At 36.4% G+C, this 72,089-nt stretch overlaps 4 protein-coding genes and 1 long non-coding RNA gene across 5 annotated transcripts; 3 read left to right on the forward strand and 2 right to left on the reverse strand.

The window, feature by feature from the left end:
* Positions 1 to 2,171: 2,171 nt before the first annotated feature.
* Positions 2,172 to 3,248, reverse strand: LOC131648030 (uncharacterized). The gene is made up of 3 exons (XR_009298027.1): positions 2,992 to 3,248; positions 2,632 to 2,679; positions 2,172 to 2,559 (listed from the first exon to the last, which is right to left on the reverse strand). It is a non-coding gene; the product is annotated as an uncharacterized LOC131648030 (long non-coding RNA).
* A 9,809-nt stretch (positions 3,249 to 13,057) lies between these two features.
* On the forward strand, positions 13,058 to 13,924 carry LOC131651141 (uncharacterized). The gene has a single exon (XM_058920806.1). It carries the CDS (start codon positions 13,058 to 13,060, stop codon positions 13,922 to 13,924), a length of 867 nt encoding a protein of 288 aa, XP_058776789.1.
* A 2,942-nt stretch (positions 13,925 to 16,866) lies between these two features.
* Positions 16,867 to 17,733, forward strand: LOC131651142 (uncharacterized). Its single transcript, XM_058920807.1, has one exon. It carries the CDS (start codon positions 16,867 to 16,869, stop codon positions 17,731 to 17,733), a length of 867 nt encoding a protein of 288 aa, XP_058776790.1.
* Positions 17,734 to 23,849: 6,116 nt separating this feature from the next.
* On the forward strand, positions 23,850 to 26,697 carry LOC131648031 (probable NAD(P)H dehydrogenase (quinone) FQR1-like 1). Its single transcript, XM_058917828.1, has 4 exons — positions 23,850 to 24,010; positions 24,751 to 24,844; positions 25,599 to 25,861; positions 26,188 to 26,697. Exons 1-4 carry the CDS (start codon positions 23,988 to 23,990, stop codon positions 26,417 to 26,419), a joined length of 612 nt encoding a protein of 203 aa, XP_058773811.1. The 5' UTR covers positions 23,850 to 23,987; the 3' UTR covers positions 26,420 to 26,697.
* A 7,378-nt stretch (positions 26,698 to 34,075) lies between these two features.
* Positions 34,076 to 34,787, reverse strand: LOC131651143 (protein MAIN-LIKE 1-like). Its single transcript, XM_058920809.1, has 2 exons — positions 34,230 to 34,787; positions 34,076 to 34,159 (listed from the first exon to the last, which is right to left on the reverse strand). The coding sequence occupies exons 1-2, from the start codon at positions 34,785 to 34,787 to the stop codon at positions 34,076 to 34,078; spliced, it is 642 nt and encodes a 213-aa protein (XP_058776792.1).
* Between the last annotated feature and the right edge of the window lie 37,302 nt (positions 34,788 to 72,089).

Here is a 72,089-nt window from a genome sequence, read left to right on the forward strand (position 1 = left end):
TCCCAGTATGCCACGGAATTGATCATGTCGCCAAATGGAATGGCGTAAGCCTTTTTTTTTTTGTTTTCTTTTATTTAAATGATTTTTGATTAATATATTTATAACTTATAAATTTAATAAATATTTTTAATTAATTACAAATTAGTGTTAATTAATTTTAAATAATAAAAAAATATTTTTTTTTAAAATTTAATATAAATAATAAAAAACAAAATATTAATTTTAAAAAATATTATTAATATAATTTAAATATTTGTAGCAAACAACAATGTGTAACTAGTTAGAAGGGTCTGCAGCCAGTGTTTTAAAAATCAGGCCGAATCGGCCGGTCGGATCGGTCAGATCTAAAACTGGAGGGGTCACCGGTCTGGTCTGATTGTTAGATCAGATATGCTATTGAACCGATGAGAACCACCCAAAACTACACAAAAAATTTATTAAATCATACATACACATATAGAGGACAAGATAACTTTGTGCTTAATCATTTAGATTACCAAATAAAAAATGGAAAATATCAATGAGTACAGGTAATTTTAACACCAAATAACAAAAGAACTCAAATAACAAAATAACAATGTGTATTATATATAAAGTACACATCACCTTAACTAAAATTAGCCTATCCATCACACTAGACAACCAAGAAACACTTCAAACTTATATCAGACCTAAGAAAGCACCTCCTACTACTAGAAACTCAGTCACAACAACACCAATTTTTTTTATTAAAATCATGATATTCAAGTATCATCCATTAGAACTCCTTATATATCATAATCAAAGAGGTTAATACTTACAAACAAATGAAAAGATTTAAAAGAAATGAAAGAGATTTAAAAATGATACAATTTTAATTTCAAGCACATATATTAACCAGAATCAATATATGGTCCCTCATTCAGCTGTGAGATCAGAGTCATTTCTAAAAATGTATCAAATATATTAACATAATGCGGTATGGTTAGGTTCGGTTTAATTTGTAAAATACAAAACCGCAAAATGAAGTGAGTCGTGCGATTTTGTTAAATATGGTCTAAAACATCAAAATCAAATGTGTTTATTGCGCTTTTGATTTTGTTTGGTTCACTTATATCATTTTTCTATTGGAATGAACAAATTAAAGTCAAAGTCTCAGATGATTCAACCAATGAGTATCTATTGAATTTTGAAAATTGTAACCTTCGTGAATTTAAAAATAAACATTAGATGATCTAACCTTAGATAAAGAGTAGTTGTAATCTTTGTAACTCTTACAAGAGTTCATGCGCTTGTACTTACAACATGTCTTATCATGCGCGATTGTGTACTTTTGTTATTTTATATACTATTCTTTAACTCCCTCACAAGTTTGAAACATTAATGTCGAAAGAAAAATCATCTAAGTTATTCTCTAAAATTAAATTAAACAAATATTTATTGGTGGTTTCCAAATGAACTAACTCAGCAGTGGATGTTAACTTGTTCTCCTAACAGATGAACTAAATCATTGACTTCAAAACATGCACCAGTTGATAACACATTGAAGTCTTCATAATGTGTATCTAGATGATGCTTCCACATATGCAGTACCAAAATGCTCAATGTTCATTATGTTGGGTTATATTTTTCAAATTCATTTTTAAATTAGACGATCATTTAGTTGAACTTCCTCATTCTTTTTAGAGATAAATTACTACAAGAAAATTGGTAGTTTGCGACGGTTATTTTGACAGATTATGATGGTTAAAACTACTGCAATTTGTTATCTACGAAGGTTGTTGTACCGTCACACAAACGTGTGCCCCTAGGCTGTTTCGCGACGGTTGTCAAAACCGTCACACCAACCGTCGTTCTCACTCACGACAGAAGGGAACTAGCATAAACTGAATATTACGACGGTTACTAACCATCGTGAATTTCTTTTTGAATTTTGTTTTCATTGTTGATTGTGATGGTTCAAACTATCGTGAATTTTTATTTGATTTTTGATTACATTATAGATTGCGACCGTTAAAACCGTCGTGAATTTTATTTGTTGTTCCATTTTTAATGCTAATTGTGAAAGTTTGAAACAATCTATAGGGGGTTATAACCCCAGCTAAAATGACGAATTTATAATAAAAAAAACCAGAATAACAACCAAAATTCACATCTTTTACAGGAATATCATTAACCTTTATTTTGTCTTTATTGAGTACAAACATTAGTTTTTGACATTGAATTATATTAGAGTTTGACCTAACTCATCCTTACAAAACTGGTTAGTAAGTTGAGGAGTGTCACTCTATATAAACTCTTTTTATGTTCTATCTCTAACCAATGTGAGACTTGGAATTTTTCCAATAAACTAAATGATGAAAAAAATGTATAACACCTTAAATGCTTGATTCAACAGCCCGACAATACTGAACAAAGATCATTCTCGAATGAAGATTTCACCACAGCCGAACCAAGTGAACTACTCTGCAATACTGAACGAAGATCATTCCACAGCTCCTTCCCTTTTACTGTCAGCTCAGATTCGATCGAGTAAAAGCCTCACACCCAAGCTTGATTCTCACTGTGATTTTGCAAAACCTATACCAAACATGTAGTTCACGTATAAAGGTTAGGTTGTGGGACTTACTTTAAAGAAATTGTGGCACTTACTTTAAAGAGTTTAGCAACTACACTGATGTAAATCCATATCCAATTTATCTGAAATAAGAAAACAAATTAGAAATTAAGAATTGAATAAAATGGAACAAATAATCTTTGGTTAAACATTGTCTCCAACTCTGATCCAACAAGCGCCATGTTTATTGTATTTGCAATTGAACATGAATACAGAGACTAAAAAGCGCCATGTTTATTGTATTTGCAATTGAACATGAATACAGAGACTAAAAAGATGAAGTTTATGTCATAGGGTTTAGATATGCTTATGGGTAGAGATCCCTTTTACAATCGTTTCATTGCGGGGATTGGATTTCTAATCACGGAGCATCTAATATTTCATATTTCACTTACGATTGATGCGCCATTTTGAATACTGAAATCAGCATCCTTGTGGCGGCAAAGAGGATTAGGGGAAAGCAGTACACCAAATGTTATGGAAGAGCATCAAACGATAGTGAATCAATGGTGGTTAGGGACGATAAAAAATATTCCAACACCTATAAGAGGTAGATGCAAATCAGATTGAGAGATAAGTGCATATTGAGATCGAAAGCGTCTTTCAGAGGCAGGGCTAGGAGAATGCGTGTTTTCCCATTTACGAATATGAGAGAAATGTTCGAGAATTAATAAAATCATAATTTTATTTATAAAAAGTAAGTAAATTATTTATAGACAGCGTATTAATTGTAGTAAAGAGACTGCTAATTATTTTAATATTAACTATCAATAAATTCTGTAGCAAATTTTCGATAGTAAATCTAATATTTTCTTGTAGTGGTTAATTAATATTATAAATTAATTAACTAATGTAAAAATAGTTAATTAATTCTTAAAAAAATAAATTAATTTTTACAAAACTAATATTATTTTTTTATGGTGATTTGAATTGATGGTGGTTGTTTTGACAGTGATTCGCAGTGACGGCGTGAGTGACTGAGAAAAATGCTTTCACGGTGATTCTCCGTTGAGCATGAGCGGTCTTTCACGGTGATTTTGAAAAAGAAGAGAATAAAAAACATAAAAAAAAGAATTCAATTTTAGCGCAAAAGATGCATTCAAAGATGACGACGGATGAAATCATCACCGCGGACTTTTTATCCGCGTGCGAAGGGTATGGGGTGGCGATGGTATGTTCACCGCCATGCCCTTCGATAATAGTTTTGTAATTGTGGGCGATAGTAAGTTCACCGTCGTGAAGTTTGATCATTTTTAAGTAAGTGGGCCGTCATGATCTTTGATGAGTTTTTCATGGTGCAGGGCGTGTGTTATTTGGTTTGGTGGACGACGATTAATGTACCGTTGTATCATACAATTTTGGGGGTTTTTTAAACTGTCGTGAACTAATTTCTAGGGCGGTAGTTGCATAACTGTCGTTAAATTTAATAATTTTTTTAAAATTGTAATGACGGTAGGTGTATACTGTCGTGACACGTGTCTCTATATTAGAGTTACAGTAGTTATCAAGTAACTGTCGCAATTTTTGTGTCATAAAACTTAATTTTCTTGTCGTAAAATTAACATAATCTATTTTGAAAGCATTTTTTGCACACGTAACAAATATTAGACAATAAAATTATTCTCTTAGATTATGTTATCGTCAAAATCAAATTAGATTACATTGTTTCTTTAAACGAAGTTAGAGAGAGATCACCTTCTATCCAAAATCTCCAAACATTGATTATATAAATCATCTTTTTTATAAATACAATATTTTACTCCTTATTAAATGATACACTATAATCACTTATAATTGAATCTACCATAGAGATAAGACCCGGGGAAAAGTAACATGATATAGTTTTGTAATATTATATATTTATGAAACATTACAAATTAATCTATTCATTAAAAACTTTTAATTTTCAACTTGATTGATAAAATTTAATATATAAAAGGAGTAATTAAATGAAATGAATTTACCAAGAGTTACCCCTTCAAATAATTATATCTCCATCCAAATATAACATAAAAAAAAAAAAAACTTAATTGCAACTTTGGTCCCCCTATTTAACTCTTTTTTTATTTTGGCCCTCTCATTTTAAAAACCACTATTTTAGTCCTTTTTTAAGTTTTCAAGGGAATTTTGCTCCCCATTTAATTTGGTGCTTATTTTCAGTGACATGGCGCATTTTTTGTTGAGCTGACATGTAATATTTATTCCACGTCATTTTAATCCATTAAATATTAAAACATTATTAATATGATTATATTTTACCAATTAATTTAAATAGTAAATCAAAATTAACAAAATAATTTAACAAATATTTTACCAATATTATTGAGAAAACAAGAGGATAGGTTTTCTGAAAAACACACGCATACGATACAACCATCAACAACACGATACAACCCATCACCCACCATGAACCCTAACTAATACAATCCACACCACGAAGAACACAAGCATACGATACACTCTTCTTTCTGCGATTCGTTTTCTGATTCGATCGGTATGGCAAACCCAAGTTATGTTTCGAAGTAAGTATTAGAAGAGAAATTACATCATTTCTAATTTCATCTAAAACAAAACAAACCTAAAACTTTAGATTTCATGGGTTGGTTTTAATTTAACTATGGTATTTTCATCCATGGAAACCCACTTTTGTTAATAGGCAAGAAAACAATGTATCAGAGAAAAAAATGCAAATGAAGAAAATCTGGGTTTCTCTGGATTTTGTTTTCTCCAGAACTTCAACAATTTCATTCAGTTTCAAATTGAAATTGAAACTGAAACCCTAAATTTGAAAATCAATTTGGTATTTGATTATTTTTGCCTGTTCCGAAGATGATACAGAGTATATAGATTTGGAATGGTTCTTTTCAATGGTTTATGCTTGAGGAATGAAGAAAATCTAGAGTTGAATTTGCAGGTTTTCTAATTTGGAGATTTCATGTGGTTGGATTTTTTCATCAAGGTTGATTGTGGAGAGAAGAAAGGGGAAGATAAATTTGCATGTTAATTTTCTTGTTAGAGTCATAGGTTTGTTTGTGTTTGGTTAAGAAAAAAAATATAAATGATTTTATTAATATATTATCAAGTTGTTATTATTATTGTTATTAATAAAATATTATTAAAAAATTAGATTAATTTTAAAATGATTTGACATTGACACGTCAGTAAACTAGTGCCACATCATTAAAATTAAGTCAGAAATTGAATGGGGAGCAAAATTCACCTGAAAACTTAAAAAAATAATTAAAATAGTGGTTTTTAAAATAGAAGGATCAAAATCAAGAAAAATACTAAATAGGGGAACCAAAGTTGCAATTAAAAAAGAAAAAAACAATACTTCCAATTTCAGAGATGAGGCAAGGAGAAAGAGATGCAACAATTTGTAACAAAGGAACAATATGGCTTAGATGTTAGAACACAATTGGTAAAGACTTTTAATCCGTGAAGCAAAAGCCAATTTTCATCTTTGTACATATCCGAATTTTTTCAAAGGAGGTGAATTTCGGAGATGCACTTCCGAAAATACTTTTTTTACAAAAAAAATGTGTTTTCGGAAGTGCATCTCCGAAATAAAGTTATTTTCCAGAAGAAAAAAATGTGTTTTCGGAAGTGCATCTCCAAATTCACCTCCTTTGAAAAAATTCGGATATGTACTTCCAAAATCTTCTCTGATACAGAAACCATGAAACAAACAACAACGCTTCGATTTATTATAAAACATGGAAATTACAAACATCACATTACATAAAATTAAAGTTACATATTGTTAAACACGGGTAGGTGAGGATGAGTCAACATTTTGATAACGTCGGCCCCCGATCTTTGAAGTTTCTCATCCAACTCGATCGGACCCTTCGAAGAAAATCGGTCGAAAGTTATCCACAAAACCGCTAAATCTTCGTCGTTCTTGACTTCAAATGGGGTGAACTCAACGTCTCCCTCGTCGTTAAGCGAAGGCGAGCGGTACTCAAGCTTGACAATCTTCCGATTTTCCAGATATTGCAAGAGAATGTTGAGCGACGTTATCAATTCCGCAAACGGCGTGTCGTGCGAGAAGCGAAATTGGAACGGCGTCGGGTAGCCACTGCTGAAGTAGACAAACGCAAGGTGCGGGTAGGTTTGTGTCATTGTTGTTTTGAAGCTTGATGTTGATGAAAAGAATTGGAGTAGTATTTATAGACTTATTGGAGTAATAGTGACCCAACAAACCTTATCTTGCTTTCAGTGGATGTTTCGGAAATGTACTTTCGAAAACAGCCCAAATCTCATCAAAACTCAGAAATATACTTCCGAAGTTAGCAGAAACAGAAATGAAAATTGAGTTTTGGACTGTGCAGTGTGTTTTGACAATTAACCACAAATTGAACCAAGCATAAGCATAACATAAATAATGACAACATAAAATATAGGCATATTATATATGTATTGAATCAGTTTGATTTTACATTCTAAACGACAATACATACAAAAAAGGGTTAATGAACTTTTTCGTCCCTTTAAATATTTCAAATTTTGTTTTTAGTCCCTCCAAATTTTTTTTTTAAGAAATCGTCCCTTCAAAATTTTTTTTCTGAACTATTGGTCCCTAACGTCAAATTTCGTAGCTAATTGGTGGCTAAAGTCGTAGCTAATCTCTAGCAAATTTGACGTTAGGGACCAATAGTTTAGACGAAAATTTTTGAAGGGACGATTTCTTAAAGGAAATTTTTGGAGGGACTAAAAACGAAATCTACAATATTTAGAGGGACCAAAAATTTCATTAACCCTACAAAAAATAACACGCATCTGGTCATTACAAACAAAAAGGGTCTGGTAAAAACTAAAATTCTCCGAACCAATCGGTGGCGCTTAAATCTAAAATCGGTAATCCTTTGACCGCTCTCTATTTTCTTCACGCTCTTGCATCATCATTTCTTCAAACTCCGTCATTCTTTCAACAAAAGGATCTGGTCAAGTATCCGCCTCATTTGTATGATGTGTCGTCCACTGATAAGAAGTGGCTGGTATAGGACACCCCGGTTTCAAAAAAACTTGCACAAAGTGGCGTGATCTTAGATACCCGATACAGATGATGCGGCTAGACGCGTCCAAAGGCGGGCGACTATGAAGCGGAAAAAATGAATCATATAATCCAAATCTCGTCAAATCGATACACACCCGATCGAACGCGCTTGCTATAAGATGGCCCATTTCGGGGAATGACATCCATTTCGAAATCGGGGCGTGACCGCTTAGTGATGGAACAAGGGAATCATGAATTTTTTGAAAGTTTTCATGATTCTCATAAAGGCGGCCGTAGATGTCCCTATGCGAAGTCAACTCCGATATAAGTACCCGTCGAGTAAGAGTGTTATTTTCTTCTCCTTTTCCGAGCAAATCAGCAACGACCCGATATCCACAATTACCGTCGGTGCCAACATCAACTATGTTATCAATATATTTGTGCATAAAAAGCGGCATCTCATCAATGTAGATCATTGGAGGTTTTTTGATCGAAGGTGTGCGCGGCGGCTTCGAAATACAGGCTCCTTTTTTAGCACTACACTTGGACTTTGGTGTTGGTGAATCCGGGATCAATGCATCAACATGTTTAAATTAGGAAGGAGATCGTTTGGTTGACGTGTCTACTTGGGTACTTTTCGGCTTTTTTGGCGCACCTTTGGTTTTAACCGGTTGAGATGGCGGTTTCAAATTGGTGGTCTCTGGAAATGCAATTTTTCGCAATTGTTCTTTTATGTGCATTTTCATGGTGTCATCCGCTTTAGCAAACTCATCCATTATCACTTCCAACTCGTCGGAGATGGTAATTTTGGAATCATTTTTTTTCGGCGGCTCAAAATCATCAAAACGGAGCTTTTTCCAATGGTCAATTACTTCATCCATGCGTATCGGTGAATTCAACTTCATCTTTTTAGAAAGTATACAAGCACATGGAAGCTCATAGGTTTTTCTAATTGTGCACCCGCATTTTGAACTATCTAGCCTCGTTGTCTCCGTTCGCCTCGACTCATGAAAAATAAAATTCAATCCCGAACGGGATATGTTGTATATCAATTGCAAGAATATATTTTGGCCCTTAAACCGGTGTTCCATAACCGTCTTGCTCCAACCAAAAGATATTTGAATTTCATTATGTTAATTTTGGAGCATTTGGTTCACGGTGTCCCATCCCCGACACAAATTCCCCTTGCTATCACTCAACCATCTCTTCAACGACGCATGTGCGGATTCTACTCGGTTGGTTGTAGTGCAACCAAGATGTCTTACTCGATCCGTCCAAGCACAAACTACTTTTTCTTTTACTTTGTCAAGGATGGTACTCTCGACGTAATGACAAAAAGTACTCAAAGAAACACACAAAGTCCAGAATTGTACCACTTTTTCAGTGTACAACTCTTCGGAACGTGCATCTAAAATCTCCCTCCATGCGGCCATAATCTTGTCCACCACAACACCGGCTTTGATGATGTTACCGTTGTCATCCTTTATTTCTTCCGTGCCAACCGCGGATTTGAGCTTACTTCTCACATTGCAAGTTATGTGATATCGGTAAAGTAATGTGGTCGATGTCAGGAAGACGATATCGACCGCATTTATTAAAGCATTATTTCGATCGCTAACAATGACACTTGACATAGTCTTTTAATCGACCAACAAAGGCTTACATATTCCCAAAGCCCATGTAAAGTTATATTCTTTCTCACATTCCAAAAAAGCAAATCCAACCGAAAATGTCTTGTCCTTCGACGTCACACCGACAATCTCGAGAAGTGGAAGCCTATACTTGTTGGTCTTGTACGTCGAATCCATTACAAGAACGGTTGGAAATGTGTTAAACAACTTGATACTTTCTGGATGAGTCCAACATATGTCACACACCGTAACTTTGTCCTCACACGTTCGGAAGCTTGAAACGTATTGGTTATCACCCAAAAGTTTCAAAAGTTGTTGCATTTTCGGACTCTTGTCCATTTTCAAGACTTTGAGATTGTGCCATTCATTATATACTTGCTTGATATTTGAAATACTATTCGGTTTTTTTCGTTTCAAATCGGCAAGTATGTTTCTTGGCGCCACTTTGATTGTCGATAAGTACGAAATAACATTCTTCTCTTTGCGGGACAACCGACACTCAATTGGATGCCCGTGTAGCTTGGTTTCCAAGGCATGATTATGAAGTCCATAAATTACGCTAAAACGCCACAAATTATCAATCCTACAAGTCACGTGCAACCTAAATGGACACCCACACTTTCTCGATTTTGTGTCTTCGTGTTTTAACACGCGGTTTGTTGGTACATACTTCCCACCTCTCTCGCAATTCAACACGACAAAAGCTTTCCGTTTTCTAATTCCATTGTATGACCTTAATATGACAATGTCAAATCCAAGTTGAGTAGCTTCACTTTGAACCCAATCAAGAAAATGTTCACGACTAGCGAAGCTTATATCATTATGAAATTGTTGTCGAACATCCACCGCAACGATCATGTTGTTAACATCGTTAACCGGCTCTTTATCAATGTTGACCCCTTTCGGAACTTCTAAGTCATCGGCGACTATATTGTCCAGATGCACCATACCTAACATATGGAAAAATACAACAAAACTGTTCAAACTGTTATTTTTTATTTCTGCCAGGCATTATTTCGGAAGTACATTTCCGAAATTTGTTAGGTGATTTATTTCAAAAATGTACTTCCGAAATGACGCAGTTTTGTTCCCCATAAATCAACGACAATGTAGTGTAATAGGAGATTATTTGAATGATGTTTACCTCAAATTATTGCTTTCTATGCTCCCTTTAGTATGATCAACCGTTTGAAACTTGATTTTGAGACGAAAAATTGATTGAGATTGATTGAGTTTTGGAGAGGGTTTGTGATGAAAATGATGAAATAGTGAAGGAGGGAAAATTGTATATATGGACATCTTATTTTGGAAATACACTTCCGAAATAATACCTGAAACGTTTTTTTTTTAAATTTTCAGTGATTTCGGAGATGCATCTCCGAAAACACCACAAAAAAAGTGTTTTCGGAAGTGCATTTTCGAATTCTGGGGAAATCTGAACAGTTACATGTTTATGATAATATTCTCTTTGCTCAAAAGTGTTATTCTTTCTCCTATAGAGACAAGTGGACTTATGGGCATACGTTAGAGGGTTATTTCCCTGTTGCTTGTGCTTACCTTATTCAGTTTGATAACCACTCGCTGTTTATTACAGTTGAGAATCAAAATTTTTCCCTATAGAGAAAACCTGTATAGAAAGGCGATGGTTTATGATCCAAGTGGTATCGATTGTCCTTTTTGTGGAGAGTCGTTTGTATTAGTGTACAATCTTTTTGTCACTTATGAGCTAACCCTTTTATGTGGTATGAGATCTTTCTTTGGATGGGTTGGCAGGTAGAGGCGGATCTATTAAGAAGCTGGTGGGTGCCATAACACCCCTCACATTTTTATATAGATTTTATTTTAGACATTTAAGTAATTGTGTTTGCATCTGGTGCAGTGGTATGTATAATAATTTTGGTAATTTGTTCTTGTGTTCAATTCTTTGTGACACTTTTTTTTAGTATTATCATTCAAAAAAACTGATCATGTCAAGACTTCAACCTTAATTTAAGGGATGAGTTAAAAGTAACTTAACTACTAAACAAAATATAACTTATGTGACTTATTTGAAATAATTTTAACATATCCCATATTTTTATGGCACCCCCCAAGAAACGTTTTCAAGAACCGCCACTGTTGGCAAATGGTTCTTCCTAATTCCTATTGATCATAAGTGTCCTTTTAGTCTTTTATTGCTTTAGGTGGCAGGGCAAATCTATGAATGATTTTATTTTGATTTGACATACAGTAGTATGGACTATATGGAGAACCCATAATATTTTCATCTTTAATATGTTACAAATTTGTAAAAGAGATGGAGGATAATAATGTCTTTTTGGTCTTCAAATAGTTTATAGGTAGGCGGGGGTGAACTTATGCATGTATTCTAACTAATTTAAGAAATATATCCTCTTGTCTTAACCAATAGCAGATCAAGTATTTGTCTTGATTTGATTTTGGTGTGTAGTTTTGTAGTTCTTTTAATGGAGTTTGATCTATTAATGATTATTCTAGTGATTAGGGGTGGGAATAGGCCAGGGCAACTAACAGGGGCCTACGGTCCAGCCTACATAGGCCTAGGTCAAGCCAGACTTTTTATATAAATAGAAAAGGCCTAGCTTTTTTATAAGTCTATTTAGCTAAAAAAGCTAGGCCACAGGCCATATAAAAAGCCTTTTAAGCCTATAAGGCTGGATTATTTAAATAAATTTGAATAATTTTATTATTATTATATTATATTTTATATTTTGAATTAAAATATAAAAATAAATATTAGTTATCTTAAAGAAATTATGAAAATAAAATGAAAAAAAATCTTATGAACAATGTCATAAGTTACTTCCATACGTTTTTTCAAACAAATAGTATCACAAAAATTATACTATTAGGTAAACTCAAATAAGTCAATGCAAACAAACATTTAATCTCAGTGATCTTTTTAATTTGTTAATCTATATAAAGTTGAGTTGAATGACTTATTTACAAATGTTTAAATAAAATAGGCTTTTAACTAGGCTAACAGGCCAATCAGACCTTCAAAAAGGTTAGGCTCAGGCCAAAAAAATAAACCTACAATAGGCTACAGGTCAGGCTTAGGCTTTGAATTTTTTAGCAGGTCAGACTCAGGCTTAGCAAAGCCTAGCTCGGCCTAGCCTATTCTCACCTCTACTAGTGATATGGGCTGTAGTCTTATCTTGTCAGTTGGTTTTTAACTACTCAAAAACTCTTCTTGCCTGATTTAGCTTGTTTGTGTTTTTTTTGTTTGTTGTGTTGTTTTGTTGTTGTTTTTATATTGAATACTTATTTGTATTATTCGTAATTCTCTTAAGTGTTTCTTATATTTTACTAATATTTATATGTTAATGATTTATTTTTTTATTAAAACTTTAATTTTTTTTAGGATTTGATCAAACTTAAATTTGTATTAAGAGAGGGTATGTCATTTTTAGTTTTAAAAGGAAAAAGAGAGAGAGAGAGAGAGAGAGAGAGAGAGAGAGAGAGAGAGAGAGAGAGAGAGAGAGAGAGAGACAGAGAGAGAGAGAGAGACAGAGAGTTGATTTCTTTCCGTTAAATGAAAGAAATACACACCTTAAACCCAAAACCTCATAAGTCCAAAACTAAACACAACATTCTGAAACCATCCTCAAGTAACCATAACAAGCCTATTACAGCTTCCATAACTGTTCCTTAACAACCCTCTCAGCTTGTTGTTAATGCAGACCATATTGATGAAGGGCCACTCGATCGTAAAAGGCGTCGGGAACAAGGTTCAGTTAACACTAGTGAGATTGAGGCAGATACACAGCATTTTTTATCAGCAGGTCCTGGCAGCCAGGACTACCGGGACAAATGAAGATCCTGAGTTGGAATTGTCGGGGCTTGAGCAACCCGCGTGCAATTCCGAACCTGCGACAACTAGCTCAAAAACACCACCCTGATGTCTTTTTCCTTTCCGAGACGTTGGCAAAAAAGCAGAAACTTGAGAGTGTTCGTGTTTCTCTTAAATTTGACTCGTGCTTATCCATTGACGTCGTCGGGAGAAGTGGAGGTTTGGCGGTGTTATGGAAAGATTCTGTTAATTGTAGTATCGTGAACTTTTCTAGGAACTTTGTAAACTTGGTGATTCAAGACAATGATAAGGAAGAATGGAGACTCACTTGCTATTACGGTTATCTAGAACGACACAGAAGGAGGGAGGCGTGGGATATGTTAAGAGAAGTTCGCGACATGTCGACAACTCCTTGGTGTGTTATCGGCGATTTTAATGATCTTCTCTCGCATCAAGACAAGGTTGGTATCCACCCGCATCCAAATTGGTTGTGCGCCGGCTTTCGTGAAGCGGTGTCTGATTGCAATCTGTTAGACATCCCTATGGAAGGCCATCCTTTTACATGGATAAAAAGTCGAGGTACACCGCATGTTATTGAAGAAAGACTAGACCGTGTGCTTGTTACGCAAGAATGGATGGAATTTTTCCCTGCAGCAAAACTCAATAATTTGTTGGCTTCACACTCTGATCACAGCCCTATTTTATTACAGTGTGAACCACCTCAATTGAACCGCCATAAGTCATACTCCTTTAGGTTTGAAAATGCTTGGTTAAAAGATGATGAAATTCAAGAGATTGTTAGCAAAGGTTGGAATGCCGAGGAAGAAATGCATGTTACCCAACGCCTTAACAATTGTGCGTCGGAATATCTCGGTGGAACAAGATGAAATATCGGCAGCAGCATAACAACCTGTCCATCCACATGGCAGCCATGGAAGCTGCTCGTTTGTCGCATGATGGAAATGCGGCAGCGAGATTTATCGAGGCTCAAAGGGAGTATAACAAAATTCTCAATAGGGAGGAGATCTTTTGGAAGCAACGAGCCAAGATGCACTGGCTACAACATGGTGATTCTAATTCGAAGTTTTTCCATAGGTCCGGAATAGTTCGCAACAAAAGAAAGAAAATTGTATCACTGGTTGATGATACTGGTTTGGAGATTAAAGGGCAGGAGCAAATTTGTATGGTAGCCAAAAATTATTTTGAGAAGCTTTTTGAAACTCAGCAAGGGGAGTTTGATCCGGTTTTAAATTGTATCCAACCGGTTATTGTGCAAGAGGATAATATGAAGTTGCTGGCTCCTATAAAGAAAGAGGAACTCTACGAAGCTTTAATCCAAATGCACCCGGATAAATCCCCGGGACCTGACGGCTTTATTCCGGCATTTTATCAACACTTTTGGGAGCTTTGTGGGGATGACATTTATTCGGCAGCCTCTATGTGGTTGGAGAGGGGATTTTTTCCCGTGTTAGGAGTAAATTAATGGTAAATTCATGTGTTAATATAAGTGATTTCTTCTCTAAACTAATGCAAATTGTGATGAATCCATAGGTTTTTATGAAGAATTGAACTGAATAAGTTTAGTTCATGTATAAAGCAAATCGAATCACTTGTGGGTGTTATTGTTGCAGGTTTTGAGCTGAATTGGAACTTAAGAAGAACAAGAAGAGGAAAGGAAGCTGGAAGTCTCAAAGGCAAAGCAAAAAGATGAAGTTTGACAAGGGCGCGCCGCGATAGTTCTAGCCAGCGCCGCGCCAAAGTCTCTGTTTGTGATCGGGCCGCGCCAGTCCGATGCCGCGCCGCGGCCTCGGCGTTAAAAGCCCAAAACTTCTATTTAAAAGCCCTAGCTTCCAAGAGAAAGGGGATCCTGGGTGAGCGAAATTAGGAGAGCATTCTGAGTTTGCAGTCAAGAACAACAATTGAAGGCCAATTCTTTACCAATCGAAGACATTCCATTGATGAAGATGAATCCCTCCATTAATTCTTGTGTGTTCTTCATGTCTATGGAGAGCTAAATTCCTCTTGTTGAGTCTAAGGTAGTAGTTAACCTATGAATATACATTACCATTGATTAATCCCTGTGAACAATTGTTTGAATTTATTATCAATAAGAAACCTTGTTTTTAATTTACATCATTGTTGAATCTTTGATCGAAAGAAAGGATTTAACTTTTGCCCTAGGTTACTATATTGATTCAATTGCAATTTGCAGAGATGGAATTGTAATTGGGTTTTCATAATTATCGTTCTTAATTACTATTATCGTTATTGTGATTTGGAGAGATCGAATCTCATACCGGTAAAAGTTATCTAATTTGATTTGCAGACATGGAATCTTATTTGAGGATAAGTGAAGATAATGATTCAAAGGATTGTTCTATTGTGATTTAATTGATAATTGTATAGGATTAGGTTGATGAACCCTAAAGACTCAACATCTTTCTTTATTTGTTAACACAAAGTCCTTTACTCGCTTTTATTTTATTATTTGCTTTTGATATTACTATTAGTATAAAACAAACCAAACCAAATTTCTTAACTCAAAATAAACAACTATAGAACGGCAGTGATATTAACCAATCCCTGTGGATACGATATATTACAGAAAATATTTACCCACAAATACTTTCAACAAATTGGCGCCGTTGCCGGGGATAGGTGTCAATATTGCACGCATTGCAATAGTTCTTATTTTGAGTTTTAAGTTTTATTTTCTCTATTTGGTTGTTTCACGTGTTTGCTAGTTTTTGCAGAAGATTGTGTATGCGCAGCAAAGTTTCTAGCGATCAAATTCTTTTTGATCTCGAGATCGAAAGGACTGCTAGGAGGCTAAATAGCAAAGCACGAAGAAGAGCAAACATAGCAAAAGCAAGAGACAACGCAACCGCGACATCGTCACAACAACTTGAAACCATTGACGAATCGCAAGAAGGATTCTTCTTTCACGAACTATTCACGGAGGAAGAACCGGAAGTTTTTATACAACCTACTATTGTCAACATGGCTGCTAATGGTCCATGTGCTAATAGTCCAAGACTCAATCCTCAGTTCGCTAGAACTGCCGCCAACGGGCGACCGACAGAACTGAAGACCGGTATCATACAATTGATTTGTGCAAGTCCTTTCGCCGGATTGGACCATGAAGACCCGTACACGCATCTTACTCGATTCTATGAGTTAGCAGGTACTACGGGTGTCGCTCAAGCTGATGAGGAAGCATTATTCAAGAGGTTGTTCCCACACTCTTTGCTATCTAAGGCAAAAGATTGGTATCTGGATCAACCCGAAGCAGTGATGACTAATTGGAACACATTGGAAGAAAAATTTCTGGAAAGGTTTTACTCTCAAAACCGATTTTTTTTAGGATTTGATCAAACTTAAATTTGTATTAAGAGAGGGTATGTCATTTTTAGTTTTAAAAGGAAAAAGAGAGAGAGAGAGAGAGAGAGAGAGAGAGAGAGAGAGAGAGAGAGAGAGAGAGAGAGAGAGAGAGAGAGAGAGAGAGAGAGAGAGAGAGAGAGAGAGAGAGAGAATTGATTTCTTTCCGTTAAATGAAAGAAATACACACCTTAAACCCAAAACCTCATAAGTCCAAAACTAAACACAACATTCTGAAACCATCCTCAAGTAACCATAACAAGCCTATTACAGCTTCCATAACTGTTCCTTAACAACCCTCTCAGCTTGTTGTTAATGCAGACCATATTGATGAAGGGCCACTCGATCGTAAAAGGCGTCGGGAACAAGGTTCAGTTAACACTAGTGAGATTGAGGCAGATACACAACATTTTTTATCAGCAGGTCCTGGCAGCCAGGACTACCGGGACAAATGAAGATCCTGAGTTGGAATTGTCGGGGCTTGAGCAACCCGCGTGCAATTCCGAACCTGCGACAACTAGCTCAAAAACACCACCCTGATGTCTTTTTCCTTTCCGAGACGTTGGCAAAAAAGCAGAAACTTGAGAGTGTTCGTGTTTCTCTTAAATTTGACTCGTGCTTATCCATTGACGTCGTCGGGAGAAGTGGAGGTTTGGCGGTGTTATGGAAAGATTCTGTTAATTGTAGTATCGTGAACTTTTCTAGGAACTTTGTAAACTTGGTGATTCAAGACAATGATAAGGAAGAATGGAGACTCACTTGCTATTACGGTTATCTAGAACGACACAGAAGGAGGGAGGCGTGGGATATGTTAAGAGAAGTTCGCGACATGTCGACAACTCCTTGGTGTGTTATCGGCGATTTTAATGATCTTCTCTCGCATCAAGACAAGGTTGGTATCCACCCGCATCCAAATTGGTTGTGCGCCGGCTTTCGTGAAACGGTGTCTGATTGCAATCTGTTAGACATCCCTATGGAAGGCCATCCTTTTACATGGATAAAAAGTCGAGGTACACCGCATGTTATTGAAGAAAGACTAGACCGTGTGCTTGTTACGCAAGAATGGATGGAATTTTTCCCTGCAGCAAAACTCAATAATTTGTTGGCTTCACACTCTGGTCACAGCCCTATTTTATTACAGTGTGAACCACCTCAATTGAACCGCCATAAGTCATACTCCTTTAGGTTTGAAAATGCTTGGTTAAAAGATGATGAAATTCAAGAGATTGTTAGCAAAGGTTGGAATGCCGAGGAAGAAATGCATGTTACCCAACGCCTTAACAATTGTGCGTCGGAATATCTCGGTGGAACAAGATGAAATATCGGCAGCAGCATAACAACCTGTCCATCCACATGGCAGCCATGGAAGCTGCTCGTTTGTCGCATGATGGAAATGCGGCAGCGAGATTTATCGAGGCTCAAAGGGAGTATAACAAAATTCTCAATAGGGAGGAGATCTTTTGGAAGCAACGAGCCAAGATGCACTGGCTACAACATGGTGATTCTAATTCGAAGTTTTTCCATAGGTCCGGAATAGTTCGCAACAAAAGAAAGAAAATTGTATCACTGGTTGATGATACTGGTTTGGAGATTAAAGGGCAGGAGCAAATTTGTATGGTAGCCAAAAATTATTTTGAGAAGCTTTTTGAAACTCAGCAAGGGGAGTTTGATCCGGTTTTAAATTGTATCCAACCGGTTATTGTGCAAGAGGATAATATGAAGTTGCTGGCTCCTATAAAGAAAGAGGAACTCTACGAAGCTTTAATCCAAATGCACCCGGATAAATCCCCGGGACCTGACGGCTTTAATCCGGCATTTTATCAACACTTTTGGGAGCTTTGTGGGGATGACATTTATTCGGCAGCCTCTATGTGGTTGGAGAGGGGATTTTTTCCCGCTGAGCTTAATGAAACTAATATATGTCTCATCCCTAAGTGTGCTAACCCGAGATACATGAAGGAGCTCCGACCCATATCTCTTTGCAATGTTGTTTACAAAATAATATCCAAGATGCTCGCGAATCGATTGAAACTTGTGCTGAATAAGTGTGTAGTGGAGGAACAATCAGCGTTTATTGAAGGGAGGTCCATTCTTGATAATGCTATGGTGGCTACGGAAATTATTCATGCTTTAAAAAGGAAGACCCGTGGTACCACCGCTCATCTGGCCCTAAAAATCGATATCAGTAAAGCCTATGATAGAGTGGATTGGGGCTTTCTGCATGGTATTCTTCGTCGTATGGGCTTTGATGAGAATTGGATACATTGGCCTATGATGTGTGTGACATCGGTGCACTATTATGTTCTTGTTAACTCCGATAGAGTTGGACCAATTATTCCAGGAAGAGGGTTGAGACAAGGAGACCCTTTATCACCCTACCTTTTCATTCTTGTATCTGAAGGTCTCTCGACTCTTATCAAAAGCGCCGTCTCCCGAGGCGACATCCATGGTGCACAAATCTGCAGGGGGGGCACCTAGTGTGTCCCACTTGCTTTTTGCTGACGACTGTTTTCTGTTTTGCAGGGCTAATATTGTGGAGGCAACAAATCTTATGGAGATTCTTAATATTTATGCAACGGCAACAGGTCAGGAAATTAACCTGGCAAAGTCTGAGGTGTTCTTTAGTCGTAATATTAGTGCTCCGGCTCAAGACGATTTAGCCCATTTGATGGGGGTGAGACGGGTCTTGGGTACAGGAAAGTATTTGGGGTTACCTTCTATGATTGGAAGAAGCAAGAAGGCGGTGTTCTCTTTTATTGAGGATAGGATTTGGAAACGAATCAATTCTTGGAGTGGTAGATCTCTATCTAAAGCTGGTAAAAAGGTTATGATCAAGTCGGTCCTCCAATCAATAACGACATATATTATGAGCGTTTATTTGATTCTGGATGGGGTGGTGAATGATATTGAAAAAATGCTTAATTCTTTTTGGTGGGGTGGTGGTGGAAACAACAAGGGCATAAGGTGGTTGGCGTGGGATCGTATGACCTCCTCGAAGAGTGAAGGAGAACTGGGCTTTAGAGATTTCAAATCCTTTAATATGGCCATGGTAGCAAAACAGGGTTGGAGTATATTGTCAAGACCACACTCCCTAGTAGCTAGAATTTTCAAAGCAAGGTACTTCCCTCGCTCTTCCTATCTTGATTCCGTTATTGGTAATAATCTGAGTTTTGTTTGGCGTAGTTTGTGGAAAGCTAAGACGGTTCTTAAGTATGGTAGTAGGTGGAGTATTGGAGATGGTAGTAACATCAAGGTTATGTTTGATCCGTGGCTTCGAGAGAAAGGTAGCCGCTTCATCATTGGTCCGCAAGTCCAAGGTGCTTATGAACTCTATGTTAAAGATCTTTTGCTCCCCAACATCAAGCAATGGAATGTAGGCAAGATTACTCAAGTATTTGATACCGAAGGTGCTGCCAGTATTCTTAGAGTTCCTCTAATGGATGATGTGAGGGAGGATCGGTTGATTTGGCAAGAGGAGCAAAATGGTGAATATAGTGTGAAATCGGGTTATAAGCTTTGGAAAGGGATGCAAAGTAGTAATCGGTATCATGGTGTAAAAGGTAATTGGAATAACATTTGGAGTATTTATGCTCCTCCTAGAGCTAAATATCTTTTATGGAGGATTTGTCGGGGCTGCCTCCCGACGCGTTTACAACTTCAGTACCGTCATGTACAATGTCCGTCTGTGTGTCCTTGGTGCGATTTAGACGACGAGGATGAGTGGCATGCTTTTTTCGGATGTGTTTCCATTATCCATAGTTGGCGGGCAGCAGGTTTGTCTTCTATTATAGAACCGAGGTTGCATACTTTCTATGATGCTAAATCACTTATTTTTGATGTTTGTAGTCGAGAGGACCGTAGAGATGCGGGTCGTTTTGCAGTTTTGCTCGAGACTCTTTCGCGAAGCAGAAATAAAGTGGTATGGGAAGATACCCGGGATGATGCTTTGAAGATCGGGTTGCAAGCATACCACAATTGGTATGACTGGTTTTTAGCTAGAGATGATCATCATTTGAGAGTTGTTAATAATATCTCAACTCGCTGGATTCCTCCTTCGGAAAACCATCTGAAATGTAATGTGGACGCAGGGTTCAATAATGTGTGTGGGACAACTAATAGAGGGTGGTGTTTTAGGGACCATTTGGGAAGATTTATTTCAGCAGGTGTGTCCTGGGATGTGGGTATTCTATCTGTCATCGAAGCTGAAGCTACTGCTGTTAAGGAAGCAATCCAGAATGCCATTTCTCTCCAGCTTTCCCACGTCATTTTTGAAAGTGATTGTCAGTATGTTACTCAGGCTATTCATATGTCTCATGTTGGTAATTCGGAATTTATTTTTATTATTAAGACTATTCAGAATCTGTTACTTTTGTTTCCGAACTTTGAGGTAAAGTTCATTAAGCGCCAAGCAAATTCGGTTGCCCATACGTTAGCCAAGGCGGCCAATTCTTGATTTAGGCGTAGCTTTTTCAGTAATGTACCTCCTTGTATTGAATTTGATTTGAGTAATGATATCAGTTAAGTTTGTTTTTGTAAAAAAAAAAAAAAGTATTTTTGACAAGGATATCCAGTCATATGATTCTCATTGGTTCAAGTCGATAATAGGATAACACTTTTGTAATAAAGACGTATGATTTTTGGTCAGCATGCACCATATAATACGTCATTTAAATTCCCTTTGTCTAAGCCAAACACCAAATTATAGAAAAGTCAAATGACATCAACATGATCAAACCTTATTCAACACCTATAGTTTCCATCATTTTTATGACAAAATCATTTTTATGACCCCAATAATAACACTTAATACATGATTACGTTTTGCATTTAACCTACCAGCAAACAAATCAACGGCTTGATCTCATAAACAACATATTAATTATTGGCCTACATTACTCATTGGTTTTCCTAATTCAAATACAAGTTTTTAAAATCTCATGATTATAGCTCTTATAATAATGGCTCTCATCACTTCTTTTTTACATTTATGTTTGACAAAGTAGTTTTTCTTTACAAAATAACATTATTAGCTTTATAGTCTTGTTGATGAATGCTCTTAAGATACTCTTAAAAAAAGTTCAAACGGAAAAGTTATTTATTTAAAATGTTAAATTTTTTTATTACATCAATTTAAATTCTTTTTTATCTCCATACAATTTAATAATAATAATTATTAAAATCTCGCACTTACTCTTTAAAGTTCAGAATTCGAACTTTAATAATATATTTAATATATCAATGTCAATTTTTGTTGGTTGAATTAGAATTGAAGTACCACTTATATAAATTCTTATTAATATATATCTTTGAAGAGTGATTTAAGTCACTTATCAACAATTTTATTAGTTTTTCTATAGCTTTCATTAAAAAAGTTTAAATTTAAGTTATATTTTAATTTATTTTAGTTTAAAATTTAATAACAATTTTGACTTTTCGATTTTATCTATTTACAAAATAATTTTTTATTTTAAATTTAAATAATTTTGTTATTTTAAAAAATTGCACTGCAAATTAATGACATATCTATTTTTTAAAGACATATAATTTTTATATTTTATCTTTAAAATTTTTCAAAGGTTTTTTTCTCTCATGTTTTTGCATTGAAAATTCAAGACATGTCAATTTTTTTAATGATGTATAATTTATACTTTTTATTTTCTAAATTCTATAAAAAAAATTCTACAATGACTTTTAATGTTTCACAAATGACACATCATTTAAAAATAGATACATCATCAATTTTATGTGTAAAAATATATTTAAAAAATCAAAATAGTTTGAATTTAAAATATAAATACTATTTTCATGAATAAAATAAAATAGATTGAAGAAAATTATAATAAAATATTATTTTCAAATTTTTTTTATATTACATTTAAAGTTTTAACTAATTTAAGTAGCATTATTTAAACATTGGAAAAGTTTTGATTCATATTAAAATGAGTGTTCATTTTGATGAGTCATCATGAAAAGAAGCATTCACATAAGTCAAACACTTATCTAAAAGTTCAAAGATTCACCCAAATAATTAAAAGAGACACCACATATTCATCCAAAATCTTAAAGTGATTCGTGTAAGAATCATTTCACTTATAAAATGCTCAACCTTCATTTTTTCAAGCTGTGTGAAACTTACAACGCACATTTGTTTCTCAACATTCTCCCCCTCAAGTGTGAGTTCATCCATTATATTACCCTCAAGTAGAAGCTCTTTCGTCCACATACTTGTACCGGCGTTTGCAATCACCCTTACTTGTCATGGGTGCTACAACAGGACGCGATGTCTGACTAACACCATGTCAGGAAAACTTTTGTTACAATGAGTCAGTCTTTTACTCAAACCATCGACTCTGATACCACTGATGAGTCATCATGAGGGAGGAGCATTCACATTGGGTCAAACACTCACCTAAAGGTCAAAGACTCACTCAAACAATTGAGAGAGACACCTCATATTCACCCAAAACCTTAAAGTTATGAGTGAGTATGTGGTGTGTCTCTCACAAATGTATGTTGCTAAAAAAAAGAAATGCCCCAAAGTTATAAAAAAAATCCTCCATCATGTTGTCTCCTGTGAATTATTCTAACTTCTAATAGTGGTATTAGAGCCTTTGGTTCGAGTGAAGAGACCAGTTTACTTATATCAAAATTTCCTATTATGTAAGAGGTGGTCCGTTGAAAGATGTCAACGACGGTACAAGTGTATGTGATAAAAAAGAGCTTTCGCTTAAGTTCCGCGTTGGTTAAAAAAGTTGAGACTTTAGCATTTAGAAGTGAGAAAACTCACACACCTATTACGTTAAAGATTTTGAATGGGTATGTAGTGTGTCCCTTGTAAAATGAGTTGCTCATAAAAACAAAACCCCAACATTTTAGTGTTTTTTCATACAAATTAAAATGCAATAAAATAACTAAAAGAAAAATTGCAATTTTTATTAAACTAATTTTATCATTTATCGACGAGTTCCATCATTTATTAATGGAAAGTAAAATAATAATTTGAAAATAATATAATAATAATAATTAAAGGATAAAATTAAAAAAAATAAAAATAATAAAAATGTATAAATTTAATTTGTGTTTTAAGGCGCATATTAAAAATACTTAAAACTGTTCAAAAATTGTACATTCTTGATTCAACTATTCAAAAATTGTTCTAAGGCGCATATTAAATATTTCCAAAAATTGTACATTCTTGATTCAACTATTAAAAAATTTAAATACTTACTTTTAATACAACTTTTATAAAAAGTGTTCCGCAAAAATTGACTGCAGCAAGCACATGAAGACCATAATGATGATGAAGAGCGTGACACCATCCTATCATCATCAACAATCATACTCTTAACAACGGTGTCGTTTCATTCAAGTTACAAAATAATTAAACTAATTAACCACTAATTAAATATGATTAGTATTTAGCAAGCTAAGCTAATTAATCCAATTTCAAATTAGTACAAAACCATAATCATAATCACGCGTATATATAGCAGTATCCCCTACCATTTCTCAATTGCAAAATTCGAATCACAGAGAAAAAGAGAAAGAAAGAGACTTTTGAAGAATTCATCAATGGCAGTCAAACTTTACATCGTGTAGGTTTCTTTACACTCTCTTTATCTTCTTTGTTAATCTCTGATTTGTTCTTTTCTTTGTTTGATTCTTGAATTTCAATTCAGTTAAGATCTTGGACTGTTTCGATTTTCTTTGATCTTTTGGTGTGTTTGGCTTGTTCTGCATTTTGTTTGGTTCTATTTGGAACTATCCTCTGCCACAAAAAGCATGATTGTGTGGGTTAATTTATAAACTATGAGCTCATATTTGGGAATGTGATGATTGATGATTATTGAATTTGCAATTTTACACTAAATCTGCATTTGTTGATCATTTTTGTTTGGTTCAGATCATCAAGATTATAATCTCAGAAAATTGATCTTGATCTTTCAATTATATGTATGTTTAGTTCAGCCATGAAATTTTTGTTAAAATGTTCTATTGAGTTTTGATCTATTTGGATAAATAACTTATTTGCAGCTTATAGTTTAAGTGCTTATCAAAATATGCATTGGTGATTAAGCTTGCATAAGCCATTTTTAAAGCAAAAGATAAAATAAATTTAAATTGTTTTTATGTATGATATAAGTTGTTTTCATTAGCTATCACTATCTTGAAGAATTTGTAAAAATAAGTTGTTGTCATAAGCTGTTTTGATTAAGTTGAACAAAGAGTGTCACAAAACTTATGCCGTAGATAGACTCGAATAAGTCCACCCAAACAGGCCCTTTGTCTAATTTCTGAGTACCCTTACTTAGTACGATATTTTTTGTTTTGACAGGTACTACTCCATGTATGGACATGTGGAGAAACTAGCAGAAGAGATAAAGAAAGGAGCTGCTTCTGTGGAAGGTGTTGAGCCCAAACTGTGGCAGGCATGTTTTTGTTTTCTACAAAATTTACATTTCCTTGGCGCATTACATAGTTTGATGTCATAAAATTTAGCAACATCAGTCCTTGAGCTAAGGCTCGTCGTTCATAGAGAATTAGAGATACATAAATCGGTTAATAAAGTGAAAGAATTGCTTGCCTAACACTGATTAAACAACTATTTAAGGTCAATAACTGGTTTTGAATTAAATGTTATTGCTCCTGTCATACAACTATTACATGGTTAGTTAAATGTTCTGTTGGCCAAGTTCGTTTGTTGTGATCATGGCTTTGTTTGGATAAACAACTAAGTTAAACACTTATAGCAGAAATGCTTATCATATAAGCCTTTTCCATAGCTAAAGATAAAATAAAGTCTAATTGTTTTTATATAAATAACTTTTTAAAGCTATTTAGGTGAGTTTATGGAATAAGTTGAAACCAACATTTAAACATTTGTTATAAATTGTTTCTATAAGCTCTCTCAAACAATCTCATAAGTGTTCATGTCACTATTTTAGCTCGAATAAGCCATCCAAACAGACCCCGTATCATATGCCTATGAGCTTTAAGATAATTCTCTTTTTAACTTCTCAATGCCAATTTTATTTCAAAGCTTTCTATATAATTGCGAAATGAAGGATGTTCTCTTGCCTTTTATGTCCGATTAGTTCTTCTATTTTCTGTAATATACCAAATTCAATCTTGCTAAATTTGAGAAGGAATGCTAATAGCAAACTTTACTTAATCTGTGAACAGGTACCTGAGATACTGCCAGAGGATGTGCTTGGTAAGATGAGTGCACCACCCAAGAGCGATGTACCAATCATCACCCCAAACGAACTCGCTGAGGCTGATGGGTTTGTGTTTGGCTTCCCAACAAGATTTGGAATGATGGCTGCTCAATTCAAAGCTTTTCTAGACGCTACTGGTGGTTTATGGAGAACACAACAGCTCGCAGGCAAGCCTGCCGGACTCTTCTACAGCACCGGTTCTCAAGGTGGAGGCCAAGAAACAACAGCGTAAGAGCATCTGTCTCATTATTTGGTTTCTAAGATCCTACATGATTAAACAACTTATATAAATGTATATATAATAGTAATAGCTTATAATCCATACCATAAGATAAAATATAATCAAACTGTTTTCATATACATTTATCAGCTGTTGTCATAAGCTATCCTGAAATATTTATTGAAATAAGTTGAAAACATTTTATATACATGTCATCACATATTTCAATAAGCTCTTACAAGTACTTATATCAGTAATCCAAACAGACCCTTACAACATTACTTTGATAACAAATAGTGATGTTTTACAATTTGTGGAATCCTATATGTTACAGGCTTACTGCTATTACTCAGCTGGTTCATCATGGAATGATATTTGTTCCAATTGGTTATACGTTTGGAGCCGGCATGTTCGAGATGGAGAAAGTGAAAGGTGGAAGTCCATATGGTGCAGGAACATATGCCGGCGACGGCTCAAGGCAGCCGAGTGAACTTGAATTGGAGCAAGCATTCCATCAAGGGAAATACCTTGCCACCATCACAAAGAAACTCAAGGAAGCTGCATAATGTTGATTTCATATATAGATAATATACTACATATTAAACTACATCAAAATATTTGCTTGAAAACCGTTACCTTTTACCATTTTTTAGACATGGAATATTTTTTTCTTCTCCCATTTTTCAGAAAGTATTTGTATGTGTGTTACAGGATGTTTCAATTTGTTGAATGGTAAAAGTTTGTTTGTCTTGTTTGTTCTTGTTAGGCTGGGAAAATACTTGCTCCCTTCTTCTGTATTCCATCTATAAAACGTTAATTTCAATATTAATAATAATTGTTTTTAGTTTTTTTTTTTTTTGACAAAGAATAATTGTTTTTAGTTAGTTTGGGTTAGTATTGTTTATTTTTCTGTTTTGTGTTTTGGTCCTTTTGGGCATTATGTTTTTTTACCTTCTTGTATAGGGTGGTTTTCAATTTACTCCCTACATTTTTTGTGGCTCTTCAAAAATCTCATTTCACTACGAGAAATTGAATAGATTGCGATCACAGCTTCTTCAACTTTGTCAAGCCTCCTTGATTACGACGGGACAATCAACGTAAGAGAAGGTACGAGATTGCGAGGGAAATAAGGCGAGTAAAATGGGAAGGATATTGGAGGATGGGGTGTCTAACGGGCATGTCGGGACAATCAATGTAAGAGAGGGTACGAGATTGCGAGGGAAATGAGGTGAGGGAAATGAGGTGAATGAGGTGAGTAAAATGGGAAGGATGTTGGAGGATGGGTTGCCAAACGGGCATGTCGGCACTGTTTAGCCCCGTTCTGAAAATGGGAAGGATGTTGGAGGATGGGTTGCCAAATGGGCATGTCGGCACTGTTTAGCCCCGTTCTGCAAAAGTCTTCGAAAAATGGGGCGGAGCGGAGCCAATATATTTGAGAGCGCAAGTCTGAAATTTTGTCCTACCCAATAAAAAAGAGAGGGCGGAGAAGGGAAAGTCCATGGACATTAAACTTTTCAGGCTTAAAAATAATAAAATTGTATGGAAAAACCCTGTAAAAAGATAGAGTGGATGATAGATACATTAAAGGAAGCAGGTCTAAAATCTTGACCCATACCATAAAAAATGCGGGCAAAACGGACATACCCGACAAACCGAACCTTTTTGCCACCCCAAGTTGTAGGTGTGGTTTCAATTTCAATAAGATTCGTCCCAGTTCTTCAATTTTGAATTCCATTCTTATTTTTACCTAAAATCTTTTTTAACGAAAAAATATATATTATATATAAGAAAAGAAATGACAACTAAAAGACCCACTAAAGTACAAAAACTAACTCTATTTGAAGTCATAAGATGTACCAATTTGATATCACTAAAAACAATCAATAAAAAATTATAACCAATACCAAAAGAGAAACCTCAAATGGAAAAATAGATAAAATTAGAGAAACCTCAAATGCAGAAATATGTTGGAACAAAAGGACCTCAAATGTAGAAATATGTTGCAACAAAAGGATTTTCAAGAAAGATGAGAGAGGAAGAATAAGAGAGAAAAGAGAAAAATTGTATTTGAAAATTTATTATTTCTGTTAAGTGTGTAGTTATATATGAAACTATACAAATCATGCCTATTTATAAGCTATCAATGTCCAAACTCAAACTTACAACCCAAGCCTAATTACAAGTTATATTTTGACTTCGACACAACAATTAAATATTATATGCGACCATGTCGAGTACAACTGACTGCTACTACTTCGACTCAGTCGAATACTAACTTTTGACAAAACATCAAATTACAACGTCTAATACACCACCTAATTCATGTTTTCAAGATTTCTCATCATAATATTTTTCTTCAACTCGTTAAATCAAACTTTCTTCAAAGGTTTGGTGAGTATATCAGCTAGTTGAAATTTTGACTTGCAATGCTAAGTTCAAGCTTTCCTTTATTCACTTGATCCCTAAGAAAATGATACCTTTTATCTATGTGTATACTTCGACCATGACACATAGGATGATTTGTTAGGTCGATAGATGACTTGTTAGCCACGAACAACTTCATTTTCTTAGGTTTCATAATCTTAAGCTCTTCGAGCAACATCTCTATTCATGCTGCTTGACATGATGCATATGATGCAACCACGTACTCAACTTCACATAATGATAAAGACACAATGTTTTGCTTCCTTTAGCTCCAAGATATTGGAGCGCTTTCGATCATTAATATGTACAATGCTTTGTTTGTATAGTGTTTCACTTACAAACTCATCATTAGTAACCTTCGTCAACATTGCTCCAATTTCCAATGGTGTTGAAGCTCCGTTAAGGTTGCTCATCTTGAACCTCTTCAAGATGTCTTGGGAATACTTATTCTGGTGTAAGAACACTCCTTCACTTGTGTCATTGAACTTCATCCCTAAAAAACATGACAAGTTTCCTAAGTCAGACATTTCAAACTCTTGCATCAACTTTGACTTGAATTTTCTTATCTCAGCTTCATTTGCACTAGTAATCAGCAAATCATCTACATACAGCCATAAAATGATTCAAATAAACCCTGTCAGCATCATTAACATATACTCCATGTTCAGAGACACATTTTGTAAGACTTGCTTCGATCAGGAAGCCATTTTTTCTCTTATTCCAAGTCCATGGGGCCTGCTTTCAAGTGAAATAGACTCTTCCTCAATCTACACACCTTTAACTCTTGCCCTTTAATTTCAAATCCTGGTGATTGATTGACATATACTTTTTCTTCCAAAGGTCCATTATGAAATGATGATTTTACATCCAACTAATGTATCTTCCACACTCTGTATGCTACTATCGCCAACACAATCCTGATTGTCTCCAACCTTGCAATAGGTGTGTAGACTTCATTGAAAACAATACCCGGTTTTTGCTGAAAACCTCTCGTCACTAGTATTTCCTTATGCTTGGAAATTTCAGCGTTTAGCATTCGTTTCAACTTGTAAGCCCACTTCACATCAATTGGCTTCATGTTAGCTCTTTCAACAAGTTCTCATGTCTTGTTCTTCTTGATTGCCCTGAGTTCTTATTTAATGGCTTCACACTAATTTGAATCATTAATGGCTTAATCTAAATTAATTAGTTCTGATTTAGCCATCATCATCTCTCATATCCAGCTAGCCTTGTCAACTCAGTTATCATTCTAATGGATCTTATGACATTCTGCTCATGTGGTTCTTTCTTTCGATTAGTTGTGACTTCATTTTGTTGGTCTTTTTCAAACATAATTGTGATTGTATCTGACTCTTGTCAAACTGGCCCATGACTCCAATCCCACCCTTTGCTTTCGTCTACCAGAACATTTCTATTGATCACTAGCTTAACATCATCTGACGAATACAACTTGTATGCACCAGTCGAATGATAACCTATGAACACCATGGTCTGAATTCAGTCATCTAGCTTCATCCTCAACTATTTAGGCATGCCTGAAACACATTGATCCATAAATTCTAGGATAACTAACATTTGGTGTATGTCCTTCAAGCCTCATAAGGTGTCTTCTCGACTATCTTCTTCGTTGGAAATCTGTTTGGAATGTATACTATTATCAAAGCTGCTTCATCCAAAAATATATTTGGCATATTTTAATCTTTCAACATGCTCCTTATCATATTCAATATACTTTTAATCTTTTTTTTTCCAGCTATACCTTTGTGCTGAGGTGTATAGGGTGTAATAACCTCATGCTTTATACCTTCCTACTTGCAAAATCAGGAAAATTCTCGAGAAGTGTATTCACCATCACCATTAGTTCTTAATTTCTTGAACTTGCGTCCACTTTATTTCTCGATGTAAAATTTAAACTTCTTGAACTGTGTGAATACCTTACTCTTACTTTCAATAGGGTAAATCCACATATATTTGGTGAATTCATCTATGAAAGTTAGGAAATAGCAGTTACCTCTATTAGACCTTACTTCAAAAGGTCCATACACATCATAGTGAACTAGCTCCACCTTTTTCTTCGACCTCATAGGAAAGTCATGCATGAATGATTTCCTTGCCTGCTTTTCTTTGGTACATTCCTAACACTCCTGACTTGGTTCCTTCACCTGAGGTAAGCTATACACCATCTTCTTCCGGTTGAACATTCCTATTATTATGAATTTTAGATGTTCATACATCTGATGTCGTAGCTAATTCTTGTCTTCTTCTACAGTTTAAGAAAGACATTTCTGATCAACTGTGTTGATCTCTACCTTGAAGGTTTTGCTGTCTGCCAACGGTGCCTTCAGAATCAACCTCTCACCACCATCATAACCTTCATATGATACTTTTCAAGCTTCAGGTTGCATCCTTTGGCAAATAACTGACCTATGCTTATATAGTTCCTTGTCATAGAATGTACATACAACACGTCAGTGATGCTGGACCTTCGACCATCCTTAATTATGCTTCCTTTTTACCAATACACCACAAATATGCTTCCTTTTCAACCTCATGGGATGTGCGTGCCATCTCCAAACTTTATCACCTTTTTAACTGACTCATCTCAATTTATGAACCCGTTTTATTACTAGTCATGTCAACTTTCTTCTCATAATACTTGTTGCCAATTTCTTTCTTGGTAGAATCAAAGTGATTCTTTGACTTCTCATCATTAGAAAGATTCTTACCCTGCTTCACCTTCTCTTTTCCATATTTCTTGGTGAATCTTACTTATAGTGCTTATTCAACCACCTACTCCTTTTGTGAGTTTCTCTGCTTCACCGTCATATCATGAGCTTCTGGTGAAGATTGAAGTTCTTCCAATTTCTTCTCAGCTAGGTTTTTGGACTCTTTAATGGACACAAAAATATAATCAAAATTTGCAATCAAATATCTCAACACTTTCTCAATCTTCTATAAATCGTTGATTGACTCACCACACGCCTTCATCTGGTTCGTTCAAACCACCACACATGAAAAGTATTCTAAGACAAATTCATATTCCTTCATTTGAGTCATCTCAATTTTCTTTCTTAATGTCTGTAACTTCACCCTTTTTAGTTTTTCATCTCCGTCGTACAAGTTCTTTAACTTGTCCCATACTCATTTAGCCTTTTCTTCTTCAATAATCTTCTCGAATATGTTAGGATTCACACATTAGTGAATCAAGAATAGAGCTTTTCCATATTTCTTCCTTTTACCCTTGTGCCTAACATTATGTTCATCATCCGCATTCGCTTCCAATTCCGGTACTCCATCTTTCACGATTTCATACACATCTTGAAATTTGAAAATGACCTTCATATGCGCAACCCACCTCACGTAGTTCTCACCTTTGAAGACCGGTAGATTCACTAGAAATTGTGTTGATGTTGTTGTTATTTTTTCCATTACAGATTCTCACTAAATCGCAACTTAGGGTCTATGATACCAATTTTTGGGGACAAAAGGGTTTTCAAGAAAGATGAGATAAGAATAAGGGAGAAAACTGTATTTGAAATTTTTTTATTTATGTTAAGTGTTTAGTTATGTATGAAACTATACAAGTCATGCCTATTTATAGGCTATCAATGCCCATACCTAAACTTACAACCCAAGCCCAATTAAAATTTATATTTTGGCTTCGACACAACAGCTAAATATTGTATTCAACCCCGTCGAATAGAACTGACTCCTACTACTTTAACTAGCTACTTCGACACAATCAAATACTATTTTTTTTACAAGGTGGTGTATTCGCCCGGTCAGAGAAATCATGGCTAATGATTTTTCATCTCTTTTTTGATCATCATTGTAAACCTACTATGAGTAAGAATAGCTAAATTATCTTTTGTTGGTGTATATGAAATTATTCAAATACTCAGGTATTCATCTTGACCGTGGTGTTACATATGTCCTACTTATTCATTAATATTGGTGTGTATCCTTGTTCTTAATGATTTTTATAACCTAACTAATTATAACTTGATATATGGTTTTGAATTGATATTGAGAAATAATTTTCATAACTAGATATATGATTTTTATTGATTAAATACTAAACTTTAGAGGGAGATTTAAGTTTAACATTCACATACATCGTTGACACTTAATGTTATCGCATTTGTTAACTGATTGAGATCGTAGTTAGGCAATACGATTAATTTCACATTGTTGTTTAGACATAGACAACATAAGCATAGCGATATGTGATTATATTAATCGTTGACTAGAATGTGTATAATTAATCACGATAATACATGAGGATATGATAACAAACTCTAAACTCAACAATCTCATCTCATTTGTTAACGTTATTTTTACTTACATCCGTTTAATATAGTTATATAAACAAACATCTTTTAAAACACAAATTCTATAATCATAAAGATTATCGAAAGGCTTTAATATCACACCAATTCTTGTAAATATAATAACACTTATTTTTGTTGTACTATTCAACAAGAGACTGTTGTGGTTCAATGTTAGTCTTTGTGACTTACCAATAACTCATTTTCTCTTGGTGAAAGGATGCCAAAAGAGAAGCTTGTGAAAAAGATTTTGAGATCTCTACCAAAGATGTTTGACATGAAAGTTACTTCCATTGAGAAAGCACAAGATGTCTCCACAATAAAAGTTGATGAATTGTTTGGATCCAAGCTAGATGTTCTAATTTTTTTGAGAAAACAAAGAAAAGGCTACAAAGCCAACTTTTTGGAAGATGATTATACGACGAAGGAAGTGAATTCGATTATACAAGGTGTGTTGTGCCATTTATTACTCGCATCAAATGGATTTCTAACACTAAGTTATGTAGTACTAATGTATTTTCTAATGATAATGGGAATATAAGTGATAAAGAAGAGCTATTTGACAATGGCATTGTTGAATTCTATAAAACTTTTTATTTGTAGTGGATTGAATAATCCCAAGTGATTGATAAGCAGAAGAAAAGAATTGAAACTCTTCTTCAAGAAATTTTAGGTATACCGTAAATTTCACAAATTTTAGGTATACCGTAAATTTCACAATTTCTGATGAGTACCAGAAATTTCGAATTAAGTAAAATTTTTGGTAAGTTTCAAATTTTGGTTTTTCCAATGGTTGAGATTTTGCCGACACTTTTGGAGGATTTTGATTGCACCGACACATTTATGTGGTATAGAATGCACCACCATTTATATAAATAGGGTTGTTAGGGTTATTGGTTAACATATCTCAACAAAATACCTCTTCCTAAGTATTTGATTAAAGTTTTTGTGATTTTCAATGGCCGCAAGCCTGCTGTTCACACCAATATTCCAGATGACGCCGAATCCTTTGCCACCTTGAAAGAACCGTTGAACAATTTGCTGCATGATTCTGATAACAGAAGGGTGACAAAGATCGAGTTCCGAGAGGATGGATTGATACAGATGGAAGGGTGAAATATAACTTAATCGAGTTGAAGAATGATAAATATGTGAAGGCCATGTGGAAATCATTTCGTCGTAGGCTAACTAAAGGTCTGATAGAATTGGATGCGCATATCCAAGGATCTGTGGACGATATAATGAAGTGTTTGGAACGTCCAGAGTCATCTGTTAGTGCCTAGGTTTTCATGTTTTGAAGTTCTGTCTATGTTTCTTATTTTTCATCTGATGTTTGTTAACTATGTTTGTTTGTTAAGGACGATGTGCAAAGTGAGCTGTATAAGATGTTCATATGACATCATCCAGCGTCAGAGCATCCATCCTATGCCTGTACTCCATCAACTCACCTGGAACGGCCTGTTTGGCCTTTTACCTCCTCACATATGGGTCAGCAGCCGCATAACGATGGATTTTCCGATCACAGATATGAGGGAAGTGCTCGTAGATCCAACACTGCATAAATAAAATTAATCAAGCCCATGTAAATTATATTGAACACAAACAACCATGTAAAAAAATATACTTGTAACAAGCTCAGGTAACCAGCAAGTTGTCTGGTGTCAAGATGAGATGCATAATCAAGCGTTGTGTACATCATCGTCAATGTCGCCACTCCCCAAGCCCAACATGGGGGGTCAAGATCGCTGAATAGAGAAACATAACGGACATCTATATAAACTCTAGACTTGTCTGCAAAGAGAGTACATGCCACTAGATGTAGCATGTACGCCCTAGCGGCAGCCTGGTACCTCCCTGCATCCGCAAGCTCTTGATAAACCTTTCTCAACCAAGACATCCTAAGGTGAAAGCCCCGAGTCTCACAAAACTCAGTAAGGACAGCCACCACGTCAACGTCCAAGGCATCCACAACCATCCGTACCGGCGTCGCCTGGTCCCGATGAATTGGTGTAAAAAACGTACCAGCAATCGGAAGGTGAAATAGGGAATGCACATCATCCAAAGCCACCGTCATCTCCCCGAATGGAAGATGGAAGGATGATGTCTCCGAGTGCCACCTATCAACAAAAGCTGATAATAGAGAAGCATCCAGCATCGTCAGGGAGCATCCAGCAAAGTCCATCATATGGAAATCAGCAACTATCCGTCTCACCTACTCAGGCATCGGTCTCTCGGGGAAGTTCTTCAACTTCGACCTGTGAGAAGCGGCCTTCAAAACTGGACGCTCCTGTGACAAAAAAATGCAATTAAAAAACATTAATAAAAACATTAGTATAATTAAAAATATAAGCACTTAAGCAATGTTACATACCTCACCCAGCCATATCCTATAAGCGACATGGTCAACATATCTTGTCAAAACGGACCTGTCAGAAGGTCCTTCTGGAAAATCTCCATCTGTGTATACAGATGGCTTCATAGATGCACCGGTGGTGGTGTCTGTATCCTGCACCACCTGCTCCTCAGTAACCCCCTCCTCAACCACAGCCACTGGCTCCTCAACTCTAGGCACATGGGCCTCAGCAACACGAACCGACTCCCCAACCTTAGCAACCCTCTCCCGAGCAACATCCATCGGCTCCTCAACAATAGGAACCAACTCCCCAACCTCAGCAACCTCATCCTGAACCACCTGCTCATCCACAGCAGTGGATGCTCTACCACCCCAGCGGTGAGGTGCGCGGAACCCCTTCCCCGCCTGCTTAGCTCTCAGTTTCCGGTTAGAACCGATCGGAGGAATGCGTCCAGCACGTAACATAGAGGTACCAGCCTCATCAGCAACCATCCGATCAAGAGCAACTGCTCTATCAATGGCCCGTCTTGCAACAGTACCATCTGTGTCTCTAGTCCTCACTGAAAAAATAAAAAATATAAGAAAAATAGCATTTTTTTTAAAATAGAAATACCAGAAATTTCAAAATTTCTGGTATGGAAATGTGTACCGGCAATTTCAAAATTTCTGGTATTTTTATAACTTTATAAGGATATCGGAAATTGTGAAATTTCCAGTACAAAATACCGGATATTTTAAAAATTCCAGTAGAAGATACCGGAAATTCTCGGTAGAAAATACCGAAAATTTCACAAAATCAACCGAAAAACTTACTTGTTTTTGCCAAATTTCCGGTATCGCTAAAAAATTTGAAATATGCGGTGTCTTACGTAGATTTGCTAAAATGTGATAATGAAAATTCGTTAGACATATTTACGTCATTTCATAACTTTGGAAGTGACAGGAATAATTTAGAGGGTGACATGTAGATTTCTCCGACTTGACCTGTGCATTCTTGCATGAAAAAATGGCAACATGACACATTTTAAATGACCTGACATACAATTTAGAATGATCCAACACTCATAAAATGGTAAGATAACCCCTTAAAAACTCTAGTTTCCACTTCATAATTGATAATGTGTACCTAGTTAATCCATTTGGATAAATTTATATCACTAGGATGTATTTTGAGCAATTTAAAATACTTTACCTTCCAAAAAAAAATTCTAAGAATTTAAGAAATGGACCAAGACGGATTGATTTTAAAATGAGGAGACCAATTTCATGAACAGATAAAAATAGAAGAATTAAAATTTTCATTAAATTTTATTATTAGTTACTAATATTTCTGTTAAATATAATTTATATAATTAAAAAAAGTTGTAATAAATTCATTACAATTTTTTTTGTTCAAAACAAGACAAATGACGTTGTTACTATCCTTGAGACTTTTTTGTATTGGCATAATTAATATTAATAATGAAACAAATAAGTTTTACCCAAAATAACTAAAAAAATAAATTTTATTTATATTTATTTCATACATTTTTATTACTAATATGATTATTGTATAATTTGTATAATATCAATAATAACAACTAATTTTAGTTGGAGAATGAAAAAGTATGGCACACAGTAAAGATTTAATGCATTAACAACTTACATGAAAATATAAAAGTGCGCATATATTAAGTATGCTTATGTGTTTGTTGAAACAGCCAAATACTTCTATATAGAAAGAAAAAAAAATAGCATGTGAATATGAATATAAATACTACATATGAGATTAAATTCAAAAGGCAATCACATTAAATTGTTGACAATGTTTTTTAACTACTCCCTCCGTCTCATCAATGATGTTTTTTTTTTTTAGATTTTCACATTTTTAAAGAAAATAATTAATTATGTTGATTTCAATGATAAAATGAGTTTTATTTACTAAAATAACCTTATTAACAATAGGTACTGAAGTACTTAAATGAATTAATATACAATTAATAAGCGTAAGTTAATGGAAAAAAGTAATAAATATTGATATTCTAAATGGATAGATAATTTGAGACAAATAAAAATTAAAAAGAGATACCTATTGTCATACGGATGGAATATATTTTTATTGTTTTGCTAAATTTAAAAGGCAAAAATCAAAGAGTTTTGAAAAGTTCAATGGAACAAACATTCCCTTTTAAAAACGTCTTTTTTAGTTTTCAGAAAATTTAAATTCAATTAATTGTTTGACAATCTATTATTTTAAAACATGTTTTTTCATTTTATTATTGGTTTTAGTAAAATAATTTAAACATATTTTGGTCCTTATTTTTTAAGTTTAATTTTTAAAAAGTTAGAGAAAAACAATAAAAGATATCAATTATGTTACCTTGAACGATTTTTAAAATATAAGAAATTGATGATCTGAACATTTTTGTTGAATGTTATACTAAACAAGTATGTATGGCTTATCATTATTTCAAAATTTTCAATCTAAAACTAATAATGATGATAATAATTTAGAATACACCTTTTTTTTAATAATTACAAATATTTTTATTACAAATATACAAAAAATACATTTACCTCTACATTAATATGATTATTCGCATACATATACACTAGTCATTTGAACTCTCTCTTAACTAAAAATGTCATATATAATTTATTTATTTTTGAATTTATAATATCAAAAGATATCCATCGATCTGCTTCAGTGTTAATTGCTTTTAATCAGTTGAAATATGCTTCTGTCAGAATCTGTGTTGGGATTATTTGGTTAGCTACAAATTGGAACTTGCAGTTAATGCCTAATTCTACTCTTTTTAAAGAGAACATTTTTAGTTTCGACATTGTCTTTCTTCTCTTATTGTGTCAAGATAAGAGATTAAGATTCTTGTTTGTTAAGGTTTCGAGTACCCCTTGTATTCGTTTTTTCTTATTATAACATTATTGCTTATAAAAAAAATATGAAAGTGATAAAAATGAAAACGTAAGTAACTACAACTACAAAAAGAATGTAGATTGATACATCAGATATTTTTTTATTTTTGATAAAAAAAATATTTTCTTAGAAATTTGTAAAAATTAAAATACTCAATCAATGGTTCAGAAAAGCATGAGACCCTTACTTTATTATTTGTAAACTAAGAAAAACAAACTATTTAAAAGGTTTGAGATTTTTTTAATAAAACATGACATTTTTACGAAAATTAAATTAGTAAATTAATATAACTTAGAAAAACTTAAAATAAGAAAATAAATTGTTATTATTTGTAGTGATATAATTTAGAGACCTCAAGGGCAAGGAAAAAAGCATATTCCTGACCTTTTGTCCTCCCTGAAAATCTTTGCATTGTTTCGAGCGCCCTTGTCCAAATGTGTCGCCCGAGTCTCCAATTTTTTCGTACATAGCGAACGTTAATGCGTAGAGTGTATACTAGGTCAAGATACGTTATATAGGAAGTCATGAGACTTAACCACACCTTTTATAGTGGTTTCAAAATTATAGGAGACTCGGTTCAGACCCCTGGGCTATAACTACATCAATATCATCACACTGAAAGATAACCAATAACACAAAGAAACACACATATAAAGTAGCTTCTCACTGACTTGAGCTAGCTTTTAATACCCTAACTACCATAAAGCCTCTAACAACCCTTATCCATTAGGGGTTGTCATGCTCATTGTACTTTTAGTGAACAAAATTGGCGCCCACCGTGGAGCCCAGGTAAAACTTACCTTGATCACCTTCAGTGTATTCAACTAGAGGATTGTCTTTGCAATAATTTCACATCATGACGAACAAGAAGACAACTACTCCAGTTAGTGAAAACTCTAACGGCGAGGAAAATGTCATAGTAGAGATGCGTGCCGTTATGGACGATCTTTGCAGTCATAACCAAGTTTTGGAGAATAATGTTCATCATATCTAGTAGCTCCAACAAGGGAGATATATGGTGGATGAATTGGAAGCATTGGATCCCCACAGTCTATCGGACAAAATATGGTAGGCGCCCATCCCAAAGAACTTTAAGTCGCCATCGTTGGTTAAGTTTGATGGACGCAACGATCCCTATGAAAATGTGGCCTCCATTAACACATAGATGACCACCGTCAGAGCACCTGACTCTTTAAAGTGCAAGCTCTTGTCTGGCACCTTTATGGACGCAACCCTGAGATGGTACATTGGTCTCCCTAGGATCTTTGTCACCAGCTATAAAGACATGATGAAGAAATTAGTCCATCAATTTTCTGCAAGCAGGCTCCAGAAGCTGACCACCACCAATATGTTCAACATATGCCAAGGTCCATCAGAGTCATTAATGGACTATCTCGCCTGATTCAACGGAGTGTCTATCAAAGTAGTCCATTATAGTTAGAAAATGTTCACAAAAGCATTTCAGAATGGGACCAGGGCGGACCACTTCAATGAATCCCTCTCCATTTCAGAAGATACTTTGGCAAAGGTACGAACATGAGTAGAATGTTACATTAATGGTGAGGAGTAACATTAAGAAGAAGGCTCTTGGCTCAAAATAGTGCACTTTTGGTGCAGACAATTCACAGAGGAACTAATACATATTGCATATGGAAGACTGAGCAACATTCAAGCGGAGTGGAAAGTCCAACGAAAGTTTCACTCTGATGAATGTCTATCGAGAACATATAGGGAAAAAAGTCTAGCACATGTACAATATCCCCCAAACTAAGGCTCCCAAGATCAAAGTCATGGGATCTGATCCTCACACTTAGCACATGCACAATATAGAGCGCCTCATTCTAGAAGGTCACCTGAAAAAGTACATCAAAGGCACCCCCGCTAGAGGATCAAGGGAATGCAACTTGGAAGGGTGAGACTCATTGGACAACCCATATATAAGAAGGGTAAGGATCCAGATAAAGATGGCAAGGACTAATTTGTTTGATTTACTCTACCATTGCTAGAGGATTCGATGAATGCAAGATTTCTAATGGAACTCGCAAAGAACAAACCAGCCAAATCCTAAGCATTGATAGCTCTCTTGTTGAATTTGAGGCAAGCGAATTAGAATCTCTAGAGGCCAAGATCACCCTCACAACAATGACCCCATGGTTATTGATGCTCGTTGCAAAGATTGCAAGATCGAAAGAGTCTTGTGTTATAACAAGATTTGTTGCTACAATAAATCTCTATGTTTTGACGATAACAATATATATTTTGTATGTAACAATTTAGTTTATAATAGTTTCTTGAGTGTGCAGATATTGTGTTCTAAGAGATTATGGATTGTTGTCCATGAATAATCATCATAAACAAGCAAGGGACCTCATAAATACTATTTACGTCTGATTCTAAAGAAATAAGAAAGTGGAGTTACGGTGTGCTTATCAAATAAGATGTTGCTTCAAAAGTCACAAGTAATCAGAAGTAAGAATTTTGTTAGAGCTTCTGCTCCAAGATCAGAAATCAAAGTACAAGAGTGAGCTTCCAAGTTAAGTTCAAAAGACAAGATTTGTTCATCAGAAAAGTTATTGCTTCTAATTCTGAAGACAGAGTCAAGACTATGAATACATCAAAGGTCAAGCCTTAAAAGATCAGACTCAAGGATGAACAGTAGCAAAACGCTTCAAAAGCCTCTGAAGTTATCACTCAGATACGAAGTCTAAAGAAACCAATATGAATACCAGTGCTGAAAGACTCTGAAGACACAGTTCTAAAGACTATGAAGACTTGAAGCTCTGAAGATTCATGTTTCTGAAGATAAAGGGTACTAAAGACCAAGTGCTGAAGACTCTGAAGACGTGGTTCTGATGACTTTGATGACTTGAAGTTCTAAAGACCCAAAAGCTTATTTTCCTTCTTCCAACTCATGTTGTCAGCCTCTGAAGTTCAAAAAGAATATAAGATAACACTATGTAGTACGAAGGTACAAGGTACAAATGAATGTTTCGTTCCATTTGTATAAAAGGACAAACAAGCCGTACTATTCTAAATAAGCTATTTTCCACCAATTCATAACAACGTATCAAGCTACAAGACAAAGACGTACTGCACCATTCATATCTATACTTGATTCTATCCGTTGGGAACTAGCCGTTGGAAATCAAAAGGACCTTCTTTCCCTCCAACGTCTCTTTTGAGAAGGTGTAAAAAAAAGATCAAATCATCCAACAATGTGACGATAACTCGTAATGTTATTGTTGCAATTACCACGATACTAATATTCATACTACCATAATGGCTGTTGTCATTGCAGTTGTTAATTGTTGTTTGGATTGAATGTAATTCAACCAACACAGATTGACAAGAATCAACACATATAGAAAGAGAACAAATACTTAGAAGATGATGATTGAGAAGTATTTGTCAAAAGAGAAGTTGAAGCTCATGCCAATTTAAAATGCTACTAGGTCAATTAGTTGATGCTAATGCCTAAGTGGATATGCAGAAACTGATCAGATCAAAGTGTAGCAACCTGCCCTAAAAATTAAAGGTTTTTAGAGTCGCCACCTATTCTACCAGGGCGAATAGGAAACCCTACACAGTTAAGAGATTCAGGGTAAGATATTATATTCAGGTCAAGGGAAGGTGTTAGGCACCATTTGTTAGAACAAGATTTGTTCTGATCAATTATCTTAGTTTTGATGATAACAATAATATGAATTTTGCTTAAGATAATATGGTACTCTAATCCAATGCAATTTCCTTTTCAGGAAATATATAAAGAGTATGCATAATTCAGCGCTCAGAAGCTTTGTCTCAAAGGGTTCAGCATGCAACATCAGAACATGGTCTGGCAAGACATCAGAAGATGGTCGAAGCAGAATCAGAACATGGGTCTATGGAAGCATCAGAAGAACATGAGATCAGAAGCACTGAAGTTCTGATGGTATCACGCACAGAAGCACTTCAAGGTCAGAAGATCAGAAGATGCTTTGCACCAAGCTGTTTGACTCTGATGATATTCAAACGTTGTATTCACAAACATCAGATCAGAAGGAAGTACAAGTGGCAAGCTACGCTGACTGACAAAAGGAACGTTAAAAGCTATTAAAGGCAACGTTAGTAGACACAGCGTGAACAAGGCTCGAGGTAGTTGACAAAAGCGTATAACATTAAATGCGATGCTGTACGGAACACGCAAAGCATTAAATGCACTCAACGGTCATCTTCTTCAACGCCTATAAATATGAATTTCTGATGAGAAGCAAGGTTAATGATTCTGAACAAAACAACTCATATTAACTTGCTGAAACTCTGTTCTATTCAAAGCTCAGAATCTTCATCTTCATCAAAGCTCACTACATTGCTGTTGTAATATATTAGTGAGATTAAGCTTAAACGTTAAGAGAAATATCACAGTTTGTGATTATAGCTTTTAAGAAGCAATTGTAATACTCTTAGAATTGATTACATTAAGTTGTAAGGAACTAGAGTGATCGTGTGGATCAGAATACTCTAGGAAGTCTTAGAGGGTATCTAAGCAGGTTGTAACTAGAGTGATCAGTGTGTGATCAGAAGACTCTGGAAGACTTAGTTGCTGACTAAGTGGAGAACCATTGTAATCCGTGCGATTAGTGGATTAAATCCTCAGTTGAGGTAAATCATCTCTGCGGGGGTGGACTGGAGTAGTTTAGTTAACAACGAACCAGGATAAAAATAACTGTGCAATTTATTTTTTATCTGTCAAGTTTTTAAAGATACACTTATTCAAACCCCCCCCTTTCTAAGTGTTTTTCTATCCTTCAATTGGCATCAGAGCGCCGGTTCTAAGGTGCAAGCACTTAACCGTGTTTAGAAAAGATTCAGGAAGAGAAAAACGCTTCAGTAAAAGATGGCTGATGAAACTACAAAGTCTACATCTACATCTGGCTCTGCTGAGCAACACAACGGTAACAATGGTTATACTAGACCGCCGGTATTTGATGGTGAAAACTTTGAATACTGGAAAGATAAACTGGAAAGTTACTTTCTTGGTCTTGATGGTGATCTATGGGATCTTCTGATGGATGGTTACAAACATCCAGTAAATGCCAGTGGCGTAAAGCTGACAAGGCAAGAAATGAGTGATGATCAGAAGAAGCTTTTCAGGAATCATCATAAATGCAGAACTGTTTTGCTGAATGCTATCTCTCATGCTGAGTATGAGAAGATATCTAACAGGGAAACGGCCTATGACATATATGAGTCCTTGAAAATGACTCATGAAGGAAATGCTCAAGTCAAGGAGACTAAAGCTCTCGCTTTAATCCAGAAGTATGAAGCCTTCAAGATGGAGGATGATGAAGACATTGAAAAGATGTTTTCAAGATTTCAAACTCTTACTGCTGGATTGAGAGTTCTTGACAAGGGATACACCAAGGCTGATCACGTAAAGAAGATCATCAGAAGCTTACCCAGAAGATGGGGTCCTATGGTGACTGCATTTAAGATTGCGAAGAATCTAAATGAAGTCTCTTTGGAAGAGCTGATCAGTGCCCTGAGGAGTCATGAAATTGAACTGGATGCAAACGAGCCTCAAAAGAAAGGTAAGAAGAAGGTCAGAGGCGTCAGAAGTTCAAAGAAATTTGAACGTGGAGAATCTTCTGATGACAGAAGATTTGACAAGAAGAAGGTCATGTGCTATGAATGCAATGAGCCTGGACACTTCAAGAATGAATGTCCAAAACTTCAGAAGGAAAATCCCAAGAAGAAGTTTCATAAGAAGAAAGTGTCGCGGGCGAAAAACCGTTTTGTTCCTCTTTTTGTGGGATGAGACACCTGATGCCTTCTTTGGGCTCGAGTGCTCATAAAAATGATTTTTCTTTTGTACCGACCAAACTTTTTATTATTTCCAAAGGAGGAAAAGGAAAAAAGCTGCAATAACCTAAAAAGTGGGGGGAGAGATCTTTGGGTAAGAGGGTTGGTTATACGAAGGGAAGGTATTAGCACCCAACGTATCTATAGTACTCTATAGGTTTCTTTGCTTTGTTTTTCATTCCATGTTATTGAGAGGTTCTTGTGAAATAGGTGGGACCTAAGGTGTTTGTTTGATTATGCTCGCAAAGATCATCGCGATCCTCTGCATACATATCCCTTAGAGGGAATCAGAGCATCTGTAGCTCGGGGTCTACGGGTGCTAAGGTTTGAATGGTTTTTTTTGTTTGTTTTGTTTTGCTCGCCAAGGATCGACCTTGTGCCTACGTATTCTCAAAGGGATGTTGAGAAAGTCAGAGCAATCGTAGTTCCCACTTATGCTAGTGGAAGCAAAGGAAAATAGACAAATGTCGTCTAAATGCTAGATGTATCTAATCTATATCATCACATACATCTGTTTGATTTTTGTTTGAAAATCTTTTCATTATAAGCCCGGGGCCATGCCACTTAGGGTGCTTAGAATGATAAAGATGTTTTTGTTTAACCAGCCTTGTGGCAAAAGTTTCAATGAAGTCAGCCTTGTGACAAAAACTTTGATTAATCAGCCAGCCTTGTGGCAAAAGTTTCAATGAAGTCAGCCTTGTGACAAAAACTTTGATTAATCATCCAGTACGGTGGTAAAACAGTTTGATTGATTAGCCAGCCTTGTGGCAAAAAAGTTTGATTTTGATTGATTGATTGTTTGTGATGATATAGAAGAGATACTCCTAGCATAGAGATGAAAAATGTCTAATCTCCTAGGGTATTTGTTTTGGATATTTGGGATGCTTATAAGAAGCCCGTGGGTCCTTGTACGAAGCCCAAGAGGAGGCTATCCGAGGGTCCTTGCATTGTAAGCCCAAGAGGAGGCTATGGGAGGGACAATCCAGGGTCCTTGCATTGTAAGCCCAAGAGGAGGCTATGGGAGGGTCACTCGTTTGTACAAAGCCCAAGGGGAGGCATGGTATAGTTGGTCTGAGCTCTTAGAGCGATTTCACCGGGAAACCATACTCTATGTCCTAACCTAAACTAGTGGAGATTCTTTGCACGAAGCCCAATAGGAGGCTATGGGGAACCTAGTGTTATACTAAGTTGAACAAGCACACATATCACACATATGAACAAACATGAACAAGTATGAACAAATATGAACAAACATGAACAATTATATATATATGACAAAGTGTGTGTATATAATGGAGTTTATGAAGGAAATATACCTGTAAGCATGATCCATTTGTATACACAGGGGTTCGGGACTCACACTCGAGGAGAGGTCCACTTGAGTTTATTCAAAGCTATGTAAATAGGTTTTTACAAAGGCTTGGGACTTATACCTACATGGAGGCCCATGGTATTTTTTGGGAAGATTTAAAGAAAACCTTCATTTTTGGTTTGTATTTCAAAGTTAAAAAACAGATTGAAGATATGTACAAAAGGCGTACAATGAAATACCTAATTTCATGTACTAGAGTGGGTATGTACAAAAGGGCTTGGGACTTATACCTACGTGGAGGCCCATGGTATATTGAAAAGTTTTGAAGTTTCTTTGAAGTTTTGTTGTTTTGAAAATGATTTGAAAATTGTTTGAAAAGATTTTATTTTGAAGAATGTTTTATTGTTTTGAAAAACTGTACAAAAATAAAAGAAATGGGACTTACACTCTCTAATATTCGAGAGGCCCCTGTTTTATTTTCATAAAACAGGGTGGATGGTTTTGAAAAAAAGATGTGAGATTTATTGTTTTAAAAATAGTTTGAAAAGTATTGTTTTGAAAAAGCTTTCTGTACAAAGAAAAACTGTAAAAGAAAGAAGAAGAGTGGGTCTTATACTCTCTAATATTCGAGAGGCCCCACTTCGTTTTGAAAATCAATTGATCAATTTAAAAAGATTTAATCAAAAAGAAGTGATTTATCGTTTTGAAAAAGAATCGCGATCGCTCGTCTTAAAACGATTTGAATTTGACAAAAGTCAACTTAAATTAAGTTAAAACAAGTTTTAATGCTTAATTAAGACCTAAATGATTAGGGTTTGATCACAAAAAAAAAAAAAATATTTACAAGTGATTAGGTTAAAAATTAAATGAAAACAATATTTAAAGTAATTAAAAACACTTAAAAATGTATCATTTTAAACCTAATTAAAAACATATTAAATAAATCCTTTTTTATGATTTTTTTTGATATTCATAAAATATATGTGTTAAATAAAGAGTGTACAAAAAATGAATTAATTTGGTGTGTTAATTAATTAATTAAAGTTGTGTGAAAAAAGAAAGAAAAATAGTGATAAAAAATTGGTTTTGTCTCCACAAGGACTTGAACCCACGCCCTCATGCTTGCCAATCAAAACAATGACCAACTGAGCTGCGCGCGCAGCTTGTTATACATATGCCTTCATTTAATTATATTAAAAACAAACATTTGAAATTTATGAACAAAAAAAAGGCGCCAAGAACACATCCCCAAATCAAATTTGAAAATTCTGAAAACTGAATTGTTTGGATCAAGTAAGGGGTCTATTTCACTCGATTTTCCATAAGGAACATGATGGTGATCTTTAATTGCATTTATTTTCACTCTAAGGCTATCAATTTTCTGATGAACACGAAGAACCCTAATTCTATGATTCAATCTGAAATCGTGTATGTGCAAGTTATGATGCAATTGATTGAGGGTTAATGATCCTCATGTGTGCAGAAATGAGATGGTATGTTCATATTTCATTTATGATGCGTGGAGAGTAGAGTTTGAAGTTCAAGTGTACTTACCTCAAAAACGGCCAAACTGAGAATTGGATTTTGATCTGGAGGTGTTACAGAAGTTGTTTGATGATCTGGATAGCTTCAATGGACCTTATGGAAGGTGTCTGAATGCTTGGAATCATCTGAATTCATCTGGGCATGGCCATGGTACCCGACCTGCATAAGCTTCAAGAGTGAATCGAATTTGATGATTCTGAGGTTATTGGCTATATGTGATGGATTGGATAGTTCATATGTGATATATGGATGATGTTAGAAGCATTAGTTTGGACAGAAATGAGCCTGAATGCAAATTGGCATGATAAGGTTCATTTCATGTTCATATGGAGGTTGAAAAGTGAATCTGAGTTTTGGGGTGATTTGGGGTGTATGAGTGGTTCAAACAAGTTTCAAATGATGTTTGTGGTTTGTGGGAAGCATCACTTTGGTCAGAAATTCAAGGGTTTGGAGGTTGAGCATTTTACCTCTTTGAAACTTAAGAAACTTGTATTCTAAGAAAGAAAGAGAAAGCCTATAATTTGTGAGACTTTGGTGTGAATTTGAATGAGGTAATGACCTCTATTTATAGGCCAAACATTCTGAACTCAGAGCTTTGCAACTTGCTTCTTCTTTGGTGATTTGGCACTTAAAGGATAGAAAGGAATCTTACCATTAAATGCATATGGTTAAAGTTACTAAACCATGGTTAAAATTGGCTATGCTTCTTATCTCTTTCCCATCTGTCTCAAATCAGAAAATATCTTCCAATTATTGCCTCTATGTATCATTACTTGGACCATTTGGCAATTTGGTTCATAACTTTGCAAAAATGGCTTGAAATTTCAAGTGAAATGGTCACTAATGTCAAAATTCAAAACCATAGCTACACTCCATATTTTTTCATGCTCTTGGACATTTTGGAAAGCTCATGTTACACACTTCAAAACTCTAGTTGAAAGTTTCTTCAAGATCTTTAAGGAAGTGGGTGAAAAAGATCCATGAACTTTGAGAAAAATGAAGTTTCAAGTGAATTTTTCAAAAGATGCCAACTTTGAAGCTCCATATCTCTTAAATGGTTGATCTTATGGAAAAAATTTATATGTGTCAAAGTTGTTTATTGGATCAAAATCTACAACTTTCATGTTGGAAGTTTTTTTCAGTTTGTAGGTGAAATTTTGAGAAATTCCCTTTCAAAGTTTGGAAAAAACCATGAAAAACACTTAGAAATTTTTCTAAGTATGGAAAGTCAAACTTTTGACTTTTTGATTCTTGATTGATTTTCTTGATTTTTCTTGATCAAATGACTTCATATATCATATATTGATGATTCAAAACTTCAAAAGTCATGGTTGACCAAAATTCCCTAAAAGTCAATGGTGATCTTGTACAGTTGACTTTTTCAGACGAATCGCGTTTCTGGAGATTTAAAATGAAACAGGCTATCCTCACCAAATGAGTGGTATGAATGGATCATATTGAAGCATTAGAGGATATTGAGCCATGGTTTGAGTTGTGGCATCATGTCCTGATTAAAAAGTCAGTTATTCAGTGAATTAGGTCAAAACCCTAATTGTCGACCTGATGAAATTGATAACTGTGGACCTTGAATTGAGATGCAATTTCCATGGGATATTGTCATAGGGATTATTTGAGGATGATTTAAACCTTTGATTGACTTCCTGGGGGTTTTTAGGGTTTCCCAAATGTGATCCCTGATTTTGGTCCCTGATAGTTCAAAACCCTGATCTGAGGATTTGCCTGATCAATCTTTGTGTAGGAGATGTTATGAGCCAATGGATTAGGTCAAAATGATGTACTTGGGGTCTTGAGGTCATGTCCCAAGTCATTATGTCAAATTCTGAGTAAAAGTCAAGAGTATGTTGTCTTCAGTCAAAACCCTAATTCAGTCGATTCAGATCCTTTGAGCTTGTTGAAATGAATCTCTGAGGACCAAATATTGATTGTAGATGAAGATGATTCATTTGAGATGAAGGGAGAACAAAACCCTAATTGACTGTTTCTTGCACTGATGAGTGATCTCTTGATTAAATCCTGCTGAGTCACAAGTAGCAAACACAAGCTATGCAATTTTGTTTGAGATGCAAATGATGCATATGCAGATGATATGAGGTGGTATCTTAGGTCAAAAATTGGGGTATGACAGATGCCCCTATTTAAGTTTCTTCAACCTGAGACATGAAGATTGAAAATCTTCGTTTTGATAGGGTAGAAGAGACTTAAATATCAGAAGACGCAAATTTTGGACCTAAGATACCAAAATTGCGAACGATGCCAAAATATCCTTACCGAGGGAACATCAAGAACTGACTCCGCTGGGGAAAAGAGATTGGGAAGGATGCCTCAATCTATTTTAGGAAGAGAATCCGTTTTATCGGGAAAACAAGTGTATGCTTCACCGGGGAATGATAGCTTTGTAAGAAAAGCTTACCTATCAACATTATCGACTATCAGCATGGGGATAGACTTGTTTAATAATGCGAAGGTGGAAGGTATGAAACTGTATTACCGACTATCAGCATGGTGATAGACTTGACAAGGTAAAAAAAAAGTTTCAAAGGTTCGGTTAATATTATCGACTATCAGCATTGGGATAGACATGTTTAATAATATAACCAGAACAAAAGGTTACCGACTACCAGCCTCGTGATAGCGGTTTTGAAGACATGATCAATTATCAGCCGAGTGATAAAATGATCCTGGAGACTTTGCTAGGGAAATTACTGGTTATTCAGCCTTGTGAACAGTAATAAGGCCCTGATTGTCAAATGGTCTTCATGATTGATTTCCTTGAGAGGAAAATTTTTGAAAGAAACATAAACTGCTCAGATGATGAGGCTATTGTTTATGGTTTGTTTTTCACGACTCTATTTGAGGAATCGGAACTTGAATCTTTGGTAAAGACAAGGTTCTAACCAAGAATGAATTGGAAAGAGACAGTCAAACAAGACTTTGTACCCCTGAGGAATGAACTCGAATAGGTATTTTCTCCTTTGTTTTGGAGAGGAGAAACTAAAGCAACCTTCTTCCACGAGGAATGATCTCAGTGGGGAACTGGAGAAAGAATATTTTCTGCTTATGGGTGACAACCTACTTGGAAAGATGACACGCCCATACCTGTTTCTTTTTCTTCTTTTTATTTTTTTGCTTTTTCTCTTTTTTTTTTTTTGAGGATAGATATATCCTAAACAAATGATTTTAAAGCATACATTGAAAAATGCAAGAATGCATAAATGATGCAAATATGTATGAATGTCATGAATGTCGCATGCATGCTGACGATACTGACAGACAAAGAAGTATGTACTGGAGAAGGACCGATGTCGCAATACAACCAGATACTTGGCAAATGTTTTTCAACACGGGTGATGAATGGCGTTGCGTGCTTTCAACTTCTCTGCGGAATACAAGCATCTTTTCTTATTGAGATGGAAGAACCTCTTCACTGGAGATGGAAAATCTTCGTCACTGGGGATAAAAGATCTTCTTCACTGGGGATAGAAGAGCTTCTTTACTGGGGATAGAAGACCTTTTTTACCTCGAGGGATAATTGCCTCAAGAATTCTTTTCTGGGACCGGAATACCGTTGTCTCAACAATTTTTCAAGGAGAATCCTTTTGTTCATCCTATGGAGACGACTGCTGACGTTCCTTCCGTTGTTCACAACTCAAAGGAAAATTTCGCTTTTATTTTGAAAAAGAAAAGTGAAGTAAATTCATTTAAAACTTATTTTTTTCTTTTTTGTTTCAAAAGTGAATAACACAATTAAAGCGTCATTTTGCAAGCTGAAAGAAATTAAAGATTGCAAACAAATGGGCACAAGGCTCAAATTTATTTAATAGGATGGTAATCAGCTAAAGGCGTGATTCCACGGAGTATTTACAAAAGTTGGAAATGGTAATTATGCGGAAAAGGCTACATTGAAAGCAATAACCACTATTCCCTATCAACTTTGAGTTCCAACTGTATTTGTTGCTTCAGATTGGCGATGATTTGATTGAAGATCCTTTGATGGAGTACAGACTCTTCAGGTGACGAAGTACGGACTGATGCAGTTACTTTGTCATTAATCCCTAATTTTTTGCCTAGATTGCCCTTTCAGGTTTTCAATCTACCAGGATGAATTTTTTTCTGTTTATTGTCTCTAATTTTTGCCTGGACCGCCCTTTCAGGTTTTCAGTCCACCGAGACGCTCATTTTTGCCTAAGTCGCCCTTTGCGGGTTTTCGACTTACCGAGCTGTTCTTTTGTTCTTTTTTAGACAAAGTATTTCTTGACTGCATCTGCATTCACAGGATGTGGGAGTTCATCACCATCCATGGTTGCAAGAGTCATGGCGCCGCCAGAAAATGTTCTTTTGACAACATATGGGCCTTCGTAATTAGGAGACCATTTGCCCCTAGAATCTGGTTGAAAAGACAAGATCTTTTTAAGCACGAGGTCGCCTTCTTGAAATTCACGAGGTCGAACCTTTTTGTTGAAGGCTTGTTTCATCCTTGCTTGGTATAACTGTCCATGGCATTGAGCAGTCATACGTTTTTCTTCGATTAAGTTCAACTGATCGTATCTGCTTTGACACCATTCAGCCTCTGATAACTTAGTCTCCATGAGGACTCTCATTGATGGGATTTCAACTTCTACGGGGAGCACAGCTTCCATGCCGTATACTAGAGAAAAGGGAGTTGCCCCTGTTGAAGTACGCACTGAAGTACGATACCCATGTAAAGCAAATGGCAGCATTTCATGCCAGTCTTTGTAAGTGACGACCATTTTCTGGACGATCTTCTTAATGTTCTTGTTGGCGGCTTCAACAGCGCCGTTCATTTTTGGTCTGTAAGGAGAAGAGTTATGATGCTCAATCTTGAATTCCTCACACAATTCTTTCATCATTTTGTTGTTCAAGTTTGAACCATTGTCAGTAATGATCTTGCTGGGAATACCATATCGGCAAATGATGTTATTCTTGATAAACCTCACAACCACTTGTCTTGTAACATTGGCATAAGATGCTGCTTCGACCCATTTGGTGAAGTAATCAATGGCTACCAAGATGAAACGATGACCGTTTGAAGCTTTCGGCTCGATCATTCCAATCATGTCGATACCCCACATGGAGAAAGGCCACGGAGATGAGAGAACGTTGAGTAGAGTCGGTGGCACATGGATCTTATCTGCGTAGATCTGGCACTTGTGACATCTCTTCACGTGTTTGTAACAGTCAGATTCCATTGTCAACTAATAGTATCCTGCTCTTAACATCTTTTTGGACATCGCATGCCCGTTTGAATGAGTTCCAAAGGACCCTTCATGCACTTCATGCATTAACATGTCTGCTTCGTGTCTATCCACGCATCTGAGCAAAACCATGTCGAAGTTTCTTTTGTATAGCACATCTCCGTTCAGGAAGAAACTACCAGAAAGCCTCCTTAGAGTTTTCTTATCTTTGTTTGATGCCCCAAGTGGGTACTCTTGAGTTTGAAGGAAGCGTTTGATGTCGTGGAACCACGGTTTATCATCGATGACTGCTTCAGTTGCAAACACATAGGCGGGCCTTTCAAGGCGTGTAATTCTGACTTTAGGCACATCATTCCAGTGACTAACTTTGAACATGGAAGATAGAGTAGCCAAGGCGTCTGCCATTCGATTCTGATCTCGAGGTATATGATGCAATTCAACCTTGTTGAAGAAAGTCAACAGACGTCTTGCATAATCTCTGTAAGGAATCAAGCCAGGGTGGAAAGTTTCCCACTTGTCTTTAATTTGGTTGATCACGAGGGCTGAATCTCCATATATGTCTAGGATCTTGATCCTTAAATCAATGGCTTCTTCGAGACCCATGATACAAGCTTCATATTCTGCGATGTTGTTGGTGCAATCAAATAGCAATCTGGCGGAGAATGGGATATGAGTACCCTTGGGAGTGATGATGATTGCCCCAATTCCATTGCCAAAAGCGTTTACTGCTCCATCAAAAATTAGGCCCCATCTTGATCCAGGCTCAGGACCTTCTTCAGGTAATGGTTCTTCACAATCTTTCATCTTCAAGTACAAGACATCTTCATCAGGAAAGTCAAACTTGAGAGATTGATGTTCATTAATTGGTTGATGTGCCAGGTGATCGGCGAGAATGCTTCCTTTGACCGCTTTTTGAGCACGGTACTCAATGTCATATTCGGATAACAGCATTTGCCATCGGGCAATCCTTCCTGTTAAGGCAGGCTTTTCGAAGACATACTTGATCGGATCCATTTTGGAGATTAACCAAGTAGTATTGTTGATCATGTATTGGCGGAGACGTTTTGAAGCCCAAGCCAAAGCACAACATGTTTTTTCGAGCATGGAGTAACGAGACTCACAGTCTGTGAATTTCTTACTCAAGTAATAGATGGCATGCTCCTTCTTACCGGTTTCATCTTGCTGTCCAAGCATACAACCCATGGATTCTTCTAACACGGTAAGGTACATGATTAGTGGTCTTCCTTCAACTGGAGGAATCAATATTGGTGGTTCTAATAGGTATTCCTTGATACTATCGAACGCTTTCTGGCAATCTTCAGTCCATACAACCCCTTGATCTTTGCGGAGAAGCTTGAAAATTGGCCCACAAGTAGCAGCCATTTGAGAGATGAATCTGGAGATATAGTTCAATCGTCCGAGAAATCCTCTTACTTGCTTTTCAGTTTTTGGTGCAGGCATCTCTTGAATAGCTCTGACTTTGTCGGGATCTACTTCAATTCCTCTTTGGCTGACAATGAACCCCAAGAGTTTTCCAGATCTAACCCCAAAAGTACATTTGTTAGGATTCAAGCGAAGCTGATATTTTCTTAGTCGTTGAAACAACTTCAAAAGGTATTCAATATGTTCTTCTTCTGTGCTGGACTTGGCTATCATGTCGTCCACATAAACTTCAATTTCTTTATGCATCATGTCATGGAAGAGAGTAGTCATTGCCCTTTGGTAAGTTGCGCCTGCGTTCTTTAATCCAAACGGCATCACTTTGTAGCAAAAGGTACCCCATGGGGTGATGAAAGATGTCTTCTCCATGTCTTCAGGAGCCATCTTGATCTGATTATAACCAGAGAACCCGTCCATGAAGGAAAAGACGTTGAACTTAGCGGTGTTATCAACCAGCATGTCGATATGTGGTAATGGAAAGTCATCTTTTGGACTGGCTTTGTTCAAGTCACGGTAGTCAACACACATTCTGACTTTGCCATCTTTCTTCGGAACTGGCACTATGTTGGCCAACCATTGAGGATACTCTGAGGTGACTAGAAAACCTGCGTCGAGTTGCTTTTGAACTTCCACTTTGATCTTGTTAGCCATATCAGGGTGAGTCCTTCGCAATTTCTGCTTAACCGGCGGACATTCTGGCTTCAATGGCAAGTAATGCTGAACAATATTGGTATCCAACCCAGGCATGTCTTGGTAGGACCAGGCAAACACATCAACATATTCTTTGAGAAGGTCTGTCAACTTACTCTTGATATCAGCATCAAGCAGCGATCCAATGGTCACTTCTTTTTTGTTTTCTTCAGAACCCAAGTTGATCTTTTCTAAAGGCTCTTTGTGAGGCAGAATGGCTCTTTCCTCGTGCTTAAGTAATCGAGAGATCTCGTCCGGGATCTCTTCTTCTTCCTCTTCTTCGGCTTCGAACACAGGAAACTCAAAGTTGGGAGAGGGCATAGGGTTATTGCATTCAATGGGTTTATCAATAGTAAATCTGCACATGTGATTTATATCTATTTCAGAAAATTTATGAATGCAGGAGTGTATGTAGATTTTTTTTGAAAAAGTTTTTTTTTTATTTATTCGATTTTTTAGGATTACCATTTCCAGAAAAAGCAAAAATAATACATATAATGTAGGGAATTCAAAATGACACTTTATTTATGATTCATTTTTGGAACAAAGCCCTAAACACAAACTCATTTGTCTTGGGCAGGACAAAGAGGGAAACTTTTAAAACAAAGTCCTATACACAAAGTTATTTGGGCGGAACATTTAAAAGCAAAGCCCTATAAAACATCTCTCTGCTTTGGGCAAGGCAGGAGGTCAAAATAACAGTGAGGTGATTACTTTGAGCGGCGAACAACATTCGGAACGTCGACAGCTTTCCAGTAGCAACGAACTCCTCTGTGTATTATGTATTCAGGAAAATTCTCCCCAGAGTGATCTTCAGTATTGACATTGACCGCTGGTCGAGCAGGATTTGAAGGTCCTGGTTTGTCACCCTTGTTCTTTGTAGAGTTGAAACAGTCTTCTTCTACTTCTTGAAGAGCATATGATGAGTCACAATCTTCAGAATTTTCAGGATGTATTTCCCAGTCTCCAGGATGAAGAGACTCATTGTCAGCGACACTTTCTGAGTCAGTTGCGGGACCATCTTCCCCTTCATCTTCAAAAATGGCATTTATGTGATAATAACCATCTTCAGGATTATAAATCTTGGCAGATGCATTGAAGTCAGTAATTTCAGGCTGCTGAGAAAATTGACAAGGCTGATAAGCTTCTTCTGGTTGACTATTATATTCAAAGGAATCTCCCCATCCAGTTGGTTGGATATCCTCAATCGCAATCTTGTAACTTTCAGGTGCAGAATATTTCACCATGTAATCAAATTTTCCACTTGGTTGTCCCAAGGTGTCCCAGATTTCTGCAGGAACAGGCTCAGTTTCTTTAGCACTTGTTTTCTCTGAAGGAGGATATGGTTCTTCCTGAGATATGTATCCCGAGTCATTGAGATAACATTTCCATTCTTCTTCAGGATCAGGTAGACCTTCTTCGATACATTCTTCGATAAGGACATTAACCTCTTGAGGAATTGGGTTAAGGAATCCTCCACTAATGAATGTTTCTTTGATCGAACGAAGGGTTTCATCCTTCTTGGTGGAGTTTGAGAATGTTGGTGAACATCCGAGACCTGCTCTGGTTTCATTCTTGGTAGGGATCACAACTTGCCCCCAGCCAGTGGTAGTTCCATCCTTTACTACTTTCACTGCCTCTTTGTAAGAAGAGATCGATGCTTTCTTCTTGGAAGATTCATCTTCTAAAGAGAGACCTTGGAACTGAGTTCCTTCCACATCATCAACACTAATGAAAGAGAAATTGGACAAATGGATCACCATCAAGGCTTGTTCTCCACTTATTGTTACCAATTTTCCATTTGTTACAAATTTTAACTTTTGATGGAGAGTAGAAGTTACTGCCCCTGCTTCATGGATCCATGGTCGTCCTAACAGACAGCTATAAGCAGCTTGGATGTCCATGACCTGGAAGGTGATTTGAAATGTATGTGGACCAATTGTCATGGGAAGGTTAACTTCGCCGATAACAGATTTTCGCGATCCATCAAATGCTTTGACTACTACACCACTGAATTTCATAGGCATTCCTTGGTAAGACAAGCGAGCAAGAGTCGTCTTTGGCATCACATTCAAGGAAGATCCGGTATCTACCAACACATTGGACAAAGAGTCTGACTGACAGTTCATAGAAATGTGCAAAGCAAGATTGTGATTTTTACCCTCCTCAGGAAGTTCTTCATCACAGAAGCTTAAATTGTTACAAGCTGTTATATTGGCTATTATCCCATCAAAGTGATCAACAGTCACATCATGATCTACAAAAGCTTGATCTAAGACCTTCATCAGGGCTTCCCTGTGGGCTTCTGAGTTTAAAAGCAATGAAAGTATTGAGATCTTCGAAGGAGTCTGCATAAGCTGATCCACAATCTTGTATTCACTTCTTTTGATAAGCTTCAAAATTTCATCAAAGTCAGGATTGACATTGGTTCCACTGGACTGACCAACATCAGTGTTTGTATTACTAACAGGAGTTTCCACAGGATTCCCTACTGGTGTATTGACAGGATTTTGCCCGGTTGCAGGAGCAACAGGCTGCTTTGGAGGTAGTGGAGTATACACACGTCCACTTCTTGTTACACGACTTACATCAGCGATGTTTACGACAGATGAAAGAGTAGGTAAAGGAACTTCTTGTCCATCCTTTATCATTGTGGCATTGTAGTTGTATGGAACTTCCTTGTCAGAGTCATAAGGAACAGGTCCAGGTAGACAAATGATCAAAGGAGCAATAGGAACCTTCGGCTTGTTGTAAGTAACTTCCATGCGCTCAGGCATGTTGAAATGAGGAACGATGATGTTAACTGTAGGCATTTCCGAGTTGATATCTGAGACTAAAAGCTCATGCGGATAACATCCTATCATGTTAACTTCATTTTCATCCCTATTTCTGTAGATCTCAATAGTACCATTATCTAGCAAAACTTGGAGATCTCTTCTCACAATCGAACACCCGTGAGGATCCACACAACATATTCTACAGGAACCGTATTGATGCTGGCGAAAATTCGGCCCCCGACAAAGAGTAGCGTGCATTTGTACCAAATCTGCTCTTGAGAAGTTGATATTATAGACTCGGTATTGGCCAGGACATCCATATACCATGTTTACAACATGCCCTCCATGATTGGGCAGCGGATTTGCTTGCACATTAGGATTCAAATTTCTGAAAGAGAGAAGATTAGATTTAACCAACCTCTGAACTTCATATTTCAAGGCTATGCAATGCTCAAGATCATGGCCAGGTGCTCCTTGATGATAAGGGCATGAGACCTCAGCTTTGTACCACCATGGGAGTTTCTCAGGTACTGGTGGTGGTGCTTTAGTTTGAACAAGACCTCTTTCAACCAAAGCAGGGTACAATTCTGTGTAGGTCATTGGAATCGGATCGAACTGTGGAGCTCTTTGTACTCGATTCTGATTATTGTTTAACTGCTGAGCCTGTGGTCGAGGCTGTTGTTGTTGAAACTGCGGGGTAAATCCCGGATTCGGTGCTGAATTAACGACTGGCGCAATAGCAGCAATCTGTTGTGGACGATTGACATTTCCTCTTGGCCTCCCTTGGGATACCATGTCAACACTTTGTTCTTTCTTCTTTGGGAAACCGCTTCCGAACTTTTTGGTTCCGCTTGAAGATCCACCTTCTTTAGTTAGACGTCCGGTTCGGATTCCTTCTTCTAGACGCATCCCCATGTTTACCATCTCGGTGAAATCACTTGGAGCACTAGCAATCATGCGTTCATAGTAAAACGGACTGAGAGTATTCAAAAAGATCTTTGTCATCTCTTTCTCTTTTAACGGTGGATTAATCTGAGCAGCAGTTTCTCTCCATCGTTGGGCATACTCTTTGAAAGCTTCATGGTCTTTCTGAGCCATGGATCGAAGCTGATCTCTGTCTGGAGCCATATCCGAGTTATACTTGTATTGTCGGACAAAGGCCTCACCCAGGTCATTGAATGTTCGAATATTAGTGCTATCCAAGCCTGTGTACCACTTCAGTGCGGCACCAGTCAAACTGTCTTGAAAGTAATGGATGAGCAACTGATGATTATCTGCATAAGTAGACATCTTTCTGGCATACATCACAAGATGGCTTTGTGGACAAGAACTACCTTTGTACTTCTCAAAGTCTGGGACCTTGAACTTAGCAGGTATCTGTACACTGGGAACCAAACATAGCTCCTGGGCATTCTTTCCAAACAAATCTTTCCCACGGATAGCCTTAACTTCCAGTTGCATCTTGTTAAACTGTTCTTGGAGATCTTCCACAAGGTTACGCTGATTCGTGCTATCACCCTGATCATGATAAATCTCATTACCGTCATAAGGAACAGTGTGAACCGTAGGGGTCGGAACTGTCATAGTGGGTTGAGAAAGTGCCATAGTGATTTGGGAAAAAGTTACCCCCTGATTTGGAGTGAACTGTGAACTTTGTGCAGCAGGCGCTTCAGTTGTGGATGTTTGAACCCCGGAAAAATTATGGCGAAATCCTGTACCAAAACTGAAAGGCGGGCCCCAACCTTCTGGCATGGAGAAAGATGGAATACCGAATGCAGCTGTAGACACCGGAGTAGTGACTTCAGATGTTACTGTCGCTTGACTGTTAGGTGGCGGCGGCTGATTCTGTGCGGCCATCAAGGAGTCAACCAGAGTCGTGAGACTTTCCAACTTTTCCTGAAGGGTGGTCACCGTACCACGAAGCTCAATATTCTCTTGTTCAGAGTGTTCCATTACTCTTCTTTTGCTTGAACGAGTATTGTATCTGTGATCTGATTGCGAGCGCGGTCGAGAAACTTTGAGACGCGACAGCTTGACGATCTATTGGAGAAAGATCCAAAAGATGAGACTCTATACAACAAACTCGATATGCAGAATGATGTATGCAAAAAGAAATTTATGATTTTTTCAAACATTTTAAAGATTATTTCCTTGCAAACATTTGAACACAAACAATTCTTTTATTCATTTTTTTTTATTATTGCAATAATGGGAAATGTTACAACATTGGAGCGTAGCTCCTTACAAAAGCAAATGATAAATAAAAATCTAAACATCTTCATCAGATGAAGAACCAAATGCATTGTGCAGCTTGAGCTTCATGATTTCTTTCCCATAGTGAGCTTTCAATTCGGCCTTTTCAGCTCTCAGCTTGTCAACAACAGTCTTCCAATCATCAGGAGTCGGAGCGTTGCTTGTCGAGCCTTCAAGATTTTTCTTGCTTTCTTTGATATACCTCTTGATTGCAGCGTCTTTCTGACGAATCTTCTCATCTTTACTCATGAGCCATCCATCTTGATAATAGAGAGTTTCTTCGTGATCTTTCACTCTTTTCTTCAACTTTCTATTTTCCACCTCAGTGCTACGAAACTTTTCTTCCCAAGCATCTTTTTCTGTCCTCATTTTAGCTAAAGTGCGTTGGTATTCCTCCATAGCTGGAATGTTGGGTCGTTGAGACACTGCAGGAAACATGGGTTTTTCATAAGCATAAGGCATTTGGAACTCCTTGGCTCTTTTCTTTACCCAGCAGGTGTAGGCGTCCATGGCAATGCAATTTCTTTCCTCACCTTTTTCTTTCCATCGGACATCGTACCAAGCTCTCGCCATTCTTGCTTTCAACCTTTTAGGATTATCCCCTTCTCGGTAAAAGTATCCTTCCACTGAGGGACCAGCAGGTTTAACTGAATTTGCATACCCGAGTTGTCGTCGGGCCAGGACCGGATTATAGTTAATTCCTCCTTGTGTACCAATGAGGGGTACGTTGGCGAACTCTCCACAACTATCAATGGTTTCTGTACCACAGCGAGCCAAGGTATACCAATGAATATCATTATTAGTAAGAGACATAAGTCTTCGAGGCCAACGCAAGCCTTCTCGGTTTTCTGTGAAAATAGGGGACTCAGGTAAGTGTGAAACAATCCATTTGAACAACAAAGGTGCACAACATACAATGATTCCACCGCCTTGGCGATTCCTATGATGGACAGAGAAATACATGTCACCAAGCAAAGTCGGAACAGGATTTCCAATTAGAAAGATCTTTATGGCATTGATATCAACAAAGTTATCGACATTGGGAAACAGAACCAACCCATAGATGAGCAAGGCCAGTATAGCTTCAAAAGCTATCATGCTACCAGTTTCGATGAAATCAAAGGCTTTCTTTATTAGGAAGTGTGAGGTTAAACCCGGGAGGTTTCCTTTGGTAGTCCAATTACTCCCTACTTTAGACTTTTTCAAATGGGTACTTGCTGCAATGACGTGTGACTTAGGAATGGCTTCCAAACCATTGAAGGGTATTTTGTCAGACACAGGGATACCCAAAAGATTGGCATATTCTTCCAAGGTCGGTACCAACTGGTAGTCTGGAAAGGTGAAACACCGGTAGACGGGATCATAGAACTGAACCAGAGTTTTGAGAAGTCCTTCATCAACATGAGTATTCAGGATAGGCAAAAGCTTTCCATAACTTTTCCTAAAATTAGAAGGATCTTGTACAGAAGATGCTAACTCTATCAGTCTTTCTACATCAGGCGTTTTGAAACCGTACTTTTTGGTATACCTTTTTTCCATAACTTAATCCTATAATGTTTGCAAAGAAAATTCTCTAAAATTTTTGGAAAAATCATGTTTTTTATGGAAAAAGATGGGTTTTTTAATGAATGTATGAATGCATGGATGCATGGATGCCACATATTCAAACATGGTAAAGCAAACATGGTAACGCAAACAGGGTAACGCGAACATGGTAACGCATACATGGTAACACAAACATGGTAACACAAACATGGTAACGCATAGGTTCAAAGGTCCAAAGTCACGAGCATGAGGTCAGAGAACCAAAAATGGGATAGATCTAGTTAATCACCTGCATGACATGTTCTACTGATACGTCAGAGTCTACATTTTTCTTTCGGATATTACCGGCCTTCCACAATTAAACTTATGAGCCAGTAATATTCTCAAGAAAAACTCGTCTGAGTGTGGTTCTCCGCATGACAACTAATCCAAGTCTTCACCTGAATAGTTTCTGCACCACAACCTAATAAGGCCAGGATGGGTTGGGGTTCTACGGTCTCTCAGCTTCTACAGTTCAATGAAAGTAATAATGTCTTCGCTACGAAACATGCTAAACATATATTACCAACAAGGAACCTCCACTGAGCGGAAGGATTCTCACGTGCGCCTGCACATGACTATACCCTCCACCTAATTTCTTATGTGTACTTAATCCGGGTTAGGATTTGTCCATAATGTATCACTTGTAACAGAACCACACAAGTAACAGAACAAGAACCACACATATAACAAAAAATGAAATGAAAAAATAAAGAAAATAGAAATAACCCTTCCTTTGGAAACAATAAAAAGATGGTCCCCAGTGAAGTCGCCATTTTTCTGTCGCGGGCGAAAAACCGTTTTGTTCCTCTTTTTGTGGGATGAGACACCTGATGCCTTCTTTGGGCTCGAGTGCTCATAAAAATGATTTTTCTTTTGTACCGACCAAACTTTTTATTATTTCCAAAGGAGGAAAAGGAAAAAAGCTGCAATAACCTAAAAAGTGGGGGGAGAGATCTTTGGGTAAGAGGGTTGGTTATACGAAGGGAAGGTATTAGCACCCAACGTATCTATAGTACTCTATAGGTTTCTTTGCTTTGTTTTTCATTCCATGTTATTGAGAGGTTCTTGTGAAATAGGTGGGACCTAAGGTGTTTGTTTGATTATGCTCGCAAAGATCATCGCGATCCTCTGCATACATATCCCTTAGAGGGAATCAGAGCATCTGTAGCTCGGGGTCTACGGGTGCTAAGGTTTGAATGGTTTTTTTTGTTTGTTTTGTTTTGCTCGCCAAGGATCGACCTTGTGCCTACGTATTCTCAAAGGGATGTTGAGAAAGTCAGAGCAATCGTAGTTCCCACTTATGCTAGTGGAAGCAAAGGAAAATAGACAAATGTCGTCTAAATGCTAGATGTATCTAATCTATATCATCACATACATCTGTTTGATTTTTGTTTGAAAATCTTTTCATTATAAGCCCGGGGCCATGCCACTTAGGGTGCTTAGAATGATAAAGATGTTTTTGTTTAACCAGCCTTGTGGCAAAAGTTTCAATGAAGTCAGCCTTGTGACAAAAACTTTGATTAATCAGCCAGCCTTGTGGCAAAAGTTTCAATGAAGTCAGCCTTGTGACAAAAACTTTGATTAATCATCCAGTACGGTGGTAAAACAGTTTGATTGATTAGCCAGCCTTGTGGCAAAAAAGTTTGATTTTGATTGATTGATTGTTTGTGATGATATAGAAGAGATACTCCTAGCATAGAGATGAAAAATGTCTAATCTCCTAGGGTATTTGTTTTGGATATTTGGGATGCTTATAAGAAGCCCGTGGGTCCTTGTACGAAGCCCAAGAGGAGGCTATCCGAGGGTCCTTGCATTGTAAGCCCAAGAGGAGGCTATGGGAGGGACAATCCAGGGTCCTTGCATTGTAAGCCCAAGAGGAGGCTATGGGAGGGTCACTCGTTTGTACAAAGCCCAAGGGGAGGCATGGTATAGTTGGTCTGAGCTCTTAGAGCGATTTCACCGGGAAACCATACTCTATGTCCTAACCTAAACTAGTGGAGATTCTTTGCACGAAGCCCAATAGGAGGCTATGGGGAACCTAGTGTTATACTAAGTTGAACAAGCACACATATCACACATATGAACAAACATGAACAAGTATGAACAAATATGAACAAACATGAACAATTATATATATATGACAAAGTGTGTGTATATAATGGAGTTTATGAAGGAAATATACCTGTAAGCATGATCCATTTGTATACACAGGGGTTCGGGACTCACACTCGAGGAGAGGTCCACTTGAGTTTATTCAAAGCTATGTAAATAGGTTTTTACAAAGGCTTGGGACTTATACCTACATGGAGGCCCATGGTATTTTTTGGGAAGATTTAAAGAAAACCTTCATTTTTGGTTTGTATTTCAAAGTTAAAAAACAGATTGAAGATATGTACAAAAGGCGTACAATGAAATACCTAATTTCATGTACTAGAGTGGGTATGTACAAAAGGGCTTGGGACTTATACCTACGTGGAGGCCCATGGTATATTGAAAAGTTTTGAAGTTTCTTTGAAGTTTTGTTGTTTTGAAAATGATTTGAAAATTGTTTGAAAAGATTTTATTTTGAAGAATGTTTTATTGTTTTGAAAAACTGTACAAAAATAAAAGAAATGGGACTTACACTCTCTAATATTCGAGAGGCCCCTGTTTTATTTTCATAAAACAGGGTGGATGGTTTTGAAAAAAAGATGTGAGATTTATTGTTTTAAAAACAGTTTGAAAAGTATTGTTTTGAAAAAGCTTTCTGTACAAAGAAAAACTGTAAAAGAAAGAAGAAGAGTGGGTCTTATACTCTCTAATATTCGAGAGGCCCCACTTCGTTTTGAAAATCAATTGATCAATTTAAAAAGATTTAATCAAAAAGAAGTGATTTATCGTTTTGAAAAAGAATCGCGATCGCTCGTCTTAAAACGATTTGAATTTGACAAAAGTCAACTTAAATTAAGTTAAAACAAGTTTTAATGCTTAATTAAGACCTAAATGATTAGGGTTTGATCACAAAAAAAAAAAAATATATTTACAAGTGATTAGGTTAAAAATTAAATGAAAACAATATTTAAAGTAATTAAAAACACTTAAAAATGTATCATTTTAAACCTAATTAAAAACATATTAAATAAATCCTTTTTTATGATTTTTTTTGATATTCATAAAATATATGTGTTAAATAAAGAGTGTACAAAAAATGAATAAAAAATGAATTAATTTGGTGTGTTAATTAATTAATTAAAGTTGTGTGAAAAAAGAAAGAAAAATAGTGATAAAAAATTGGTTTTGTCTCCACAAGGACTTGAACCCACGCCCTCATGCTTGCCAATCAAAACAATGACCAACTGAGCTGCGCGCGCAGCTTGTTATACATATGCCTTCATTTAATTATATTAAAAACAAACATTTGAAATTTATGAACAAAAAAAAGGCGCCAAGAACACATCCCCAAATCAAATTTGAAAATTCTGAAAACTGAATTGTTTGGATCAAGTAAGGGGTCTATTTCACTCGATTTTCCATAAGGAACATGATGGTGATCTTTAATTGCATTTATTTTCACTCTAAGGCTATCAATTTTCTGATGAACACGAAGAACCCTAATTCTATGATTCAATCTGAAATCGTGTATGTGCAAGTTATGATGCAATTGATTGAGGGTTAATGATCCTCATGTGTGCAGAAATGAGATGGTATGTTCATATTTCATTTATGATGCGTGGAGAGTAGAGTTTGAAGTTCAAGTGTACTTACCTCAAAAACGGCCAAACTGAGAATTGGATTTTGATCTGGAGGTGTTACAGAAGTTGTTTGATGATCTGGATAGCTTCAATGGACCTTATGGAAGGTGTCTGAATGCTTGGAATCATCTGAATTCATCTGGGCATGGCCATGGTACCCGACCTGCATAAGCTTCAAGAGTGAATCGAATTTGATGATTCTGAGGTTATTGGCTATATGTGATGGATTGGATAGTTCATATGTGATATATGGATGATGTTAGAAGCATTAGTTTGGACAGAAATGAGCCTGAATGCAAATTGGCATGATAAGGTTCATTTCATGTTCATATGGAGGTTGAAAAGTGAATCTGAGTTTTGGGGTGATTTGGGGTGTATGAGTGGTTCAAACAAGTTTCAAATGATGTTTGTGGTTTGTGGGAAGCATCACTTTGGTCAGAAATTCAAGGGTTTGGAGGTTGAGCATTTTACCTCTTTGAAACTTAAGAAACTTGTATTCTAAGAAAGAAAGAGAAAGCCTATAATTTGTGAGACTTTGGTGTGAATTTGAATGAGGTAATGACCTCTATTTATAGGCCAAACATTCTGAACTCAGAGCTTTGCAACTTGCTTCTTCTTTGGTGATTTGGCACTTAAAGGATAGAAAGGAATCTTACCATTAAATGCATATGGTTAAAGTTACTAAACCATGGTTAAAATTGGCTATGCTTCTTATCTCTTTCCCATCTGTCTCAAATCAGAAAATATCTTCCAATTATTGCCTCTATGTATCATTACTTGGACCATTTGGCAATTTGGTTCATAACTTTGCAAAAATGGCTTGAAATTTCAAGTGAAATGGTCACTAATGTCAAAATTCAAAACCATAGCTACACTCCATATTTTTTCATGCTCTTGGACATTTTGGAAAGCTCATGTTACACACTTCAAAACTCTAGTTGAAAGTTTCTTCAAGATCTTTAAGGAAGTGGGTGAAAAAGATCCATGAACTTTGAGAAAAATGAAGTTTCAAGTGAATTTTTCAAAAGATGCCAACTTTGAAGCTCCATATCTCTTAAATGGTTGATCTTATGGAAAAAATTTATATGTGTCAAAGTTGTTTATTGGATCAAAATCTACAACTTTCATGTTGGAAGTTTTTTTCAGTTTGTAGGTGAAATTTTGAGAAATTCCCTCTCAAAGTTTGGAAAAAACCATGAAAAACACTTAGAAATTTTTCTAAGTATGGAAAGTCAAACTTTTGACTTTTTGATTCTTGATTGATTTTCTTGATTTTTCTTGATCAAATGACTTCATATATCATATATTGATGATTCAAAACTTCAAAAGTCATGGTTGACCAAAATTCCCTAAAAGTCAATGGTGATCTTGTACAGTTGACTTTTTCAGACGAATCGCGTTTCTGGAGATTTCAAATGAAACAGGCTATCCTCACCAAATGAGTGGTATGAATGGATCATATTGAAGCATTAGAGGATATTGAGCCATGGTTTGAGTTGTGGCACCATGTCCTGATTAAAAAGTCAGTTATTCAGTGAATTAGGTCAAAACCCTAATTGTCGACCTGATGAAATTGATAACTGTGGACCTTGAATTGAGATGCAATTTCCATGGGATATTGTCATAGGGATTATTTGAGGATGATTGAAACCTTTGATTGACTTCCTGGGGGTTTTTAGGGTTTCCCAAATGTGATCCCTGATTTTGGTCCCTGATAGTTCAAAACCCTGATCTGAGGATTTGCCTGATCAATCTTTGTGTAGGAGATGTTATGAGCCAATGGATTAGGTCAAAATGATGTACTTGGGGTCTTGAGGTCATGTCCCAAGTCATTATGTCAAATTCTGAGTAAAAGTCAAGAGTATGTTGTCTTCAGTCAAAACCCTAATTCAGTCGATTCAGATCCTTTGAGCTTGTTGAAATGAATCTCTGAGGACCAAATATTGATTGTAGATGAAGATGATTCATTTGAGATGAAGGGAGAACAAAACCCTAATTGACTGTTTCTTGCACTGATGAGTGATCTCTTGATTAAATCCTGCTGAGTCACAAGTAGCAAACACAAGCTATGCAATTTTGTTTGAGATGCAAATGATGCATATGCAGATGATATGAGGTGGTATCTTAGGTCAAAAATTGGGGTATGACAGAAAGGTCTTATGGAAACCTGGGATGAGTCAGAAGATGATTCAGACTCTGAAGATGAGCAGGCTAACTGTGCGCTGATGGCGACAGAAGATGACGGATCAGAATCTACATCAGAATCAGATTCTGAAGAGGTATTCTCTGAACTTACTAGAGACGAGTTAGTTTCCGGTCTAACAGAACTTCTGGAATTCAAGTCTCAGATTAGTCTCAAATACAAAAAGCTGAAAAAGCTATTTGAATTTGAAACAAAGAAGCTTGAGTTGGAAAATTCTGAATTAAAAGAAAAACTTTTAAAATTATCCAATAATGTTGGATCTCCTTCTGATTCAGAAAAATCCACTCCTAGTCTAAACCATATTCTGAAAGAATATGATTTAAGTTTCAGGAAGTTCTTATCTAGAAGTATTGGCAGAAGTCAGCTAGCTTCTATGATATATGATGTGTCTGGAAACAAAAGAGTCGGCATTGGTTTTGAGGGTGAAACCCCATACAAACTTGAACCTGTTGATGAAATGAAATTCACATACAAGCCATTGTATGATCAGTTCAAGTATGGCCACTCCCATGATATTAGGCACACTTCACATGCTCAAAGTTTTCACATAACACACACCAAAAAGCATGTGACACAACCTAGGAAATATCATGAAACTCACATTAAGAATTATCATGCTGTTCCTCCTATTGCTTACAATGTTAAACCCAAGTTCAATCAGAACTTGAGAAAATCTAACAAGAAAGGACCCAAGAAAATGTGGGTACCTAAGGATAAGATTATTCCTATTGCAGATATCCTTGGCTGCAAAAAGGACAAAGCACAACATGTCGTGGTACCTGGACTCTGGATGCTCACGACACATGACAGGAAGAAGGTCTATGTTCCAAGACCTGGTGCTTAAGTCTGGAGGAGAAGTCAAGTTTGGAGGAGATCAGAAGGGCAAGATAATTGGCTCTGGAACTATAAAGTCTGGTAACTCTCCTTCCATTTCTAATGTACTTCTTGTAGAAGGATTAACACATAACCTCTTATCTATCAGTCAATTGAGTGACAATGGTTATGATATAATCTTTAATCAAAAGTCTTGCAAGGCTGTAAATCAGAAGGATGGCTCAATCCTATTTACAGGCAAGAGGAAGAATAACATTTATAAGACAGATCTGCAAGATCTTATGAGTCAGAAGGTGACTTGTCTTATGTCTGTTTCTGAAGAGCAGTGGGTCTGGCACAGAAGATTAGGTCATGCTATTTTGAGAAAGATTTTTCAGATTAACAAACTGGATCTTGTCAGAGGACTCCCTAATCTGAAATTCAAATCAGATGCTCTTTGTGAAGCATGTCAGAAGGGCAAGTTCTCCAAACCTGCATTCAAGTCCAAGAATGTTGTTTCTACCTCAAGGCCATTAGAACTCTTGCACATTGATCTGTTTGGCCCAGTCAAAACAGCATCTGTCAGAGGGAAGAAATATGGATTAGTCATCGTAGATGATTATAGCCGCTGGACGTGGGTAAAATTCTTGAAACACAAGGATGAGTCTCATTCAGTGTTCTTTGATTTCTGCATTCAGATTCAATCTGAAAAAGAGTGTAAAATCATAAAGGTCAGAAGTGATCATGGTGGTGAATTTGAGAACAGATTCTTTGAAGAGTTCTTCAAAGAAAATGGTATTGCCCATGATTTCTCTTGTCCTAGAACTCCACAGCAAAATGGAGTTGTAGAACGAAAGAATAGGACTCTGCAAGAAATGGCCAGAACCATGATCAATGAAACCAATATGGCTAAGCATTTCTGGGCAGAAGCAATAAACACTGCATGCTATATTCAGAATAGAATCTCTACCAGACCTATTCTAAATAAGACTCCTTATGAATTGTGGAAGAATAAAAAGCCCAACATTTCATATTTCCATCCTTTTGGATGTGTATGCTTTATTCTGAACACTAAAGATCATCTTGGTAAGTTTGATTCCAAAGCACAAAAATGTTTCCTTCTTGGATATTCTGAACGCTCAAAAGGCTACAGAGTATACAATACTGAAACATTGATTGTGGAAGAATCAATCAATATCAGGTTTGATGATAAGCTTGGTTTTGAAAAACCAAAGCAGTTTGATAATTTTGCAGTTTGATAAGCTTGGTGTTGAGCCAAGAAGCAACGCATCAGAAGCAGAGCTTCTCAGAAGCAAAGAATCTGAAGATCAAGTATCAGCTTCTCTGGAGAATCTAAGCATTTCTGAAGAACCATCTGTCAGAAGATCATCCAGACTCATCTCTGGTCATTCAGAAGATGTCATTCTTGGAAAGAAGGATGATCCAATCAGAACAAGAGCATTCCTTAAGAACAATGCAGACTGTCAATTAGGCCTTGTATCTTTGATCGAGCCAACTTCTGTTGATCATGCTCTAGAAGATCCAGACTGGATAATTGCTATGCAAGAAGAACTGAATCAGTTTACAAGAAATGATGTTTGGGATCTTGTTCCTAGACCAGATGGATTCAATATAATCGGTACAAAATGGGTCTTCAGAAACAAGCTCAGTGAGAAAGGTGAAGTGGTAAGGAACAAAGCCAGACTGGTGGCTCAGGGTTATAGTCAGCAAGAAGGGATTGACTATACAGAAACCTTTGCACCAGTGGCCAGGTTAGAATCTATTCGTCTATTAATTTCATTTGCCACTCAACATAACATCACTCTCTATCAGATGGATGTTAAGAGTGCCTTCTTAAATGGTTATATAGATGAAGAAGTTTATGTCCATCAACCTCCTGGTTTTGAAGACTCTATGTCTCCTAATCATGTTTTTAAACTAAAGAAATCGTTGTATGGATTGAAACAAGCTCCCAGAGCTTGGTATGAACGCTTAAGTTCTTTCCTTCTGGATAATGGTTTCACTAGAGGAAAAGTGGACACTACTCTCTTTTGTAAAACCTTTAAAAGGGATATTTTAATTTGTCAAATATATGTAGATGATATTATTTTTGGAACATCTAATGCTACACTTGGAAAGGAGTTTGCTGAGTCTATGCAGGCTGAGTTTGAAATGAGCATGATGGGAGAACTCAAGTATTTCCTTGGAATACAAATAAATCAAACATCAGAAGGAACGTATGTTCACCAAACCAAGTATGTGAAGGAACTTCTGAAGAAGTTTAATCTTCTAGACTGCAAAGAAGCCAAAACTCCTATGCATCCAACATGCATCCTAGGTAAGGATGAGGTAAGTAAGAAGGTAGATCAGAAGTTATACAGAGGTATGATTGGATCTCTTCTATATTTGACTGCTTCTAGACCTGAGATTCTGTTCAGTGTTTGTTTGTGTGCTAGATTCCAATCAGATCCTAGAGAATCTCATTTAACTGCCGTTAAGAGAATTCTAAGGTATCTGAAAGGTACTACTAATGTTGGCTTAGTTTACCGAAAATCTAAAGAATACAACTTAGTAGGATTCTGCGATGCTGACTATGCTGGAGACAGAATTGAAAGAAAGAGTACTTCAGGAAGTTGCCAATTTCTTGGAAGTCATTTGATCTCCTGGTATAGCTAGAAGCAAGCAACTATTGCTCTATCAACAACAGAAGCAGAATATGTCGCTGCTGCTGGTTGCAGTACACAGATGCTCTGGATGAAGAGTCAGTTAGAAGATTATCAGATATATGAGAGTAACATTCCTATATTCTGTGATAATACTTCTGCTATATGTTTATCTAAGAATCCTATTCTTCATTCAAAGGCTAAACATATTGAGATTAAACATCATTTCATAAGAGACTATGTTCAGAAGGGTGTTATATCTTTAAACTTTGTGGATACAGACCATCAATGGGCTGATATCTTTACAAAACCCCTGGCTGAAGATAGGTTTAAGTTTTTTCTGAAGAACATCAGTATGGATTTATGCCCAGAATGAGAAGATGAGAAGTTCTTACGTATGAGTATCTTCTGAAATGAATGTGGATTTTTTTTTAATCAGAAGTTCTGATTGAAATCTTTTAGAAATTATGATTCGGTTATTACTAACGTTTCATTGTCTAAGTTGATTCAGAACCTCTTTTAAAGCAAAACAGCTGTAACGTTTTATCTCGGGATGGTAAACCTGTCGTTACTGTTCATGGATAAGCGCGCGTGCAGTTGAAGGGACGCCGACCATAGGTAACTGTGCTAGTCACCTCATTTGTCTTTATTATCTCTCCTCATGTCACGTAACATTAAATGCTATCCATCATTTGTTTCATTTTATTTTCTTTTAAATACTCTTCAAACGCTTCTCCTTCCCTCTTATATTTTCTCTATTACACTCTGTCTTTGTTTTCCTTCTCTATCTTTTTGCATTCATATCAAACCCTAGCTGTTCATTATCTGCAAATCCATCATGAACTCTTCATCAAGCCCAGGAAACCATGAAAATGATCAAAACAAAAAGAGAAAAGCTGTTGAAACATCTTCTTCCAAACCCAAAAAGATAAAGATCACCTATGACCCTCTCAAGGTGAATCCATTCGAAGCAAAGTTATCTGGAAACTATTCTAGACGTGTGTTTCAACCCCCTGGTGAAAGCCCTCCATCATCTCCATCTTCTTCCTCATCTTTTTACCTTCAAGACTCAACTTCCTCCTCATCTAACCTTTCCTCTCCCTCAACCCATTCCAAAGAAATCTCTTCATTTTCACCTGCTGAGAATGTTGTCTCTGATAAAGATTGTGGAAGATCTGCATCAGAATCAAGTCTCCCTGACCCCTCGCCTGGAAGCCCAAGAAGCAGTCAATGATGTGTTTCACTCCTTCATGGCAAGGAAAACTGCAACTAATGACAGGGTTCAAGACATGCTGGCACAGATTTTGTCTTAGCTAGGGTCTTAGTCTTTGGTCTTAGTAGTTTTCTTTCCTTGTTGCATCTGCTTGTTAAACATCTTCTCATGTAATATCTTTTGATTATCAATGAAAAGTTTCTTTGTTTTTACATTCCAGTGATTTTATTTGTCGTTTTATTCATCTGAATCTTTTGAAATATTCTTTTTGATGTTATGACAAAAAGGGGGAGAAGATAAATGATAAATGATTTGATTAATCTATCAGTTGCTGGGTAAAGCTCCCACACATTTACTAACAAGAACTGCAAGTTCTATATGGTTTAAGTGTTTTGCAGGTATAAAGAAGTGAAGAGAATCTTCAAAGCAAACACAAGAAGCAAAACCATAAGAAGTGTTATTCTGTAAAAAGAATAAGCTCATGGAAACTGAAGCAAGCTGAGTGCTGTCAAGCTTCAGAAATCAGAAGCAAGAAAGAAGAATGAATCAGAAGCACTGATAATAGAATTTGATCCATATTTGTCTATTTGCTCTGACAAAATTCTATTTGCTCTGATACATTATTTTAGCCTATATGGCTCTGATACATATCATGTGTTCTAATATACATTTTATGTTCTGACTCGTTCATGCTGACTTTTGTCGTTTAGTTTTTGTTCTGTAACATTTCAGGATGTAGAGATGCTCTGATGATGCTCTGGTACATTCAACAATGTTCTGATACAAATCTAGCATGAAGTGATGTTGGTAGAAATTCAAGCTCTGAAGCTATCCGAGGGAAGCAGAAATCAGAAGCTGTGAATGTTCTAAAGATCCCGAAAACTCAAGTTCTGAAGCTGTCCTAAATGGAAGCAG

The sequence above is a fragment of the Vicia villosa genome, linkage group LG2 (genome assembly GCF_029867415.1).
Source record: "Vicia villosa cultivar HV-30 ecotype Madison, WI linkage group LG2, Vvil1.0, whole genome shotgun sequence".
Classification (NCBI taxonomy): domain Eukaryota; kingdom Viridiplantae; phylum Streptophyta; class Magnoliopsida; order Fabales; family Fabaceae; genus Vicia; species Vicia villosa.

What these genes read in the sequence shown, in the direction of transcription:
- LOC131651143 (XM_058920809.1), bottom strand. Translation starts at nt 34,787, where the DNA reads ATGGACTTTGCTGGATGCTCCCTGACGATGCTGGATGCTTCTCTATTA. An exon ending in GTTACCTGAGCTTGTTACAA is followed by an intron (nt 34,160 to 34,229) that starts GTATATTTTTTT and finishes TTATTTATGCAG; the next exon opens with TGTTGGATCTACGAGCACTT.
- LOC131651141 (XM_058920806.1), top strand. Translation starts at nt 13,058, where the DNA reads ATGAAGATCCTGAGTTGGAATTGTCGGGGCTTGAGCAACCCGCGTGCA.
- LOC131651142 (XM_058920807.1), top strand. Translation starts at nt 16,867, where the DNA reads ATGAAGATCCTGAGTTGGAATTGTCGGGGCTTGAGCAACCCGCGTGCA.
- LOC131648031 (XM_058917828.1), top strand. Translation starts at nt 23,988, where the DNA reads ATGGCAGTCAAACTTTACATCGT. An exon ending in GCAGTCAAACTTTACATCGT is followed by an intron (nt 24,011 to 24,750) that starts GTAGGTTTCTTT and finishes TTGTTTTGACAG; the next exon opens with GTACTACTCCATGTATGGAC. An exon ending in GGAGGCCAAGAAACAACAGC is followed by an intron (nt 25,862 to 26,187) that starts GTAAGAGCATCT and finishes TATATGTTACAG; the next exon opens with GCTTACTGCTATTACTCAGC.